This window comes from Citrus clementina, unplaced genomic scaffold, assembly GCF_000493195.1.
Source record: "Citrus clementina cultivar Clemenules unplaced genomic scaffold, Citrus_clementina_v1.0 scaffold_2, whole genome shotgun sequence".
NCBI classification, from domain to species: Eukaryota; Viridiplantae; Streptophyta; class Magnoliopsida; order Sapindales; family Rutaceae; genus Citrus; species Citrus x clementina.
In genome coordinates, this window is record NW_006262688.1 from 32677083 (window position 1) to 32728254 (window position 51172).

At 34.2% G+C, this 51172-nt stretch overlaps 6 protein-coding genes across 7 annotated transcripts; 3 read left to right on the plus strand and 3 right to left on the minus strand.

Moving 5' to 3' along the window:
• Positions 1-3872: 3872 nt before the first annotated feature.
• Positions 3873-7516, minus strand: LOC18052421. Its single transcript, XM_006449126.2, has 3 exons — positions 7422-7516; positions 5505-5759; positions 3873-5407 (listed from the first exon to the last, which is right to left on the minus strand). Coding segments are annotated over exons 1-3 (1311 nt in total). The 5' UTR covers positions 7423-7516; the 3' UTR covers positions 3873-4352.
• A 7327-nt stretch (positions 7517-14843) lies between these two features.
• Positions 14844-17500, plus strand: LOC18052422 (equilibrative nucleotide transporter 3). Its single transcript, XM_006449128.2, has 9 exons — positions 14844-14930; positions 15028-15132; positions 15364-15519; positions 15611-15754; positions 15848-15953; positions 16179-16351; positions 16475-16635; positions 16995-17253; positions 17344-17500. The coding sequence occupies exons 1-9, from the start codon at positions 14889-14891 to the stop codon at positions 17455-17457; spliced, it is 1260 nt and encodes a 419-aa protein (XP_006449191.2). The 5' UTR covers positions 14844-14888; the 3' UTR covers positions 17458-17500.
• A 5887-nt stretch (positions 17501-23387) lies between these two features.
• On the plus strand, positions 23388-26835 carry LOC18052423 (equilibrative nucleotide transporter 3). 2 transcript variants are annotated; one of them, XM_024190036.1, is made up of 10 exons: positions 23388-23530; positions 23936-24008; positions 24106-24210; positions 24446-24601; positions 24693-24836; positions 24930-25035; positions 25263-25435; positions 25559-25719; positions 26079-26337; positions 26428-26835. In XM_024190036.1, exons 2-10 carry the CDS (start codon positions 23967-23969, stop codon positions 26539-26541), a joined length of 1260 nt encoding a protein of 419 aa, XP_024045804.1. In that variant the 5' UTR covers positions 23388-23530; positions 23936-23966; the 3' UTR covers positions 26542-26835. The 2 variants fall into 2 exon arrangements, with proteins under 2 accessions (XP_024045804.1, XP_006449192.2); XM_006449129.2 differs by having other exon boundaries at positions 23949-24008.
• A 3901-nt stretch (positions 26836-30736) lies between these two features.
• On the plus strand, positions 30737-37378 carry LOC18052424 (lysine-specific demethylase JMJ25). The gene is given in 14 exon segments (XM_024190978.1): positions 30737-31727; positions 31813-31958; positions 32479-32584; positions 32679-32811; positions 32934-32997; positions 33102-33157; positions 33160-33851; positions 34522-34851; positions 35439-35888; positions 35942-35959; positions 36033-36105; positions 36189-36274; positions 36710-36829; positions 36939-37378. Coding segments are annotated over 14 exon segments (2958 nt in total). The 5' UTR covers positions 30737-31115; the 3' UTR covers positions 37011-37378.
• Positions 37379-38808: 1430 nt separating this feature from the next.
• Positions 38809-42716, minus strand: LOC18052425 (probable serine/threonine-protein kinase abkC). The gene is made up of 5 exons (XM_006449131.2): positions 42466-42716; positions 40774-42112; positions 39642-39911; positions 39406-39561; positions 38809-39223 (listed from the first exon to the last, which is right to left on the minus strand). Exons 1-5 carry the CDS (start codon positions 42471-42473, stop codon positions 39104-39106), a joined length of 1893 nt encoding a protein of 630 aa, XP_006449194.1. The 5' UTR covers positions 42474-42716; the 3' UTR covers positions 38809-39103.
• Positions 42717-43341: 625 nt separating this feature from the next.
• On the minus strand, positions 43342-44649 carry LOC18052426 (protein MOTHER of FT and TFL1). The gene is made up of 4 exons (XM_006449133.2): positions 44306-44649; positions 44057-44118; positions 43921-43961; positions 43342-43793 (listed from the first exon to the last, which is right to left on the minus strand). Exons 1-4 carry the CDS (start codon positions 44507-44509, stop codon positions 43570-43572), a joined length of 531 nt encoding a protein of 176 aa, XP_006449196.1. The 5' UTR covers positions 44510-44649; the 3' UTR covers positions 43342-43569.
• Positions 44650-51172: the final 6523 nt, after the last annotated feature.

Genomic DNA, 51172 nt, shown 5'->3' on the forward strand with positions numbered 1-51172 from the left:
ACCACTTATATAATAAAAAATTATAATATTTTTAGTAATTTTTAAAAAATATTATTTAAATATCATATTTACTATACACTATTAACTTTTATTTTATACTTACAATCTTTTTTTTTTTTTTTCAAAATTGTAATAACTTAAAACTTATAATATCTCAACATCAAATATTGCTTGGGATGAGTATGACATTTGTATTGCTTTAGATGAGTATGACATTTGTATGACGATTAGATGACATCAGCAAGCCAGGCAAGCCCATTTAATTTTAAAGTAAGTAGAAATGAAAAGTAAGAATTGATTGAAAAGAAGCAATATAGCGAGCTATATATAAATGAAAAGCAAGAATCGGTTGGGTAGAAGCGGTATAGCTAGCTTTAATCATACATTTGGGCATCCACGTTAAGTTGCCCCGAGAGAATGTACCTTTTATTGTACAAATTTTTATCTTTATTGGTTCTCCTCTTTATTTTTCATGGAGTAGTGACTATGAGTATCTTCTTCTTAGTGACCCTACGGACTCTCTGCTTCTCATTGATGCAAGAGAAAGCCTGTTTATTAAAGCTTATAATGGAATTCCAGTATCTGCCATCTTCTACTTTGGAGACCAAATTAACTTTTGCTTTTCTTCTTTTCTCGATCCGTTTCTCCGCACAATCTTTCTATTTTTAATACCAGCTTGATTTTAGAGAACAATAGGATTTGGTTTCGGTGTTTTATTCTGGGCACGCTTGGTATTACAATTAACTATTAAGAGAGACGTCCCTCGTGATTGCATGAGTGAACGCATGCACGCTTTCACCCCATGCTGATAGCATCATCATTACCGTCTGGACGTAAGACCATCAGATAAGGTCTCCTTAACAAGAGACAAAATCATGAAATGCAAGCATTATTTTAGCAATTAATTGTAATGGGCAGTATCTGAATCAATCATTAATTCAAACTGAAACTGCTGTGACTAGGAGTTGAGAGGAAACCAACATCATTCAGGCCGAGGTTTGGGGCTATGAATCCAAAGCCTGCCTAGGAATCGATGGGGCTTCTGCAACTGCGATGGAGATCTAAGAACTTCAGTTTTCAAGCCCATTAATTTTGGTCCAAATTTCCCAACCCAAATGGTGTGTGTAACCTATAGAGAAGTGCTTTTCACAGCCCTTTTAAATCCTTATCAAACACCATATTCGTAAACGGACGAATATAAATTTAACTAGATTATCACGCTCTTCACATAAAATCATTACTATTAGATTTGTTAATAGAAGTCATTTCATATAGATATTTAAAACTTTGGAAATTCAAATTATGCTGCAATATCTTTATTATTGGAATAATTTTTCTATGGCTTTTTTCTGCAAGTGTTCATGCTTCCAGCTTCACCTATTCCTCCTATTGCGAATGGTTGGATCAAGTATTATGAACCATGTGCATAAGGCTTGGCAACACCATACGAAACTAATATAAGTGCTTTTAAGGATTTGGTGTTTGAAGTTACCATATAAGAAACAATTGATCTAACTAGTCAATGATAATATTAAACAATTTTATACTAATAAATTAAACAAGGGATCAAACATTAAATTTTATCTACAATCAAGGGATCAAAAATTAAACAATGGGGTCTATACTAACAAATTTAAATTAAGGGTATTTTTGTTATTAAAGGGGTGTTAAAAGAATTTTATAATATTTTTAAATATTTTAATGAAGTTAATAAAGAAAATAGGTGTTGAGAGATATTTAGAGGGGTGTCAATAGTCTCACTCGTTTTAAAGAGGTGCTAAAAGCTCCAGAATAAGAATAAGAGTAACACACAGCCCAATTTTTCACATTGTTGATGTTGAGTGGTGCTATTAGCAACCCACCATTAGCCTTCTAAAATCCCATCAGTTATGTAATTAGCCAATTACGATAAACGAATAAACAATCTTTTCTCCAACCACCCTATTTCTTCTCTCTCAAACCGTCACCCCACACTGTCACCCACAACCAAACCCACTTTTTTTTTTTTTTTGGTTTTGTTCATCATTATTCTTATTTTATTATTTTGATTATAATCTTAAAATCAAATTGATTATTACAAAGATTAATGAATTAGCGTCCGACAATAATTCTTTTAATCTTAAATGTAAAAAACAAATATCGCATCGTAGAACTACAGTAAAACACAAAATGAGTTAAAAAATCATAGAATTGGAGTTGCTTTTAATCTGTAATTGAAGGTATAACAGATTTTTATTTAACCAAGAAAAGTACAAATGGATGGTGGGCATTGGGTAGTAAGACACCACAAGAAAACTGTGTTTTCCGCGCTTTTGAATTGAGAGAATATGAGGTTTAGAAGGAGGATATTTTTGGAATAAAAGTGTGGATGTTTTACGGAGCTTTTTATGTAATTATCAACACGTGTTATCTTACAAGCAAAATCTTATAATAAGCAGAAACAGGCATAACTTACGTCAGACACAACGTCTTACAATTGTGTACTGTTGCTCTGTCTGCGTAAGTTACATTAAACGTAACTTAGCCGAAGCCTAATAAGAAACAAAATAACTTCTATAAATTAATAATATTGGGATCAAATAAAATGTAATAATTAATTGATATATTGATATTTTTTTATTTTTTTATTTTATAATTCAATGAACTAATATTTAAGGAATTAAAAGTTCATTGTATTTTACCAATATAGTCAATTAAATATGATTTAATCCACTAAATTTACTTTAAGTTAGCTGAAAACAAGTATTTTTTATTGTGCTCATTTTTTATTATTGCAATTTGAGAATTCAACCATGGAACTTCTATATACAATAGAAAAAAATGTTTTTGTGAGATCCAACTAAATTTAAATTTTAGTCAATTATATTTGTAATTTTAGCAAATTATTAATTTATAATATGAATGGAACTACATAGTTTATATGAAGATTTTCGGAAAAATATTATCTTGTTAATTTATCATATTAGCCTAAGTCGAGATGGTAGAAAGAAAAAATATTATATAGTAGAGGTTATTAATTTATTCAGTTATGATTTTATAGAGGTTATAATTCTATGAATTATAACAAAAAGTGGTAGTCCATTAATAAATTTAGTAATTATTTTGGAATGGCTCCGCCACTAATCCCACCTCAACCCCATTTAATAATGAAAATGTTCGAATTATTGTTAAAGCTACCCTTTTTAAGATTTAGCGAGATGGGATTGAGGTGAGGTGAAGTATCATTTTTGAAGGAAAGAAGATAGACCCAAGAATTTCAGCAGCAAAGGCGGAAACAATTACATAAGCCTATCAAAGAGTTAGGAAGATACGGACATCTCATATTGATAACTTCAGGATTGAGAAGCAGATAGAGTGGACTCCTCCCCCAGAAGTTGTCTTCAAACTAAATGTTGATGCTGCCATAAGTAGTAAAGATCAAATGGCAGGGATGGGGGTTGTGATAAGAGACTCAAGAGGTAAGGTGGTAGCAGCTGGAATTAAGCAGGCTCAACACAGAGGGAATGTAAGTTTAGCAGAGGCTGAAGCTGTTCAATGGGGTATCCAGGTGGCAAGAGAAGCAGCCTTATCTTCACTGATTATAGAGTCAGATTGTTTAGAGGTGGTGGAACTAGTAAACAACACTAAGGGCAGTAGAACAGAAATCCACTGGACAATTTTAGAAATTCAAAAACAAAGAAAAAGTTTTCAGAATGTTAAAGTGAAATATGTCCCCAGACAATGTAATGCTTGTGCTCATTCTTTGGCCAAATTGGCCTTAGGAAGAAATATTTGTACTATCTGGTTACAAACAATACCAGTAGAGGTTTCAAGTGTAATGGTGTTGTGATATTTCAAGTGTAATGGTGTTGCGATTAATGGAAAGGTTTACTTTCTTATTAAAAAAAAATGCTCCTTTATGCTGGCTCTTTGTTTTTTTCTATGAAATGGAACCTCAACCTATATCCTTATTCAGAAAGAGAACTTGGTAAAAATAAAAACAAACTGATTCAGATTCTTGCAATCACCCATGTTTTAATCTGCTTCGTTATCTTGTTCGACTGTGCATCTGAAACTACTGCTTCAATAATGTACCAACCCTCCGGGAAAGCAACTATGTCCCAGGTCAAACAGAAACCCCGAAAAGAGAGAGAAAGGTTGTCTCCTCCTCAAAAGAGAACATAAAACTGTTCCAGCAAATTCGGTATCCTCTGTACACTTCCATTAAAAATCGTTGGTAGTATAGTCAAACAAAACGCGAACTTAATTGGTAATTACAATACAATCCACTCTCAGCAACAATACAACACAAACAAACCAAAGGCATGACCAAATGGAAATTGCATACAAATGCACAAACACTTCCAACAATTTTAAGACTGGGAGATCCGACCTGGAGTCGCATCAGAACCGCTCTTCCGCAATTCTTCTCCACCGGCAATCATCATTCCCGGGTAACCCGGAACCAAACCTGCATTTCTAACCCCATAGTAAACCTGTTGATTCACTCCGTCGGCTGAAACAACTCTCACCGGCTGATCATATGAATGATCCATTGTCACGACGGGCCTTACCGTCCCACCATACACTTGGCCCGGACCAGGAACTGGCTGATGATACCCAACAGGTATTTGACCACCAGGAGAAACCTGGTATTGTGGAACATATTGTGCCCGAATAGGACCGGCCTGCTGCACGGGAGCATTACCGGTTTGAACCGGACCCGGAACATAATAAACAGGTGTTTTTTGTTGTACGGCAGGACTCGAGTAACGCGTTTCCGAAACATAATGCCACATGGGTTGACCAGAATATCCCGTTTGTTGCACTGCCTGCAGCTCTGAAAAGCCATCGATTTGACCGCTATGTTTTGACTCCAATACTGGAGCGGGGTTATCGGGTTTGGTCTTAACCGGAGGAAGATCCGGCATGGATGGTACAGTAGGTGCTGATGACGTGGAGCAAAACGGCGAAGAAACAACTGGGGCGGGAGAACCCGGATCGGAGACGGATACATTATCATGCAACATGAGGCGGCTTTTGGGTTTGAGTTCACGAGGTTGCGTCTCATCAGAATTTTCCAACCCGAATAGGTAATCCGGCGCTTCGGAAAAAATGGAAGAAGCCTCGGATCGCCCGCGCTCGAGGCCAGAGCCGAGAGCGGCACCGTTGTTGATGGCGTCAAAGAACCAGTGCTCACGATTAGTGGAGGCGTCAAGGAGTGAGCTGATGCTGCTGGCCCGAGATACTGAATCTTCACCTTTAGTGAAGAGAAAAAGACGGAGCCAAGCTGATCTTGTGTTTTGATTCTGTGCTAAGCGGTCGTACTCTTCTATCATGTTCTCCACATCTTCGTCAGTTGTCACCGATATTAACGCATCAAGATCCTCGTTTGGTAGCTGATACTTCACGCTAATATTACTACTACCTGCCGCCACATTAAAAATTAATTGTTAATTAGCTCTATCTTTATTGAAAATTAAAATTATTTATAAATATAAAAGAATTAATCGCTATATATTAACCTGCGAGTTTTGAGAGCTTAGTGAGCAGAGTGGAGAAGGTGGAGGAGCGGTGAACGGCGACGATGCGGGTGTCGCCACCTACATATCGGAGTTGATTATCGTGGGGCCGGGGGAGGATCTTGCCTCCGAAGCTGCACATGAATCGTACACGCGTAAGGTGGAGATCATGCTGGTGTTCAGAGCGCGGGGAAGAGGTGACCGAATCGGTGGTGCCGGATTCCAGCTCCGACGGATGAAGTGAAGTCATTCTCTGCACTAGATTTGAAGTTACCGTTTATATATGTTAATCAATAATAAAAAAGACAGACTGATCAGAAAAAGTTTGAAAAGTCTTTGAAAAAATTAGAGATTGTGGTAACTAGAAAAGGTTGGAATCTCCGCTCCCAATTTGTTAGCTTTTAAATGCAAAACAGGGAGCCTGCAAATTATGTACAAATCCATAGAAGAATAATTGCTTTCTGACTTTTAACGGATGACAAGAGAGGACGTAAAAGGAATGTCTGCTGTGTGCAGGTAAAAATTGTGAAGTGCCTTCTGCATATATATAACTTAGTATTGTAACATTGTTGGTTCGTTTGTGATGAACTGGTATCATCACAGATGCATCCTGACCACATAATAGTTTATCAAATTGATGATGTTGCGGACCCATCAAGTTGCGTGATATTATATATAATTAAAAGATGACTGGGGAATTAAAATATGATATCAGACTGACAAAAATACTCTCAATATTATTTAAAAGAAAAGAAAAGAAAAATCAAATTCACTCAAAACAACGTCACTTTAAATAGGGTTTTATCCATTTTTGTCAGACTTTAATTAAACTTTTCTCTATAATAAGTCGAAAATGACTATATTGTGTGCCCTTGTTTAAAGGGCAGGTAATGCGAATATGCGATATGGGACCATGCAACCTTATGCTGTCAAATGTCAACTGTTTTCAAGTCGGTTTGTAGGACCCCGGCGGTGTTCACTAAATAAATACTGCACTAATCTTGTTCTAGAAAAGGAACTTAAAAGAAAGGTGTTACCAATCACATCATCTTTTTAAAGCAGCCAGAAAATGCAAATTAAACTGCATATTAAAATCACCTTTATCAATTACTCGCTAGTTCAACAGATTAGCTGGTGGGTGTTAGTTAATTCAGTTAGTAAAACTTATAAAAGATTTAAACTTAAATCCCTCACATAAATGAAGATGGAATTGGATTTACATATGGCTTTACTACCAACTCCTTGTTAAATTATGTTATCATTGATCATCATCTTAAGACAGGGAGGCGTATAGTATACCTAATATTGGAGAACCTTATGAAACATATATTCAATTCAATGTGAAAGCAGGAAATTTGATGCAATAATAGTCGGGTAGAAGAAAACAACATTACAAAAAAAGTTGGGTTCCAATACTGAATTTTAGATATATGCCCATCCAATACATATGATAAGACTTAATTTTAATATCATAATTAGACTTGTTATATTGTTGGGTCCAATGATTTCTCTAATAATATATATATATATAAAAGGAGTCACTGTAAACTATGCACAATCTGAACTTCTTGCATGAAAATGAAGATTATATGCATGATTCGATCATTATAGATCTTTTTAAAATGATATGCATAACAAGACCAAATCCAGTTTTCATTCATGCATTTAGTTTACCGTAATTCTTGGGTTCTTCATTACTTTATCCCCTTTTTATTGCGAAGGACTCATATTTGACTAGTCGTAAATTAAAACCACAGAAGAATTGACAGAACATCTGTGTTGGCTAGTAATCCAAAATCGTGGCAATAATAAATATAAGTAACAAAAAATAATGCTTTTTCAGATTCAATTAAAAGCTTCAGCAGATCGAGCTTGTTAATGAAACACTAACTATAACGATCGAGATCAGCATACACTTACTTGTAAGAGACACTTCAAAGATTGCAGCTTTGGATGATTCTCTTCTCAGAACTTGTCCCCTAGGTTTAGCCTAAACGATCGACGGACGATTGAACTTTCACAAAAAGGCAAATTGCGAAATGCTTGCATTAGATTTAGGGACGATCAGCTGATAGCACGGTCCACAAAAGGTGGGGCCAAGTCGGCTTGTCTGATTGTGATCATTTAACGTGGCAGCCAGTCACCCTTTTGTCCTCCACCCTGAGTAATTCTATACCCACTCAGTTGCTTCAATCAGCACTTACGGACCAATCAAAAATAGTTATTGGTGAGCCGGTCCCACCATGATGACTCCGTGCCGCGGCCCATCATATTTTGTTTGAATTGGTGATTTTCAGGTGATGTAAGTTGTCGTTGCCACGCGGCACTTGCCACCGTGAATTTATTCTTCACGTGTTATAAAAATTAACCAAAAAAAGAGAACTGTTCCAAGGTCCAGGCGAATCCCTAAAGTATGATGCGCTCGATTTCAGTAAGTGAGCTACTGCATCATCACGCAATTACTATATTAAACGGCGAAATTATTGTATAGCCTACGTGGCATTCACACGTCCGTTTTCTTTTTCTTTTCTTTTCTTTTTAAATTCTTTTATAAATAAAAGAACGATATAATAAATCATAGCCGGTGATTAAATTTTATAAAGTAGCTTTGAAAGCATAATAGTGATACGTTTATAGAAAGTAGCACAAAAAATAATACACTATAAATGTAAAATAATAAAAACTTATTACAAAATTAGAAATGTTCAGTATACGACAACTTTTGTATCTTTTTTATTAAATTTTATGTTATTTTTTGGTACATATAATATTACTCTTATGAGTATCATAATTGGATCCTAAATCATGATATATATATGTATATTTCAATTTATTTCAATCTCAATCAGTTTCTTATTATAAAAATCACCATTAAAAGGAAAACTCCAGTACATCCTAAAAGAAATTATGATACTTCGATAATATTAGAAGCTGTAGTTATATCTATATTATATTTTTTAAAATGAAAAATAAAAAATTGTATAATGTTGTCATGCAAAAATTTTAAATAAGAAAAAAAAACAATAATAAAAAGAGTGGACTCGTTCTATCTTGAAGCCCTTAACCCAGTGGCCGCTCAAGGTTCTCAATCGGCAGGCCAACTTTTCCAACAAAATAATTAATTTGATTTCTTCGTAAACATATATAAACAAATAATTTAATTTTTCTGTTTGTCTATAGAATAGATATCGGCTCATAATCAATTAATAAAAGAAAAAAGAATAGCTATCGGATATTTGTCAATTAAAAAAATGAAATATGCATTAATGAAATGATTCTTTTGGCTCGATTTTTTTTCCCTTCATTCTCCCCAACGTTAACCAATTTGTCACCTATTGAAAAAAGTTTTTTTTTCTTTTAATCCAAAAGAATTCCTCAAATCTTTGACCGTTAACCAAGTTGTAAACTATTGAAAAAAGTATTTTCTTTTAATCCGAAAGGATTCCCTTAAATCTTTGACTATTCCTTTATTTTAATTTTCTTATAATTTTTAAACTTCAAGTTGCCTTTTTATTACTTTATGAATTTGAACCTGGGAACAACATAAAGTTGAAATCACTCTTGCCCACTTGATCACAGACCGATTCTAATTGTACCGACTGCAAAAAATAAATCTTAGCGATAATATTTATTAATTTAATAAAAATTTTATATTTTAATTACTCGTGTCATCTTAATATGTGCACTATTCTTTTGATCAAGATTCGTGACTGAATTTTAAAAATTATTATGTATATATTAAAAGGGGACTGGATTAGGCGCTATTTGTTCACACACAATTATTTACACATGTTTATAATCATTAGATTACGTTTCATCCAGTTGTGAAAATTAAAACTAAATTATATTTTCGAGGAACTATTTAGTAAAATAGTGGACCCCATTAATTATAACTAATTTTTTCTTTTCTCCTTCCTCCCTCCGACTTCTTTGCTTCTCTCTCTTCCAGGAATGTTTTTATTTTGTTTCTAATTATGTCTTCTTGAGATTAGATTAATTTTTAAGAGAGCTAAATGAATCTTTTTAAGATAATTTATAGTGTTAAAAGGACTCCACACAGAAAATTCTTATATATTTCAACAATATTAAGTATCATATCATGATTTAAACTCGAATCAAACTTTTTTTTCCAAATTTATTTTTCAGGAAATGAGTAATTGAATAAAATCTTCTGAAAACTAGAAGAAATCCATTGGCAGAAACACATAAGAGGAGCAAAACTATCAATGTCCGCAAGTAATTCTTGCTTCAATTCTGAATGCCTTACTCTTGTAGACAAGCTGCCTTGTTTTGATGTTTCGTGCTTTAGAATTTGTAGGGAGAATGGAACAAAGAGATTAAAAATCATAAGGAGGTAGAAGAGACAAAATAGAGATAATTGATTATTAATTAAGATTTAATCTATTTTATTGAACACAAAAAACAAAGTAAACCCTTTCAAAAAATCGAGAGAGGCAGGGGAGGGAACAATTAAATATTACTATTGGCTTCACTATTTTATCAATTAATTATTCAAAAAAATATAATTAAGTTTGTTTTAACCTTGACCATTAGATGAAACGTAATCTAACAGTTACAAATGTATGTAAATAATTTTGAATAAAAAGAGAGGCTCTCAATCTTGTCCCTTCAAAAAAATATTAATAGATGCTAGAACATCTAACTTAAAAATTAATGTAAGTGCATTGTACATATACAAAAAAATGATGTATGTACTTGTCAAATTTAATTTCGTGAAAGATAAAATATCACAAATGCTTAAAGTACATAGAACATAAACTCTATAAATACATCGGTCATTATTTTTTTTTTTATGGGGTCATTAGTTTTATTTTTAGTCTCAAATCATTCTATGCATATTTTAGAAAAAGAGTTGAATTGAGAAAATTGAAGATGTCAAGAAAGAAAAAATTCCTTAATATTATGAATTTTATATATTATTTATTATTAAATTTTTTTTTTGTATTCAACTAATTGTTAATTTTTATGTTCATTGGACCCTAAAGGTTTCGAAGAAATATTATATTACGTATTTAATGAAATTATTAATTTAGTACATTAGTCTAAATCGACATCAAAATATTTTATTATTTAATCAAAGTTATTTATTTATCAAACATTCATTCATTTATTAAAGTTTTAATGTTCTTATTTTTTCTCAGAGAAACAAACTTATGTGTATTTGATGTTGAAACATATGTCCTTAAAATATCATAATGCCAAGTTGGGAGGGATTAAAAGGGATATTTATGGTCATGACTCATTTAATTGGTCGGACATTCAAGTCCTTTTCAAGACAAAGACTCATAATGGGGGCAGCTAAAGTTATATAGATTAAATAAATAATTAATAAAAAATTGACTTAAAATTATAACTTAATTTTGATCTATTGGATTTTATCTTTTGGATTTATTCTATTTAATGATAAATAAATTGATGAAAGATGAGTTAGATACCTTACTCGTTCACGCTATAATTACATCATTAGATTGAATGCATCCATTGAAAGCAACCTAGCGTCTCAACTCTTTTGAGAATCTTTCTTTTCTTGTACATATTTGGCCCGTTGCCTGTTATTATATATCCTGATACTGCAACTTTTCATTTTAATTTAATTTTTAGTCCCACAAATAAGTTTCACATTTCATAGATTCACAATACCGTTATTTGAACCCATTAATTTCTTCTTTAAACCAACCTGAAAAAATATATTTGTTATTAGATCTTTATTTTTTAAAATTATAAATTTATTCCTTTTCCAATCCCATCGTAACAAAATTCTCTCTCTACCATGGGTGATTCCAAAGAGAACTCTCTTACTTTCGATAGAAATCAAAATGAGATATTTGTTAATTTATATTGTTACCTTTAGAGAGAAATTAGGAGGTGCTATTTTTTCTTTCTTAAATTCAGACCAAAAAAATTTATTTATTTTTTATGGTATGTGAAGATTGCATGTAGATGGTGGGTTTTGTTTTTCTTTATTCTTGATAGATTATACCAATATCTATTTGAATTTTGAGCACTTTGTCTTATCTTTCAAAATTATTTGCAAACTACCACTAAACAGAAATGTCAAAATTGGTGAGAAACTGAAGGAATGAGAGAAAAATAAAATAAGGTTAGTTAGAGAAAGAAAACATATGGTTAGTTAGGTGATTTCATTAATTAAAAAATTAATAATAATAAAAGATTAATTGAAAAGGATATGTAAAAAGAAAATTAATAGGTTTATATAGCCCACATATAATAATATTACCATAAATTTAAACCTTAGTTGTTTTGGGTGCTTGGGTGTACGTTTTGCACTCATGGTATCTCAAATTTTGAGTAACAATTATTGCCTTAATAATAGGGGCAATGATATGTATTTAGTGTGTGAGAATGCTTATTCCGATCTAAACATTTTAAAGATAACAATCTTGTAACAAATGAGAACTCACCTCTTTATTATTTTCAATTTCGAATTTCAACAACATAATAGTAAATTCGAAAGCAAACCCATTGATATATAGCTAGTGCACATTTTTTTTCCTCCCTTTTGAGCTACATCTGAAATTTACTGGGAATTTAGATACATCAATTTTAGTGCACCCTAAAAACATGTCGAGCAATAACCAGTTTAAAAATTCATTACTACAATTATTGGCGAAAAACCTACCCTTATACAAGAGAAGTTACCTTATAAGGGCTTGGACTCATTTCCTTAACATTCTAACATTGGGCTTCATCTAAAATGTTCAAGTCTGGCCCGAAAGTTTGATAAAAAAAAAAAAAGGTTTTAAAATATGATTTTTTTAATTAAAATACATATTTTAATGTTTATTTAACCCACCCATAATTTATATGAGCCCAAATTTTAAAGCTTAATATAATAAAAACAAAATTTTATAAACTATAAATTTGTGAAGACAATGAATTTTTTTTAAAATGTAAAATAGAAAATTCATGCTTTTAGGTCTGGCCCAAAAAGAGCCGAACATTTCAAAAGTTGAATTTTATTATTTTAATATCTTGAATTCATCGTATTTATATAATGTTTGAGTTTAAGGTTCACTTAATTATTTATCTTTTTACCATTGGATGATTTGGTTGCGGACTTGATTCCTTGGAATTTCTTGAAAACAACGAAGCATGCGTATTGAGGCTTTTGTCTTCTCTCTTGAAAAGCAAATAAGCATGCAAATACTGCTTAAAATCTTGGTGAAGAAAGTCATTAAGTTTATCGGAGGGTGATAGAGCCAACCAAATAATAATAATAAATAAATAAATAAATAAAACCAGGTTGGCATGATCATATCTCGCTGCAATAGTAGTAAGGCAGCGGCAAGATTCTGGTTGGGAACAAAACAAGAGAAATGAAGTATTTATTGGGCGAGGTGGAATAGGAGGAGCCAAACCAAAACAAGAAGTGGAAAAGGATTCAGAGATTTTTAAAGCTTCAACTAAGCTCTTATAGTTAAGCCAGGATAGAGAATCATACAGTTTCCAACCTCATTGGTGGCAAGAGTCTTGAAAGCTAGATACTTGAAACATTCAGGGCTTTTGGATGCATGCATGGGATCAAAACTTTCTTTCATTTGGAGGAGTATTTTGTGGGGAAGGCAAGTGATTTACAAATGATCCAGGTGGAAAATTAGGAGTGGTCAGAATGTCCAGGTGTACAAGAGTAATTGGATACCCAAACCTTTTAACTTTTAAACAATTTCAGCCCCAACAATAGCGATAGAAACTACTGTTACGGGGCTAATTTGATGTCGATCAACGCTGGAAGGAAGCTTTGATTTGTGAACATTTCAAAAATAGAAGATGCAGACGCCATTATGCAAATCTCATCCCCAAGAAGACCATGCAAATCCCATCCCTAAGAAGACCATGCAAATCCCATCCCTAAGAAGACCAAATGAGGATCAATTGATGTGTTATTATGATAAAAGATGTTAATACTCAGTAAAGAGTGACTACCAGGTGGCTTTGACGCCGAAGTACCCTGATCATCCAAGCAGTTCTGCTCATAATCCAAACCAGTGGAGTGTCATTTGGAAGCTTGCTTTACCAAAAGAAGGTGAAAATATTTCTTTGGAGAGTTGCCAAAGACTTACTTCCCATTGTAGAAAATCTTTTGGGAAAAAAACAAATACTGGAAGAGCCTAGTTGTTTGCTGTAGTAAAACGAAGAGCATATCTTATGCTCTGTTGGAATGTAGAATGTCAAGGAAAATTTGGCAAAACTCTCTACTGGAAGCTGATTTTCACGACGAGAATATTCAGGATATAGTCAGTTTGCTGTATTTTTGGCCTCAGCAGCGGACTGAGCTAGATGGAGAGTTAGTTGTAGCTTTTTTTTGGGTTATTTGGAATGCAAGAGATAGATGTTGTTCTAGGGAAAAAAAAGAAAACCCTACCATATTAATGCTGAGAAGCAAAAAACAGTGGTGCCCCCTTCTAATGGCTGGCTAAAATGTGAATGTTGTTGTTGGTGCTGGAAAACAAGTAGCGGGTTCGACAGTTATGGTTACAGACTCCGATAGCAATTGTATAGTTGCTGTTGTCACAGCAACTAAATATTTTGGTAATATTGTAATGGCTGAAGCTACTGCCCTGCAGTGGGGACTGCAAGTTGCCTTGAACATTGTTGGGGGGATGGATTCTGTGGTTTCAGAATTTGACTCCAGAAAGTAGTGAACTTGTTAATAATAGAAAAGGTAGCATGACAAAAATATTTTAGGTGATCTCAGAAATTCTGGGAACCAAAAAGAATTTTTAAAATTTCAAAGCTTAGGACACTCCTAAATTATGTAATGATATAGCTTACTCAATAGCTAAACTAGCACTCAAAGGATGGTAACTATTATATGGTCGGATGAATTTTCCAACACACGTACGTTATGTTCTTATTTTCAAGTTGATATATCGTGAGGTTTATTTTCATTGTTCAGCATAAACTAAGGTATTCGCTTTCTCAAGTTCGGTTTTTTAGTCTTGTAATTAGTTATAAAATATTTGTCTTTCTCATATTTCTGAATTCACAAATTGCATTCTTTTTTTAATGCACAGAATACCTTGACTATAACGTAATCATGATAACTTTTTAATTGTGCTCTTTTTGCATTACCTATTTCATAGACCAATATCTTAAGGCCGGAGTTACGTATAACGTAACTTAGCACACACACAGCAACAGTAGCAGGCTCCACCAATAGTTACTGTTACTGTGTGTGGGTGTATGTTACGTTAAATGTAACATTAGGGGATCCTATATCGTAATCTTTATCTGTTTGTGATAATATCAACCCCATGTAAGGAGTCAAACTTTTAGATTGCTTAAATTAAAGTTTATATTGTTTCTGTTGTAAGCGTTAATCAATAGATTTTAGAGGGAGCAGTCATGACTCTTGCTGTTGAAACTGAAACCCCACTAAGGCTTGAGGTTAGTACTTGATCTTTCTTTCGTTGATTCATACTATAAGTTGCTTCAAAATTAGTTATGTTAAATTTGATATTCACTTGATTCCTGTAATCACCAGGGGAAGTACAAAGCTATGGCAGTCTGTTGGGTTCTCGGGATCGGCTCCCTTATCTCTTGGAGCAGTATGCTGATAATAGGAGATTACTACAATAACTTGTTCAAGGTAGGTGGGTAGCTGATGTTTCATTATCACATCTTCCTTTAATTGCTGCTTTTGAAAATCAGTGTTAAGTTACTTTATAAGCGGGAAAGAGGGCAATTGTTATTATTATTATTATTTTTAATAATTGATTTGATTAGGAATTGGATATTTAGCCTGCTTAGAAAATCAAATTATAGAACTATTTATGAGCATTAGGTGCCTAGTTTAATGATGTTTTCATTTCTTTTGCAGAAATATCATCCAACAAGGGCGCTTACCCTTGTTTATCAACCATTTGCGCTTGGAACAATGGCAATACTTGCATACAATGAATCAAAGATCGATACCAGAAAGAGAAACATTACTGGTTACATTATTTTCTTTGCAAGTACTTTGGCACTCCTACTTGTAAGTAGTGTGATGCTTTTTTCTGCACTGTATCTTGATTATAAATTGCTTCCAGCAAATTTATGTCTGATTTGCTACTGCTTTCTGACAGTTGGATTTAGCCACATCTGGAGAAGGAGGACTTGGACCTTTTCTTGGTGTATGTGTGTTTGTTGCTTTGTTTGGAGTCGCAGATGCCCATGTTCGAGGTGGTATTGTTGGGGACTTGTCCTTCATGTACCCTGAATTCATGCAGGTTGATATTTCTAATTTGCTTTGACAGTTGTTTCTAATCTATTTTTGAAAAGAGAATTTATTTCTTACTACATGTTGGCATTCTGTTCTGCAGTCTTTCTTTGCTGGTTTGGCTGCATCAGGTGCTCTAACCTCTGGTTTGAGGTTACTAACAAAGGCTGCCTTTGAAAAGTCTCATGATGGTCTTCGCAAGGGAGTTAGTACGTTTCTTTTCTCGTCAATAGACAAAATTTGGTTTGTGTTTCTATTTTTCAACTGTAAACTTGTTTTTTCACTCAGTAGTCACTACGTCTCTCGAACAGCCCGTAAATGTTGATTTTTCTCATACTCTGGTGCTTAAAATGAAAAGTGAGCGAACAGTCATCTATAGGTTACCACATACCAGAAGCTATATTAATGAGAGTTTTTTTTTGTGTTTTTTGCAGTGTTATTCCTGGCAATATGTACATCGTTTGAGTTTCTATGTATTCTCCTATATGCATTTTTCTTCCCAAAACTCCCAATAGTCAAGTACTTTCGCTCAAAGGCTGCTTCAGAAGGATCAAAAACTGTTTCAGCTGATCTTGCAGCTGCTGGCATCCAAACAAAAGCAGTCCAGGTATTATTTTATCTTACTTCGACTTATAGGCTCCTTGTTTGAGAATGTTTTTTGCAATGCCAATCTTGTTTGAGAATCTTTTTTGCAATTCCAATTCTCCTAATAACTTTGGCAGTTCTGCAGGCTGAAGATGAAGCCAAACAATATGAACGGTTGAGCAATAAGCAACTATTCATCCAGAATTTTGATTATGCTCTCGACCTGTTTCTGATTTACGTGCTGACTTTGTCCATTTTTCCGGGATTCTTATATGAAAATACTGGACAGCACCGGTTGGGTGAATGGTAAGTGCTGTTCTATGGCAAAAGAAAATTTGGATTGCATCTTGTATCTTAGTCGTGGTCATATGCTGAATGCATATACTTTGTTTGTCTTAGAATTGAAGGGAATATGCTTTGAAGGAGTATTATTTTTGTCCCTATAATATTCATTGCTGGAATTTGAATATCTTGCCTCCATGTTTAGCTAGTTTTCTGAGAACTTGTGTAGTATTCATGTTCACTGAAACTGAAAAATTAATCAGCGTACCATTAATTGACAATTGAAATTGGAAAGTTTGACTCTTGACTAAACTTTTGAACTAAACACATTTTAGCATATTGATAGCCCTTGCAGATTTTTTATATGGCTGGCGATCTTTCAGGTATTCGCTTGTTCTGATAGCATCATACAACGTGTGGGATCTAATAGCAAGATACATTCCCCTCGTGAAATGCGTGAAATTGGAATCCAGAAAGGGCCTTATGATCACTATTCTCTGTCGTTTCTTACTCGTCCCTGCATTTTACTTCACTGCTAAATATGGTGATCAGGGATGGATGATCTTTCTCACTTCCTTCTTGGGATTAACAAATGGTTACCTGACAGTATGTGTTATGACAGTAGCACCCAAAGGTTACAAGGTTAGTTGGCACCATACTTCGTCATTATTTTGCGATAACGCTCGATTTTCATCTTTTCCTAACCAAATGATTGGGTTTTCCGTTTTGTAGGGACCTGAGCAAAATGCCCTGGGTAACATACTTGTGTTATTTCTCCTGGGCGGCTTATTTGCCGGGGTTGCTCTTGACTGGCTGTGGCTCATTGGTAAGAAAGACGGCTTTTAACGATGAGAGCAAAATTTCTCTTGTTGCTGATGAAGAAAGTTAAGTACGAATACATTCAGAATAAGATGTAAGAGGAAATGATTGTACAGTTTCGCACAAATCCAGGAAGAATAGCACTTACCAGGGGAACAGACCATGAGCAATTTAAAGAAAGACTTCATTCATTGGGGTCACTAACAAAGTTGGCATCCTGCAGACTAGTTTCCACAGCAGTTCCTATGAATGAATGTTTAACTATGTTGGACTTTCAAAATTAATGCCAGTTGAATTTGAATGTAATTGATCTTTGCAAAACAATTGATCTGCTTTCTTCATTCTTTCTCAATTGCTTAATAGAATATGGGCTTTGCGACAGTTGGCCGGTATCAAATTCAGCAGCAATTGAATTTTCGCCGGCAAATTTCGAAGCAATCGTTTATTAGGCTATATTTGCCACGTGGCAATCAAAATTATTGAACCCCCAGCATTCAAGTATAAACTACCAACATAAATTTTTCTTATTCCTACAGTTAGAGTTTAACGGTCAACAATTGTTCAAACATGTCCACTCTTTCTTGTCACACAACCCTTCTTCCCCTTACAAAACCTATGCGCTCAAGCTTCTCCTTAAGAAAACAGAAACATAATATGTACAAAATCGTGTTCACCAGCAAACGTTTTGAGAGTTCTTGAAGTAACAATCTCTCAGGCCATCTTCGTTATCTGGGAATCAAATTGTTGCCTTGTTGCTGAAATATTCTGAATGTGCCTTGCTTTTCCTCGACTCCCTTTTTATTGATAAAACATTACGTGAAGAAATAACTCTTTATTGGTATCTTTAAAAAGAGATGGTTTAAATTCATTCTTTGACATTAAAAATGTCATCACAATCCACATTGCCTTTGAAGGTTTTCTCATCCTGTTTGCTTCCCTGAGTTTTGAATCCTCTGCATGGTAATGGCATCAACAGGTTTTAGTGCTCATAGATGTTTTAGAAAACAGTTTGTGTTCTTATATTATTAAATTTCTCAACATAAGTTGATATGAAATTGAATCTTTTATGTGTAAATTCTATCTATAAACCTCTCCAACTGTAAATATTTCTCTTCCGGAGAAATTTCAATAATCACATCCTGAAAATATTGCATACATGGTTTCATTTCCTTGGTTTTCTTTGACGTTTGATTTCTTGTCTTTAAGTTTTAAATATTGTTTAACAAAAAATTTCTAAAAATGATGTTATCATCCTTTACTAACTTTCCAAGGTGCCAAAGAATTGTAAATAGACCAATTCTAAAATTGGTCAGGTATTGGCACAAAGAACCAATTCCTGTATAATGGGAAAAACCTGATATTGGCTGGACTAAATTAAACTTTGATGGATCCTGCAAAGGCAGAACCGGTAAATCCAGCATTGGAGGGATCTTCAGAGGCCACAAGGCTGAATTCTTACTGGGTTATGCGGAATCCATAGGAAGAACAACTAGCACCATTGCTGAACTATCTGCACTAAGAAGAGGCCTCGAGTTGGTAATCGAAAATGGATGGAGTGATGTATGGCTCGAAGGTGATGCCAAATCATTGGTTGATATAATTGTGCAAAGAAGGCACGTTACAATACTAACAATATCTATTTGAATTTTGAGCAGTTTGTCTTATCTTTCAAAATTATTTGCAAACTACCACTAAAAAGAAATGTCAAAATTGGTGAGAAAGTGAAGGAATGAGAGAAAAATTAAATAAGGTTAGTTAGAGAAAGAAAACATATGGTTGGTTAGGTGATTTCCTTAATTAAAAAAATTATTAATAATAAAAGATTAATTGAAAAGAATATGTAGAAAGAAAATTAATAGGTTCACATAGCCCACCTATAATAATATTACCATAAATTTAAACCTTAGTTGTTTTGGGTGCTTGGGTGTACGTTTTGCACTCATGGTATCTCAAATTTTGAGTAACAATTATTGCCTTAATAATAGGGGCAACATATGTATTTAATGTGTGAGAATGCTTATTTCAATCTAACCGTTTTAAAGATAACAATCCGGTAACAAATGATTATAAAAAAAAAAATTCTTGTAACAAATGAGAACTCACCTCTTTATTATTTTCAATTTTGAGTTTTAACACATAATAGTAAATTCGAAAGCAAACCCATTGATACATAGTTAGTGCACTTTTTTTTTCCTCCCTTTTGAGTTACATCTGAAATTTACTGGGAATTTAGATACATCAATTTTAGTACACCCTAAAAACATGTCGAGCAATAACCAATTTAAAAATTCATTACTACAATTATTAGCGAAAAACCTACCCTTATACAAGAGAAATTACCTTATAAGGGCTTGGACTCATTTCCTTAACATTCTAACATTGGGCTTTATCTAAAATGTTCAAGTCTGGCCCGAAAGTTTGATAAATAAATAAAAAAAAATTAAAATATAAATTTTTAAATAAAAATACATATTTTAATGTTTATTTAACCCACCCATAACATATATGAGCCTAAATTTTAAAGCTTAATATAATAAAAACAAAAATTTATAAACTATAAAATTGTGAATACAATGAATATTTTTTTAAAATGTAAAATAGAAAATTCATGCTCTGAGCTGAACATTTCAAAAGTTGAATTTTATTATTTTAATATCTTGAGTTCATCATATTTATATAATGTTTGAGTTTAAGGTTCACTTTATTATTTATCTTTTTACCATTGGATGATTTTGTTGGGGACTTTATTCCTTGGAATTTCTTGAAAACAAAGAAGCATGCGTATTGAGGCTTTTGTCTTCTCTCTTGAAAAGCAAATGCAAATACTGCTTAAAATCTTGGTGAAGAAAGTCATTAAGTTTATCGGAGGGTGATAGAGCCAACCAAATAATAATAATAATAATAATAATATAACGTATGCAAATCATAACTGAATGAAGACTTACTTCCCACTGTAGAGAATTTTTGTGGGGAAAAAAAGTACTGCAAGAGCCTAGGTGTTTGCTGTAGTAAAATAGAGAGCATATTTTATGCTCTGTTGGAATGTAAAATGTCAAGGAAAATTTGGCAAAACTCTCTACTGGCAGCTGATTTTCACGACGAGAATATTCAGGATATAGTCAGTTTGCTGTATTTTTGGCCTCAGCAGCAGACTAAGCTAGATGGAGAGTTAGTTGTAGCTTTATTTTGGGTTATTTGGAATGCAAGAGATAGATGTTGTTCTAGGGAAAAAAAAGAAAACCCTACCATATTAATGCTGAGAAGCAAAAAACAGTGGTGCCCCCTTCTAATGGCTGGCTAAAATGTGAATGTTGTTGTTGGTGCTGGAAAACAAGTAGCGGGTTCGACAGTTATGGTTACAGACTCCGATAGCAATTGTATAGTTGCTGTTGTCACAGCAACTAAATATTTTGGCAATATGGTAATGGCTGAAGCCACTGCCGTGCAGTGGGGAATGCAACTTGCCTTGAACATTGTTGGGGGGATGGATTCTGTGGTTTTAGAATAGAAAAGGTAGCACGACAAAAATATTTTAGGTGATCTCAGAAATTATGGGAACCAAAAAGAATTTTTAAAATTTCAAAGCTTAGGACACTCCTAAATTATGTAATGGCATAGCTTACTCAATAGCTAAACTAGCACTCAAAGGATGGTAACTATTATATGGTCGGATGAATTTTTCCAACACACGTACGTTATGTTCTTATTTTCAAGTTGATCTATCGTGAGGTTTATTTTCTTTTTCCTTTTTTTTTTTAATTCAGATCGCTTTTTTCAATTTTTTTAATATTTATATAACCATTTTCTAACGAGGGCATGATGCCAGTAAAATAAAATAAAAATCAATATATTGGAGAGTTTTGTTTTTTTGTATATTAATGTATTGAAATATATATTTTCAAAATTTTTGTGGCTCCTCAATTTATTAAAATAAAGACATTCTCATTTAGAGAATTATTATTATTGTTATTATTAATATTATTTCTATAGAGTAGTGATCTGATTCAAGATTTTAAATTTTATTAAAGTTCGCGACGAGTTGATAATGATGTAAACATACTTTTATAACATTATAAATTATTTGACAATTAATGTTTGTTTACTATTTACCATGCAATAGAAAATTTTCTTATATATATATATATATATAAAGAGAGAATGAGAGAGAGAGAGAGACATTAGACCTACCTCCAAAAGATAATAAAATTAATTTGGCATTTAAAGCGTTGCAAGGGTTGAAGTGCGAGGGATATGCTTAATCTGGAGGGGCCGTGAGGATGGGTGGGATGCCGCAATAGAAACAACACTCTGCAAGCTTTGTCACCACCCAAACGAATCCACCCTCTTATGGATTGGACTTAGGTATGCCCAATCGCGGCTTCTGGATTTTCTCTTGTAATCTTGTAACATCAACTTCAGCAACAGAATGACTGTAGGTATTTAATTCGGAGAAATATGGTCATCGAACTTAAATACTAGTAAAACAAATCAAGTGGGCGCCATGGAAAATTAAGATTTTCTTTGGGATTGAGGTGTTGTAACTTTTAAAATACATCTGCTGTAGAAAAAAATTTATAATTATAAAATAAAAATTAATATTGCGTAATAAATATAATTTTTAAATAATAATTTTAACAAAATTAGTAAAGATATAATAAATTTTTCATCATATAAGTGTAAAATCAAATTAATTTAACATCTAAATTACATGAATTAATGTTTACTAAATACTTAAATATTATACTTTTTTAAATTATAAATGTCCAACCTCAATCTAAATCGGACTATAAGAAATGTCAAATATTATAATTTTTAATTTCCTTCCTTTTCAATGACACACATTTCAAGGCATATACATGAATCACGATCACCAAATGGGGATACCTTATGGCTTTGACTACAAACGGAACCGACGTGTATAAACAGAGGATAATAATTCACACAGATTATATCAGGCCCAGAGGCCCTTCACCTTTTGAGCTTTTGACAGACGGGCCATTATATATATATATATATTTTTTTATTTGTTCACATCAACCCCTTGTTTAAAAATTTGGTGTGTCGAAATATATAACTAACATTGATAGAGCGTGGACAACTTTGTTTCTTTCTCATATTTGACTTCTCCTTCAAATTTTAGGGCACCAAATTGGTTACCTTTCACACGTAATGATTCTGCATCTAATGCCAACTGTCTTTTGCAATGCGTAGCCGCAATTGTAACTTACCGAATTAAAATCCAAAGATATATTTTCCTTCCCTGAATATATTTCCCAAATTAATCATACTGTATGATGACGCATATAGAACTAAGCACGTCTCTCTCTCTCTCTCTGGATATATATTTATTTAGAATGTTACTTTTTGGTGCACGAATTTGCATGCAGATACCTACTTCATTGTCTCCAGAAATTAATGGAAATATATATGTATGAAGGTTTTTTCTTTTTATTATGTCTTTATTTTTTCTCATTATTTAACCATATGATTTAATAAAATTAGTGTTCAATTTAATATTAAACCATGTTATTTAATAGAGTTAGTGTTTAATTAACCATAAAATTATATAAGTTAATAATGTCTCTAAGTTAAATTTTGGCCTAACCGGAGAATTCATATAAATATAATTAATGTTATTTTACATTTTTAATTTTTGGCCTTTTGTATCCACTAAACTTGCGTTGCTTGTGGGCTGTGGAGTGCGGACGGTAGGTTTTGACTAATAAATACACATGTGCAATGAAAGCAATTTTCTTGCGCCAAGATTCTTTTGATACTCTTTCCTTACTACCCGCTCCCCACTTTACTACCTGTGGATATGAATCACTGCGTCAATATTATTCTATCCACCGTTTTCAGGAATCTTGAATCTCTTTGATCATTCATTTGAAAAAAAAAAAAAAAACTCTTTAAATAATTTTTCAACTTTTAAATGCTGACCTACTTTTGCTTTCATACTTTTCAGTTCACACTCTTCGTTTTAGATAATTATAGTCAGGCTTCCTGCTCCTTTTTCTTTCTATATATATAACTTCTATTCCATGTGTGGTTGCTGCTTCAGCCTTCATTGTTTCTGATATTTTTGCCAGCATAAACTAAGGTAGTCGCTTTGTCAAGTTCTGTTTTTTAGTCTTGTAATAAAATATTTGTCTTTCTCATATTTCTGAATTCACAAATTGCATTCTTTTTTTAATGCACAGAATACCTTGACTGTAACGTAATCATACTGTGATGACTTTTTAATCGTGCTCTTTTTGCATTACCTATTTCATAGACCAATATCTTAAGGATTGAGTTACGTATAACGTAACTTAGCACACACACAGCAACAGTAGTAGGTCCCATCAATAGTTACTGTTGCTATGTATGGGTGTATGTTACCTTTAATGTAACATAAGGGATCCTATATCTTAATTTTTATCTGTTTGTGATAATATCAACCCCCATGTAAGGAGTCAAACTTTTAGACTGCTTAAATTAAAGTTTATATTGTTTCTGTTGTAAGCGTTGATCAATAGATTTTAGAGGGAGCAGTCATGGCTCTTGCTGTTGAAACTGAAACCCCACTAAGGCTTGAGGTTAGTACTTGATCTTTCTTTCGTTGATTCATACTATAAGTTGCTTCAAAATTAGTTATGTTAAATTTGATATTCATTTGATTCCTGTAATCAACAGGGGAAGTACAAAGCTATGGCAGTCTGTTGGGTTCTCGGGATCGGCTCCCTTATCTCTTGGAACAGTATGCTGACAATAGGAGATTACTACAATAACTTGTTCAAGGTAGGTGGGTAGCTGATGTTTCATTATCACATCTTCCTTTAATTGCTGCTTTTGAAAATCAGTGTTAAGTTACTTTATAAGCAGGAAAGAGGGCAATTGTTATTATTATTATTATTTTTTTTTAATAATTGATTTGATTAGGAATTGGATATTTAGCCTGCTTAGAAAATCAAATTATAGAACTATTTATGAGCATTAGGTGCCTAGTTTAATGATGTTTTCATTTCTTTTGCAGAAATATCATCCAACAAGGGCGCTTACCCTTGTTTATCAACCATTTGCGCTTGGAACAATGGCAACACTTGCATACAATGAATCAAAGATCGATACCAGAAAGAGAAACATTACTGGTTACACTATTTTCTTTGCAAGTACTTTGGCACTCCTACTCGTAAGTAGTGTGATGCTTTTTTCTGCACTGTACCTTGATTATAAATTGCTTCCAGCAAATTTATGTCTGATTTGCAACTGCTTTCTGACAGTTGGATTTAGCCACATCTGGAGAAGGAGGACTTGGACCTTTTCTTGGTGTATGTGTGTTTGTTGCTTTGTTTGGAGTTGCAGATGCCCATGTTCAAGGTGGTATTGTTGGGGACTTGTCCTTCATGTACCCTGAATTCATGCAGGTTGATATTTCTAATTTGCTTTGACAGTTGTTTCTAATCTATTTTTGAAAAGCGAATTTATTTCTTACTACATGTTGGCATTCTGTTCTGCAGTCTTTCTTTGCTGGTTTGGCTGCATCAGGTGCTCTAACCTCTGGTTTGAGGTTACTAACAAAGGCTGCCTTTGAAAAGTCTCATGATGGTCTTCGCAAGGGAGTTAGTACGTTTCTTTTCTCGTCAATAGACAAAATTTGGTTTGTGTTTCTATTTTTCAACTGTAAACTTGTTTTTTCACTCAGTAGTCACTACGTCTCTCGAACAGCCCGTAAATGTTGATTTTTCTCATACTCTGTGGTGCTTAAAATGAAAAGTGCACGAACAGTCATCTATAGGTTACCACATACCAGAAGCTATATTAATGAGAGTTTCTTTTTGTCTTTTTTGTAGTGTTATTCCTGGCAATATGTACATCGTTTGAGTTTCTATGTATTCTCCTATATGCATTTTTCTTCCCAAAACTCCCAATAGTCAAGTACTTTCGCTCAAAGGCTGCTTCAGAAGGATCAAAAACTGTTTCAGCTGATCTTGCAGCTGCTGGCATCCAAACAAAAGCAGCCCAGGTATTGTTTTATCTTACTTCGACTTATATGCTCCTTGTTTGAGAATGTTTTTTGCAATGCCAATCTTGTTTGAGAATCTTTTTTGCAATTCCAATTCTCCTAATAACTTTGGCAGTTCTGCAGGCTGAAGATGAAGCCAAACAATATGAACGGTTGAGCAATAAGCAACTATTCATCCAGAATTTTGATTATGCTCTCGACCTGTTTCTGATTTACGTGCTGACTTTGTCCATTTTTCCGGGATTCTTATATGAAAATACTGGACAGCACCGGTTGGGTGAATGGTAAGTGCTGTTCTATGGCAAAAGAAAATTTGGATTGCATCTTGTATCTTAGTCGTGGATATATGCTGAATGCATATACTCTGTTTGTCTTAGAATTGAAGGGAATATGCTTTGAAGGAGTATTATTTTTGTCCCTATAATACTCATTGCTGGAATTTGAATATCTTGCCTCCATGTTTAGCTAGTTTTCTGAGAACTTGTGTAGTATTCATGTTCACTGAAACTGAAAAATTAATCAGCGTACCATTAATTGACAATTGAAATTGGAAAGTTTGAATCTTGAATAAGCTTTTGAACTAAACACATTTTAGCATATTGATAGCCCTTGCAGATTTTTTATATGGCTGGCGATCTTTCAGGTATTCGCTTGTTCTGATAGCATCATACAACGTGTGGGATCTAATAGCAAGATACATTCCCCTCGTGAAATGCGTGAAATTGGAATCCAGAAAGGGCCTTATGATCACTATTCTCTGTCGTTTCTTACTCGTCCCTGCATTTTACTTCACTGCTAAATATGGTGATCAGGGATGGATGATCTTTCTCACTTCCTTCTTGGGATTAACAAATGGTTACCTGACAGTATGTGTTATGACAGTAGCACCCAAAGGTTACAAGGTTAGTTGGCACCATACTTCGTCATTATTTTGCGATAACGCTTGATTTTCATCTTTTCCTAACCAAATGATTGGGTTTTCCGTTTTGTAGGGACCTGAGCAAAATGCCCTGGGTAACATACTTGTGTTATTTCTCCTGGGCGGCTTATTTGCCGGGGTTGCTCTTGACTGGCTGTGGCTCATTGGTAAGAAAGACGGCTTTTAACGATGAGAGCAAAATTTCTCTTGTTGCTGATGAAGAAAGTTAAGTACGAATACATTCAGAATAAGATGTAAGAGGAAATGATTGTACAGTTTCGCACAAATTCAGGAAGAATAGCACTTACCAGGGGAACAGACCATGAGCAATTTAAAGAAAGACTTCATTCATTGGGGTCACTAACAAAGTTGGCATCCTGCAGACTAGTTTCCACAGCAATTCCTATGAATGAATATTTAACTATGTTGGACTTTCAAAATTAATGCCAGTTGAATTTGAATGTAATTGATCTTTGCAAAACAATTGATCTGCTTTCTTCTTTCTTTCTCAATTGCTTAATAGAATATGAACTTTGCGACAGTTGGCCAGTATCAAATTCAGCAGCAATTGAATTTTCGCCGGCAAATTTCGAAGCAATCGTTTATTAGGCTACATTTGCCACGTGGCAATCAAAATTATTGAAACCCCCAGCATTCAAGGATAAACTACCAACATAAATTTTTCTTATTCCTACAGTTAGAGTTTAACGGTCAACAATTGTTCAAACATGTCCACTCTTTCTTGTCACACAACCCTTCTTCCCCTTACAAAACCTATGCGCTCAAGCTTCTCCTTAAGAAAGCAGAAACATAATATGTACAAAACCAAGTTCACCAGCAAACGTTTTGAGAGTTCTTGAAGTAACAATCTCTCAGGCCATCTTCGTTATCTGGGAATCAAATTGTTGCCTTGTTGCTGAAATATTCTGAATGTGCCTTGCTTTTCCTCGACTCCCTTTTTATTGATAAAACATTACGTGAAGAAATAACTCTTTATTGGTATCTTTAAAAAGAGATGGTTTAAATTCATTCTTTGACATTAAAAATGTCATCACAATCCACATTGCCTTTGAAGGTTTTCTCATCCTGTTTGCTTCCCTGAGTTTTGAATCCTCTGCATGGTAATGGCATCAACAGGTTTTAGTGCTCATAGATGTTTTAGAAAACAGTTTGTGTTCTTATATTATTAAATTTCTCAACATAAGTTGATATGAAATTGAATCTTTTATGTGTAAATTCTATCTATAAACCTCTCCAACTGCAAATATTTCTCTTCCGGAGAAATTTCAATAATCACATCCTGAAAATATTGCATACATGGTTTCATTTCCTTGGTTTCTTTGACGTTTGATTTCTTGTCTTTAAGTTTTAAATATTTTTTAACAAAAAATTTCTAAAAATGATGTTATCATCCTTTACTAACTTTCCAAGGTGCCAAAGAATTGTAAATAGACCAATTCTAAAATTGGTCAGGTATTGGCACAAAGAACCAATTCCTGTATCATGGGAAAAACCTGATATTGGCTGGACTAAATTAAACTTTGATGGATCCTGCAAAGGCAGAACCGGTAAATCCAGCATTGGAGGGATCTTCAGAGACCACAAGGCTGAATTCTTACTGGGTTATGCGGAATCCATAGGAAGAACAACTAGCACCATTGCTGAACTATCTGCCCTACGAAGAGGCCTCGAGTTGGTACTCGAAAATGGATGGAGTGATGTATGGCTCGAAGGTGATGCCAAATCATTGGTTGATATAATTGTGCAAAGAAGGCACGTTAGATGTGCAGAAGTGCAAAGGCACATTAGTGACGTAACATCAATCATACCAGAACTTAATAATTGTGTTGTGACTCATATATATAGGGAAGGCAACAGAGCTGCTGATAAGTTTGCTCAACTAGGACACCTATTGAAGAAGCCTCAAATCTGGCGGCATCCGCCTAATGAAGTGTTACAAATTATGCATGATGATGCAGGGGGCAAGATTATTCTTCGTAGGAGATAGTAACATTGTAGGTATTATTGATTTGTTTACTACATACGACATAATTCTTTCTTTTTGGTCCTTAACCAATGATAACTATGCTCTTCATTTTTTTATGTACATAATGCAAATCTAGTTATAAATCATCACATTGAAGTTTGTTCTGTAACCAATTGTGCAACAATCATTTTGAAATGAATGTGTAAACTATCAATGTTCTGCAGCTTAATTTAGGCCCTCATGCGTCTTAATTTTAATTTTAAAGACTCCGTTTATCAATTCTGATAGAGGCTGTGACTGTCAAGATTAATAACCTGTACAAGTCTTCATCTAAAGTTATCCTCTTTGGATTTAAATATTGCTCGAAGCACGCAACACATCGCTTTTCTTTAAATGATGATGTAGGAGCTGGTCAATAACTTAATTAATGGAAGTGTAGGTAATGATCCCAAGCGGGAATCAAACCACCAGAGTGGCTAATTCGGGACCTACCGCCAATCAAACGGTCCCCATCAACATCCAGGAGTCGTGTGTGAAGTTGTTAGCATGAAACGACTAAAAATTTTGGTAGACCAGAAAAACTAATCACATGTGGAGAAAAGATGCAGTACAAATACTCCAGTACAAAATCCAGTACAGTTCTCTGACGGCAATTCAATGAGATGACAAACAGCCAAGGTTGAGTTGAGGAAAGATTTTATAGCATTGCTTAAATGAGGGGCGGAGACACGCATAATAATGTGTAGTACAATGTAATACAAAGTCGCTGTACTACATTCCGTTTTCCATGGCCATGTTTTCCTATATAATAATAGCAGATGAGATGATACACCAAGATTTATGGATCTGTTGCAGTTGAAACAAGCACTTGAAGATTCCCAGATTGAAAAAAACATCATTGAGTGCAGCGTTGATGAATATTTGTCGGTGCTTTGCCAATATTTCTCTATACTAGCCAGGATTCTTTCACCAGCGCTGCACTCGATCATGTTTTTTAGCTCTGCTGGTTCAGGATTATCCAGATAATACGCCACATGACAGTTGACAGGTTTCTTTTCTCACTTTGTTTGGTTTCAATTTTAGTCTTGGTTCAAATTTTGGAGGTTCTGAAGAGCATATATGCTCAATTATTGTCAGCGCCGTCAATAATGAAATGCTTTGTGACTATATATGTTTATTGCTGCTTATTATCAGAAATCGTCTAAGAGAAGGCCAATTTGGGGCCGCAGACACAGCCACTTTTGTCATAACTATTGCAATATTGCTTGCCTTGACTTATTTTCCAGAGCCTGTGCAAGCAAATGGCTGAATTATGACTCTGATTTAGATAGTTTGGTGTGAGAATTTTGTTGTTTTTCCCTCGGTGACACAATCGTCAATAATATCATCAATCAATTTATCAGCGCGGGTGTTTTAAATCCAATATTTCGTGCTTGGATTGGTCTCCTTGATAGTAACCACAACATTCACTAATGCAAAAAGAGGATTTCCACTTTCCAAGTATAATTCAGCATTGGAACCAGAAATTAATGGGCCCTTTTTTTTTCTTTTTTCTTTTTTTTTTTTAAAAAAAAAACACTTTTCCACACATTTATTTGAGCCTCCCGAGAAACTGATAAGCCTCACAAATCTGCATTATTTACGCTGCACCATTTTTTGTCATCTGTATCTTCTACCCTTGCACCTCTAATTTTTGTAGAAATTTGAAAATACATCTGACATGCTATATGAATTATACAATAAGTAAAATGATAAGTAAATTGTGTTATGATATATATATATATATATATATGTATTTAATTTAAAAAAAATTATCATACGTAACATTAAATAATTGTAGTTTCTGTGATATACTTTGAAATTCTTCCAATATCTCACATGTTGTTAGTATGCCTGCATGAATAACGTTTGTTTTAACACTAAAGCATCCTTCTTATATACTATGATAACCATATTATTTTTATCACACAGTTGTGTTTCTGATCTTGGAAAACCCTTTTGGCCCGTAGCCAGAATCAAGTAAGATGCTTCTGCTACAAGCCATGTTCAGATCAGAGGAGATGAGATGTACAACACAGCTAATGCGATGAAAATCACAGGATTCTTCTTTGCTTACAGTGGATTCACGAGAAGATAACAAAATTGCATTAAATTTTGTTCTCAGTTCATGCACTTGTGGCTTTTATAGACAAAATTTCAAACATAACAGTCGCGCAATTGATGCATAAAGCAATATTGAGTACTGATCTGGTGCCAAAACAATGAAATATCATTCAACCAAAACAAGCTTGTAAAACAAAATGCAGCAAAACTAGTTACCTGCGGCAATTGGCACTTATAACAACAGTAATAAATATCATATAATATAATATAATCAAGGTGTCTGCACTGGAAAATTCAATAAAGCGAAAACAATAACTACCAAGAAGGCCTATCTGCCTATCTCTATCTCTCTATCTGCGTGTACACTTATAGAAAGTAGAAACCAAACACCGATCGAAATCGTGGCGCCCGCTCGATCTCCATTTGCCACGAAATTGAAGATCTCGGAGACCAAATTGGACTCAATCTCTGTCATAAATTACGGAATATGCCACTATCTCTTCGATTCATTCCACTCGAGTATACCAACTGAAAAATAATAAATAGTGTCTCCAAACGCCCACAATTTCACTAAAAACTAAAACCTCAAACTTTCGCCTCACCCTCCAAATTTTCCCGAGAAAATTTCTAACTTTCCGGGAAAATCCGTAACTTTCCCGGGAAATTCCAAAATGCAAGAAGAAGAAGATCTGCCGGACCATCTACGGTGCAAGAGAACGGATGGTAAGCAATGGAGGTGCAATCGACGCGTAATGGAGGACAAAAAGCTATGCGAACTTCATCATCTTCAAGGCCGTCACCGTCAGAACAGGGAGAAAGTTCCCGAATCGCTAAAAATCCAGAGAAAACATAAGAAAATCTTCAAGGTTCAACAGAGAACAGAAATTAGGGCACGGAAGTCGAAGAAACTCAAAAGAAAGAAGAAGAAGCGAGTTATCGGCGAATCTGAAGCGTTGGATGAGGCTTTAAAGAAAATGAAACTAAAGCGAGGAGACTTACAGCTGGAATTGATAAGAATGGTGTTAAAAAGAGAAGTTGAAAAGCGAAAGAGGCAAAAAAATTTCGATTTCGAAGATGAAGAGAACTGTGACAACAGTAATTATAGCGATAGCGATAGAGAGTTAACACGAGAGTTGCCTAATGGCTTAATGGCAATTTCTAGTACAAATTCTGACAATGCAGGTACTTCTTGTGCTGTGAAAATAGGAGCTGAGGCGGCAGCGGTTAACAGAAGACGTTTTCGCTCTAAAAACATTGAACCAATGCCAGTTGGCACATTGCAGGTGTTAAATAATTTTAGAATTATGGTTATGATAATGATGTTTTGGTATTTCGAATGTTTGCAATTGACTGTTTTCGATGTTATAGGTAGTTCCATATAAAAGGGATGTGGTGAGTTTGAGGAGGAGGAGGAGGAGGAAGAGATGTCATTGGTGTAGGCGAAGGGGTCAGAGTTTGATTAAGTGTTCGAGTTGTCGTAAACTGTTTTTCTGCGTGGACTGTGTGAAAGAGTGGTATGTATTTTTAGTTTTTATATTTTTTTGAAAGTTTTTCATAGAGTTCATTATTCATGCTACCTATACATGACTTTACTTTTGTGCAAGTAGTTTTCGTCGAAATGTAGTAGTAAATGCAGAATTACTAACTTGGCGTGGAGTTAGGACTCAATATTTGAAGTAGTAGATTAAATCTAATTCTGAAAAGATAATATTACCAATGGTGCAATTATTAATTTATGACACATAAAGAAGCCTCGATTTACCTGTCGTAGAAACATATTTACATACTCACATTTGGGTAGTTCAGAAAATAATGGTTTTGGGAAGTTACACATCCAGCAGGAGAAATTGGTGTGCGTTTTCGTACAAATGCAGGTCATGTAACAATGCATTCTCTTCTTCTAGTCGTGCACTAAATGGTTGGTGACATTTATGAAGCTTTTTACTCTTTGATTTATCTTGGCTTTTGCTTTGCCAATCATAGTTAGAAGAAAAGTTGTGGTATTGAAAACTCTTGACATCTAAATGAATATAGGTATTTTGATACGCAAGAAGATGTTAAGAAGGCATGTCCAGTTTGTCGTGGAACTTGTGGCTGTAAGGCCTGCTCATCAAGTCAATATAGAGACATTGATTATAAGGTCTGACAATTGATATGCTAAATTGTATGACTAATATATGCCTATTTTCAGGCTGGATACTGATCCTTCAATGTACCTACAAATTATGTTTCAGGACTTGTTGAAGGCCAATAATGAAGTTGACAAAGTTTTACATTTTCATTATTTGATCTGTATGCTTCTTCCCATTGTGAGACAAATAAACCAGGACCAAAACGTTGAGCTAGAAATAGAAGCAAAAATAAAAGGTAGATAAAACTTGCCCATTAGAGCTTCGTTCTCAGATTCTGCATGTTGATCTTCTGACATCCATCGTCTAATCATAAAATTTGCCAGAAGATGGTATCTTTAATGTTTCCCTGTGTGACAGGCCAAAACCCGTCTGAAGTTCAGATACAGGAGGCTGAATTTAAGTATAATAGGCTATATTGCTGGTATGTTCCTTGCTGCTGATTTCTTATGCCATATCTTGAAATAAAAAGTAGATAACTTTTAACTTTGTATCATTTTCTGATGCATGACATGACTTCTGGAGCAGCAGTAGTTGCAAGACGTCTATTGTAGATTACCATAGAAGCTGTGCAAGTTGTTCTTATACCTGTGCTTAAGCTGTTGTCGAGATATTTTGCAAGGTAGCTTATCTGGGTGTGTTAGAGCTCGCCTTTGCAAATGTCCAAACGGACGGAAAGTGTGCACATCTGGAGTACGAATTCTAGAGAAGAAATCTTTAAGGACCTATAAGGAAGGTTATGGCGGCACATATTTTGATTCTTCTGCAGCATCACCTAGTTGGAAAGTTCCTGATGGCACTGCTGGTATATTGTGCCCACCCATGGAGTTTGGTGGTTGTGGTGATAGCTTTCTTGATCTGAGATGTGTTTTCCCTTCTTCTTGGACTAAAGAACTGGAAATTAATGCCGAACAAATAGTAGGTTGTTATGAGTTGCCAGAAACCATAGACATGTCCTCGTGTTGCTCGGTTTGTACGGGGATGGATCATGAAGTTGATGGGACCAAACAGTTGAAAGTAGCTGCTATCAGAGAGAATTCAAATGATAACTTTCTATTTTACCCTACTCTTATGGATGTTCAAGGTGACAAACTTGAGCATTTCCAGAAACACTGGCGTAAAGGTCAACCTATAATAGTTCGAAATGTGCTTGAGGTTACATCAGATTTAAGTTGGGATCCAATAGTCATGTTCTGCACTTATCTTAAGAATAGTAGTCTCAAATCTGAGAATGATGGAGGAGCAGTTGAAGAAACTGGTTGCTCCGACTGGTTCGAGGTTAGTGTGACCATTTTTTAAACTTATAGATGTTGCTCTCTCTCTCTCTCATCTCTCATCTCTCATCTCTCATCTTGCTTGGTAAATGGACCATAACTATATTTTGTGGGGTGACATGTCTAGTAATTCTAATATGTGAACTTAATGTTGGATTTCAATTATGAGGTAAGAGAAGAGAATATTGCATTTTTATAAGCTACATAAACTTTCCATTAATGGTGGTCTGGAGTTCTGTCATTTCCAAAAAAATTGGTGCCCTTTGTGTATATGAAAGTTTGGGACACTAAGCAATTGGTCCATGGTATCACGCTAAGCTGCTTGGCAGAAAAATGGAGCTTAAATACCTATCCATTTTTCATCTTCTAGGTTGAAGATTGTAAGAGTTCTGACTGTGAGCTTCTGCGTTTTTCACTCATAAAACTATCTTTCACTGGTTTATTTTTTGAAAAATTAAAGCTAAACATGCTTATTCAGTCATTTCAATATTCTTTTCTGTGATGGGGCAGCTGTGTATTTAAAATGATAATCTGTTTCACATTGTTTGTTGGTCTTTTCTCAAGGGGTGATTGTACATTTCTGTCTGTTGCAAAGTAGGTTTCTATTTATTGCATTGTAGAATCTGAAAGTGAGTGTAGTTATTTAACCAGTTTGCTTCTGTTTCATTTGGCAGGTAGAAATTGGTGTCAAGCAGTTATTTTTGGGGTCTTTGAGGGGGCCAAAGCACGCTGATATGTGTAATGAGAAGCTAAAGTTGAAGGGTTGGCTTTCTTCTCGATTATTCCAAGAACAGTTTCCTGCTCATTATGCTGAGATTATTCGTGGCCTACCACTTCCTGAATACATGGATCCAAAAACAGGTGTTTTGAACATTGCTACAAAGCTTCCACAGAATTTCCCAACTTCTGACCTTGGCCCCTCTGTGTACATCTCATATAGTAGTGGTGAGGAACTTGCACAGGCTGACTCTGTGACAAAATTATGCTATGATTTATGTGATGTGGTATGTCTAGCTCTCTTTCATTTTCATTTATCCTTTATTCAAGTTTTCTTCTCTGTTAAAACTTAATTCATGCACTTTCTCTTTGAGTTTTTTCCTTAACTGTTAGTACGTTACATTAAAGATGCATTGCCTTCCATAATGCCCTAATGCTGTATCCCTACCTCATAGGATGAGAATGTTTTAGGAGTCTCCAAGCAGTTTGTTTGATGTATCAAACCCCTGGACGAATCAAATCTCCAGCTTCAAGTGTTTTAATACTAGCCTTTATATGAACCTTGAGTGATAGTGCCTTATTCTGCAATTATAAATTCTCTTCTACTTGAGAATTTTAGTTGATAACATCTTCAAAAATAATAATAATAATAAAAAAATAAAATTGTGAAGTTTAAGCTGAAGCATGTTGCTGCATGCACTTTTGTTACCATGTAACACCTGCAATGCATGTTTGTTAGTCTTCCTTTGTCTCAGGAGTTGTCATGTTTCTCATCGACAAAAGGGAAAAAAAGAGACCAAATTAATCATGCCAAAGAGTTTAGAAGAATTTGTGAGTAATTGTTGCCTTTCTTTCTGTCTGTTTTTGATACCAGGTTAATGTCTTGGCTCATACTACAGATGTCCCTGTATCTACAAAGCAGCTTAATAATATTAGGGAGTTGATGCAAGGGCACACAGGTCAACATCAAATGGACTCTGTGGAAGTTGCTCCTGAACAGAAGATGGCAAATGGAATGGGAGGAAAATCACATTCAGATTGTGAAAACAAGGAAGTTGGATTATGTGATGTGTTAGGAGAAGAAATCACCAGACATGAAGCTGGTGATTTAAATGTCAGAGATAGAAACTCATCTCACGATGGGGATTATGATACTGATTCTGATCCTGATTCCTTAATCCTGGGTTGTGGGACTAATCAAAACTCAAAAAAATCAGAAAAAAGGATGCATTTTAAGGATCACAAGAATAATTCCAACTATTTTATTAAGGAAAGACTGGCAGAGTCTTGTGGTGCCCAATGGGATCTTTGGAACATCCTCTCTGCGAAAAACATCCCATTGGGCACCACAAGACTCTGCCAGTCTTTCCTTAATAAAATGGCTTCCAAGATCATGTAAGTTCAGAATAGAAATGCCATACTGTTAGCTCGATGGAATCAGTGCTGATTGATTATTCCTCTGCTGCAGGTAGTTCATCCAATTCTTGATCAGAATTTCTTTCTTGATGCAACTCACAAAATGAGGCTTAAAGAGGAGTTTGGTAAATATATCTGTCCATTTATTTTTTCAAATTCCCAACAAAAATAAACTTACTGTTGATGTCCAAACTTTCACTGTGTCCAGAAATTGAGCCCTGGACTTTTGAGCAACATGTTGGAGAAGCTGTCATCATTCCTGCTGGATGTCCTTACCAGATTAGGAATCTTAAGGTAAAATGTGTAACACAGTTGAAACTCTTAATTGTAGAGTTCATAAACTCTTAATACTTGCCAGATTACAATGTGCAAATTAGTCAATGGCCGTTGTGATGGCTTTGCCATTACAAATGTGTGAAGCCCGCTGGTTTCCTTTTTTTTCCCTAAAAATTTTTTTATCGGTCTGTCACTATCAATGAGTTATTTGCAAATGATTACAAAGGGATAAAGTGTGAAAACTTGAAAACCTCCAAGTATGTTTATTGGAGAAAAGTAGGAGAGGAGAGTGAAGAAGTACACAGAAATTGCAGTTAAATGACTCTTAATTTGTCAATATAGTTGATTTCAGCAGCCTGTAATTAGTTGTGTTTAAATGCTTATATTAGTTTCAAGTTGAATAGGAAATTTATTTGCATTACTATTGTTTGTTTAATGTATAATTACCTGCAGTCCTGCGTTAATGTGGTTTTGGACTTTATCTCGCCGGAAAATGTTACCGAGTGCATTCAGTTGATTGATGAAATCCGACTGCTTCCTACTGACCATAAAGCCAAAGCAAACAAATTTGAGGTGAAATTCATCATCATTTTGGTTGCCAATTTTCCTTAATTATCAATCTTTGCTTATGTGAAATTGATTGGGTCAATTGAAAATGGTTTTACCATGTTGGCCAAAGCAGGTGACAAAAATGGCTCTTTATGCTATTAATACAGCAGTCAAGGAAATTCGTGAGCTTACATGTGCAGAGTAAGCCCCATTGGATGTAAAATTTTTACTTTGTGGTTCTCTGTCAAGTTCACTTCACATGAGACATGTCACAGAATGGTGCCCAATTTATGTCTGTGGCTGCCTACATTATCCTGGAGTTGAGTTGCCTGTTGGGTAACTCCAGCCAAATTTGAGTACATAACTCAAACTGTTATTAGGAATTTGATAATTTTTCGTGTATATAGGATAAATTTTTTTCTTTTTCTTTTTCTTTTTTTTCCCTAATGCTATGGGCTATTAGAGAGACAACATTCTGGAAAAAATACTTATAATCAGATCATATGACAACTCTTGAGATGGATTAGAACTAAGAAAATTGTAAATGATTCTCAATGAAAAATTTGTTGCTTAGCTGCAGCTATTGGTTATTTATATTATTGAAAATTGATTTAGTTGAACAGGTCAATTAAACTGCTTGTTGAAATATAGTTCCACTGTCCTTATTTGATAATACTTGTCAAATGTTCAATGAATGATACTTGTTTGTAATAGATTTCTGATTGTAAATATGAGCAAATATGAATTACATTTCTGATTGTAATATACGTATAAATGTTCCAAAATAAATAAATAAAAATTACGAATGCTCCAGATCAGGTAAATGAATCCTTCTTTAACAATGATATACTAACAGTACACTGTTGGTGCGCAGATTTGGATGAAATCTTAGTGTAAATTATTAAGAGATTTGTCTGTCCTAGGTATTTGAGGAGTGATAACTGACAACAGAAAAGAGATGCACATTTAGGTGAGAGACCAGGATTTGCTCAGCCAATAGCATTTCTTGCTTGCCAACAGAAGTACAATGCCCTGTTCCTATCGGTTGTGTCTTATGTTGTCTGAAATTACCGGTAAATTAAGTATAAAATAATAGAAATTTAAGAGTTTATTCTGTTTCACTTTTTTAAACTGTAAGGGATTTTGCAGTGAAATTCCATCGTGCAGTTGAGACTCGTGCATCGTAAAAGTTATTTTGTCAAAGTTTTTTGACTAATAGTTAGTGGTTAATGACTTAGGATTGATTTATATTGAATCATTGCTCTTTTAAGAAAAGAAGAAAAAAGAATTAAGAGTGATATAAGAGTTGATAATGTTGTGTAATTATAATTATAAATAATAATTTTTTATAAATTAGAAAAATATTATAAATTTTTCATCAAATCAAATAACTGATTCTGATCCCGACCAAACAAACTCTAACCTAACTGGCTAACAGTAAAGTAGTGGGATTACCAGTGACTGAAGTAGGTGATCAAGTTTCCGAACTTGTAACTTGTCATAGATTGCGACCTACTTCCAGATACTACCCCCTGATTTAAAGGGGGGTAACAGTAGGAATTACAGCATAGCAAAACATAGGGACCGTACTGTCTCGGTTTGCATTCACTGAAAGGACCTCACTTTTCTTCGCTCTTATGTCACCACCGTCAAACAACTCGTATTCTGCGAGGAGAGCTGACATGGTTACATAATAACTTCGGGGGATAATTTGAAGTTAATTCATTAAATTAAATAAAAATAATAACTTAAAACGGCTATGGCAGTCATAAATGAGCTGCCACATCACTTAGAACCAAAATTGTGAGACATTATTAAGGAAATAACGTTCTTCTGTTTTGAAACAGCCGTGAACGTGTTATGCTTATTTCAACCACGTCTGCCATCAGACAAAAAGGAGAAGTAAAAAAATTCAATATAGTTCACTGCCGCATTAGAGAACTTTGAAAAAATAACATTATTGCTTTTACACTGAAGAAGTACACACTGTACATAAAGAAAACTAGCGAAAAAAGAATAGACTGTCAACCATTTTATTCGAGTCAATTGTTGCGCCCCATCACCATTTGTGTGCAAGTTGTGGAGGCTGAGATATTACAATAATGATTTGTGGTAAAGTAATGGAACAAGTACTAAAGAACAAAATTTTCACATTTAAAAGGAAAGTCACAAAATTTTAGCAAAAGAACTCCGCGAGGCTTGTATTATTTCTGGGACCAGTATATTATAAGGTCTTTCACTGTCAAAATTGTTTCAAAGGATCAGCACAAAAAAAAAAAAAATGCCATAAGGACCTTGTCATGGAGCCATTAGTCCATCAATCGTGTAGGAAAGAGACTTTGCCCAATCAGCTTTCAGTAACAATGTTTGTAATGTGTCCATCACATTATATCCAGGATCAAGCTTTCGCTGCCAACCCTGTAAAATTGAAATAGGCACCACAAGGCATACAAACTGTCACATACAGTATTGAAGATACTGATAATCATAGTATGGAACAGGTCTTAGCCCATGTCAGCTAGTATTCTTCTTGTGACTAGGCTACTCAACGAACACCAAACTTTTTCATAATTGACTGAAAAAAAATATGAGATAATTACCTCGAGAACCAAAGTTGTTACCATCACAGTGCAAACATTTCCATCAACATTGACTCTATGACGCCGAACTTTCTCAAGTAATTGCTGCATGCACTCAGCAGGATGGACCAGATCACCCTCCGGAGTACCCCAGAAGGCAAAAGCCTCATCCACTTCCTATTAAAAAATTATGTTAAAAGCGACAGACTTTAAGACGAAGAGTTTTCTATCTATAGCCTTTTAAGTATGATAGTTACCTCAATAAAAGCCTTTGGATTTGGGCAGTTTTGTTGCTTTGACAATCTCAGTGTGCATTCTGCAGCTGTGCGGCCATCTCGACGAGCAACAGCCTTAAAAAATTCCACTAAATTTACTCTATCAGTCTTAGAAAGTTCGGCAGTCATGCCTACATCAAGGAAAATGACATGAGGCTTTGATCTAAAGAGCCGTTTCTGAGAAGATTTCTTCTGAGCCACCCGAACAAGAATATTTCCAGGATGCATGTCAGCATGAATAAAGTTGTCCACCTGGAAAAAGACATTAAAAATGTCTCAGAAACATTGACAGTCTATTTTGAAACAACTGACAAATTACTAGAAAACTTCTAAATTATGACTATCTAACAGAAAAATAATGGATCACACAAAATCCCAGAGTTATCATGAGAAACCACAAAGAGAGAGATACACAATTCAAAAAGGAAAAATACACGTGTCAATAGAGATAAAAAAATTCTCTAAGAGCATGTTGAATGTACATTTCAATTCCTTTTAAAGGAAAATGCAGGTTTTCTATGATATTTCTTGGAGAATGTTCCATCATTAGCATATCAAGCTTCTTCGAACAGTCAAACATTACGAATTATGTAAGTCTTCAGCATCAGTATGGGAAAACTTTGAAGCTCCAAAGTATTTCATAAATGCCCATCATCTATTTCAGAAATGATAACCTCTAAAATGATCATCCTCGCAACAATCTAGAATATTTATGGTTCATATAAAGTTCCTTATCCTTATCCTCAGTAATGCAGACCAAATAAGGGAGGACGGCAAAGATTTAATGATCTGGTCAAATATGTTATTTCAACAAGGAGAATATCTGAATTCTATTATGCTAAAAAGCCTGATGCATCCATTACTCAGGAGTCGCAAATTACTAAGCACGATTACTTCAGGCCCAGTCATTTAGACTATAAAGGTTCAAAACTTACACAGGTAACTTTCATCATATTGTATTAAAAAAAAATTGTAGGCAATAATAACCAATGAGATTTCTGCAAGAATTTAATTTAATCATGCATAAATGCATGATAAAACAAGGAAATCACCAATGGCAATGGCATAATCAAGGCAAAAAGCAAATCATAATTCAGTTATTTAGATATGGTACCAGAAGCATCTTCAAAAGTGCATGAGTCCCAATGTGAGCAAGGGCAGATTTAAGCCGCTCATGCCCTTGCAGTTCATCGACATAGCGAGAGACACACTCCCCTTGTTCATAAGTTTCCACCAAAACAGCAGGATGTACAAGGGGATACACAGGCTTGGGAAAAGAAACATCCTTCCATCTCCGGAAATTATAAATAAAGCGGCTCAAATGGGCAGCTTCCCTTGCAAGGTCAACTTGAGACATCATGAAAACTGCAAACTGCTGTACACTCTCATCCAGTCTTAACCACTTCACAGCAGGAATAACACTAGAAATCTTGGCTGCCAGGTTGATTATCACAAAATCTCTCCTAATTGATTCACCAACACCAGGATGTCTAACCTTCACGGCAACTACTATAGGCTTTACCTTTTGACCAGGGTATCGAAATCTCAAAGAAGCACGATGCACTTGAGCAATGCTACCAGATGCTACAGGTGCCTCTTCAAAACCATCAAAAATTTCAGAAAGCCTGCGGCCAAATGCTCTTTCAATAGTTTTTTTAGTGTAGGCAAAGCTATGTTCTGGAGCTTTACTGTGAAGCTCTGAAAGCTTCTTGCATAAATCTCTAGGAAATAGATCTGGACGAGTAGCTGCCCATTGACCCCATTTTATGAAAGCTGGACCTGCGGTTTCCAGTGTCCGAAGAACAACATGTAGCCACAGTTCCCTGAACTGGGGTCCAAAAGAGTCGGCAAAAGGGGCCATCATTATGCTAGGTGAGAACAAAACTCCCAGATAGAGAGCCCTCATAAGCAAAATAACACATTCTAGAAGGGAGTATAGCACTGAGGTCACAAAAGCATGCCCGTCTTGTGCACGTGTGTAGAAAGCATTTTGAGATGGGAAATACTCGGTCTCTGCAGACACTCGCTGTGCCCATGCCAGCTGACCAGATGTGAAGGCAATGATACCAGGAACTAATAGGGGTGAACGTGTCAAAGCCAAGCTGAATGCCTGCGCAATCCTACTGATGCAGGGGAAAATTTGGTCACGGAAAGAACTATAATAAAAAAGCCTTTTCCAAGCAATTTGGGCTTGATGCGTCGCTACGCTGCTTGCAGAGGCAACAGATAAACTCCTAACTGAACAACTCCTACAAAGAAGCTGCTTCACATTATACACTGGGACCGAACAATGTCCTCCACTAGGAAAGCCATAATGCGAGTAAAATCTATAGTAGGGCACACGCAAACCAACTGCAACTACTGCCCCATACTTTGTTAATTCTGAATGATATCCCCTCTCATTTGTAAGAACGGATTGTGCAGCTCTCCGAATATTTCGAAATGTCAAAACTCTGCACCAATTACATTGCAGTAAATTAAAAAATAAAAAATAAAAAAAGATTTGCGCCAATCTTTCCATTATTTAATTTACCGTCTTAGCTTTAAAGTTCATTACGAACAGGCTCACTGAACAAAAACAAATGCCAACAGTAAAATATTGATCCTAATTTATCTATTCATTCCCGTATTCTGATTTGGAAAAAAAAAAAGTGAAATTTCATACAATTATTAAAGGAAATGAAAAAAAATAAAAAAAATTCAAATAACAAAATAATCAAAAGCTAAGACGGAAAGAAATAAGAGTTGGCAATCCTAACTCTTAAGATTATGACTAGTTCCAGAGAAGTAGGACAGGGGAAGCGACCTGGACATGGCGATTGTAAGAGGCGAGGATGGATTGATGCTAACGTGCAATTGTTACGGTGAATGATAGTGGTTGCTGTCGAAAGCATTTTCTCATTGATTCTAGTCGTCAGATTCTGTTCGGTTTTCCCTGTGCTTCCTTTCCTTTCCTTCTTCGCTTTCTCGCTGAGATTTTTAGATACCTAGGCGCCGCGCGACGCACGGGCAGAGAAATAAAGAAAGAAAGAAAGAAAAATCACCTTGATGGGCCGCCAATGTGAACCCGCTGGCTCAGACCATTTACTATTATTAGTATTTGGACTAGGACGGCTGCTGATTTTGCTTTGCTGTCGTGGGCTTTTCTTCTCCTTGTTTCATTTCCACGTCATTTTTTCATTAAAAATAAAATATTTTTCATCAATTTGGGTTCGGTTCTCAGTACAAATTTTAAGATCGAAACGAAAAAGTTTACTAATATTTTTATATTAAAGTACTGCTACATCTCATTATATGAGATGATATATAAAAAATAAAATAAAATAAAATATTAGAAAATTTTAATATTTAAAGAATAAAACCAATTCAAATTAAAAACCTCAATATATGATCAGTTTCTTATTTTAATTCTGTTCTAACTGATTTTTTTTTTAAAATTCAATACCAAATTGAATAGACCAATTCGAACTACTATGATATTTTAGACTTTCTGAATTTATACTTTTATGAATTTAATCAACGCTAAAAGAAATATAAGATTCAGATCCTTGAGCTTGTCTTTTTGAAATTCAACGATAGGTGCTTGATAAATAAAATTAAACAAAATAAAAATAAAGACAAAATGAGAAGATAAGTTCAAAATGTAATAGGCGTTTGTTTGAGGTTGGAAATGAAATAGATCTAAAAATGAACAAACAATATAATTTTCACCCGTCGATGTCTAGTACAAATTTCCTTACACTACTACTAAAAACTAATAAATTTCAAGAAGCGCGACCGAAAGAAATTACAAAAGGGAAAACAAAAAAAAAAAAATCAACACCCAGAAATAAACGCAAATCTGTTTTGCTAATAATTACAGCAAAAATCATTGACAACATTTCATCTGGCTACTCAATAACAACATTCTTCAACGCTTTCTGACAGCAACTTCTTTCTGTGAATTAAAATAGACAGCAGCAACTGGAGGCTGAAGGCCATTGTCAGCAGCAAATCGGCGGGTGCTGAAATTGCTGCGAGCGTCGGGAGGTCGACAACCGGCCATCACTTTACCCTTCTGATTGAAGAGCACGAACACATAGCGGTGGATTCCGGTGGGTGGCTGGGGTCCCATGTATGCCACCAACTCTTTTCCTACATCATATTGTTATCAAAGAGCAACAATCATTATTATTATTTGAAGTTCACGATGTTTCTGTACGTCAAGCTTTTTGGGAGAGAAAAAAAAAAAAAGAGGCAGTATTGTGTAATTTAAATATACCTTTGGTGGCATCTGATCCTTCTGGAATATCTACAACAATCCTGCAGTCAGTTATCAAGAAACCCGTTACCGTTAAATATCTATTAATTGTGTTCATAATTTTGCAAAAATAAATTCAGCCGTAATATCGCTGTACCAATGGAGCCACTCTCTGTATCTGGGTTCGCTCGGACTTGGAGCATCGGGATCCACCATAACCTATAAAATACAGAGAGCATATGGCATGACAAAATAAATTTCCAAATAAAAAATCAAGCTTTAGCTTGAAGTAATAGACAAAACGAAAAGAAGAGAAAGAAAGAAAGAAGCGTTCAATATTAGAGAAATAAAGAAAAGAAACAGAGAATTAAAATAAAAAAGTTTGGCGGCTTAATTCAGTTCTCACAAGTGTGTAGAGATTGGAAGAGGCAGGAGCTGGAGCATGAATTTGGACGCTGGGCTTGTCAGCAGAAGCAGAGGGCTTGATCTCACAGCCGTTGGCAACCTGTTTAGTCCCATAATGGACCGTCATTTCAGTGGCTGGAGTGAACATGTCAACTACATCTCCAATCACTCTCCCAACAACCAGTGGCTCCATAGACCGCGCCATGTCGACGTGCTTCTTTCTTGTGACTTGTAATTTTCTTTTCTCTGCAATTTCAAACCGATCACCCTGGACTCCCAGAATTAAAATGGAATGTGTTCGTTGCGTTCTCCCTCCCGTCTTTATTCATCATCCATTACTTAACGTGGTGATTATTTATTTATTAATATCATTTGGGCCCAACTTTTTGATTTTGTTTTGTCACACGCTTTGTTCTTCTTTTTGGATGGAGGCGGTGGATGAGTGACACGTAATCGAAAGACTTGATGAGTAACGCGTCTGTTGTCCGCAATGATAGTGCCAAGGGGGACACGTGTTGCTCTTGCGCCTGCCTGCCGGTTCTTCATGTCCGCCATTCATTATATAGTCCTGTTGGGACAAGGACTCGTCAATCGTCATCTCTTCCGTCGGAGAGAATTTTAATAAAATTCTCCTGGAAAGGGGATAGCCTTGTCAAATTTCTTTAGTTAGAACACTAATATTAATATGCTAATCCAATTGAAGTTAAAAGAGCAAGAAAGATTTTCATGTGTTCAAATTTGGAAAACTGGAAAGAAATATTTTCGTGTTTAATTAGTCCTAGCTAGAAGTGTAGCTGCTCCCACTGTCCACTGATGAAGTAAGTGGCTGACTTATAGGTACTATCAACGTTATTGGATAGGAGATTAGTGGCGGCCGAGTAGGTGGACTCAGTTCAATTACGCGTAATTAAATTCAAATTAAAAAAAAATTCACACGGTTACCATCGTCTAGGGGCGGCAACATTATTGAATGGAACAGTGCTTGTTAAGAGTGTCAGTCGAAGGAAAAATAGGACAGACGTGAAATGCTATTGTATGCAGGTCGCAGGTCATTGTTGAGTATCGATCGAATACGGAATGACCAATCTTGTGTCGGAATAATTTTATATATATGGGTTGTGGGTAGCTTACATTATATATATATTCATCAAAAAAATTTATTCCAATAACTCAAGATATATCAATAATCAAATACTATTTAAATTCATGAATAGTATTCTTAAATTGATGTAAGTTACGTTATAACATGACCCATGTACACATGACTTAATTCTTACTAGATTACACGTAACACTCATCTAGAAATTTTGAACCATATGCAGTCTTCAATTGTTCAACTTTTACTATGAGATGGCAATCAGTGTCGGTAACGTCTCCGTCAGTTCCTCAGTCTTTCTTCGCCCGATTAACTTGGACCCAGTGGATCTGACCGAATAAGGTGCAAGATTTTAAAACGGGACAGACTTCAAGTCACTCTTTGGCTTCTTATGGGCTCCGCCCAGACCCAGACGTTTACTATCCTGCTTCGGTTCCATTTAAGGTCCAACATTACTACGTTCCTTTTGGGCCTGGAATTTAAACTATCTGCTGTATGGACTGAGCCTTGCTAAAGGGTTCGTAACATCAGGCCTTAAGTATAACCTTGACGAGGCCTTTTGATATTTTAAGAACAAAATTTTGATTTTTGAATACTCGAGACAATAGAACAATTTTGTAATGGTCACAATTTTTGTACAAAACTAATGTAATATTATTGGAACTGGAACGGGCATAGAAACTTGACTTGAATTAGCCATGCTGGAGAACTGGAATAATCTTCACGCCAAAGTTGTTTGAAGAAGCTTTGTTACCAAATGTTAGTTAATAGTTACTGCTATATGAAAATATTAAAGCATAAAAGAAATTCAGCAGAAAATAGTTATTGAAATCATGCAAATAGAAATAAGATTATTTCCTTTTCCTGAACGGAGCTATTATAACGGTAATAATAATAATAATAATAGAATCAGTAGTAGTAATAATAATAACTTATCTCGATTACCAAAGTCAGGTCAACCCCTTTTCACAGCCTTTGATTGAATCACTCTCCTCCCGGCCTATCGTAGACTCAGTGACTCACTGTATAAAGTAAGTAGTTTACTTAAAGAAATGGTTGTGTTACGCCCAATATTATAATAACCTTGCATATATTGCCTTAAAAATGTTATTTATTTACTTTGCAAGTGAAATTATATAATCTTAACTTAAGGCATTTTTGCAATGTATAGCAATTCATTCCGATTTCAAGACAAAAGTAAATACATTAGTGGGAATACTGTTGATTCTGATTTTAATTTATAAAATTGAAGTAAATAATATATTATGATTATCATTCATATTCCAACTCATTCTAAGTCTTACCCATTCTGATTCTCAAAAAGTAAATACATTGTAAAGACATTAGAATAAAATGGTAGCAAAATACAACAATATATGATTGAATCACTAAAGAGATTGAGGCTGACTTAATAGTTAATTAAACTTAGAAAAAGAGAAATCTTATATTATATAAGCCAAAAGCAAACCAATATTGCATTGGGAACCCTATTACTTCCTCAAAAGGTATATATATAAAAAAAAATTGATTGGGGAATCAAAACTTGATAAAAAGACTGATAAAAATACACTTAAAACGATGTTGTTTTAAGTTTTTTTGAAAAAAAATTAACTCATCCCAAAAAAATATCTTGGGTGTGTTTTTATCAACCTTTTATAATGCTTTAGTTCAAATATCCGTGCTCATGAAAAAAAAAAAAAAAGGTGGTTTTGAGTGATTTTATATATTTTACTTATGGATCCACTTAAGTTACAGCTTACAGCTGCTTTGTCTTTTCTGAATTGTTACTGTAAAATATTGTTGAGCCCCTTATACTTTAGATTATTTATAATTTATCAACAAGTATTATGAAACTTTTTGCAATGTAAAATTTGTTCAGCTCCTTACACTCTGTTTTATGTCATTGAAACCCTTAGAGTATCAAATTCATCCCCTATAATTTTTAAATTTCCAAAATACCCTCCATTTAAATAAAATATATTTATTATTAAATGGATTATAATTATAATTATAAATTTTAAATGTATTATTATAACTATTATTAATAAAAATAATAAAAAATATTTTAATTAATTAATCTATTAGCAATAAGTTTTAATAAATTTTTAATCAAATTTTTAATAATAATAATTAAAAATAATTATTATTAATAATTAATTTTTGAATAATATTAATAATAATCACAATAATTAAAAAACAAAATAATAATTATGATAAAAATTAATTAAGAATTTATAATAATTTGTTACAATTTAACTCATTCCGATTTTGATTCTAAGATAAAGTAAACACATAAATGGTAATACAGCTCATTCTAATTACGATTCCTGCAATTCAAGTAAATAAATTATTCTAATTCAAATTCTTCATTTCAATTTTAGCTTTATCGATTCTAACTCATTATGTTTCCAGCTAATTTCGATTCCTATTTAATGAATGTACTGTAAAATTGTAAACATTTCATATATTTTTTTTTTCCATTTCTTCTTCCCCTCTCTCACTCTCTTTCTTTGTAATGAGTCTAATGGTAGCTTCAATTATCAATGAAGGTTGCTGATGAAGAGAAATTAATCTTGGAGAGGGATGGTTTCAAAGTAAATTTGTGTTTTTATTTTGTTAATCCTTTTATCATGAAAATATTAATTATTATGAGATGATATTATAAAGAAGATGAATTGTAATATCCTTGAAAATTTTGTTGATGGTTAATATCCTTGAAGGTTACTATAAAATTCTTAATTAATTTTTATCATAATTATTATTTTGTATTTTAATTATTGTGATTATTATTATTATTCAAAAGTTAATTAATAATAATAATTATTGTTAATTATTATTAACAATTTAACTAAAAAGTTGTTATTAATTATTGTTAATAGATTAAATAATTATAATACTTTTTATTATTTTTATTAATAATTATTATAATATTCCATTTAAAAATTATAATTATAATCCATTTAATAATAAATATATTTTATTTAAATGGAGGGTATTTTGGAAATTTAAAAATTATAGAGGATGAATTTGATATTCAAAGCGTTTCAATAAAATAAAACAGAGTATAAGGGGCGGAACGAAAGTTTATAATGCAGAAGGTTTCATAATACTTATTAATAAATTATAAAAAATATATAGTACAAGGGGCAAAATGGTAATTTACAGTAACAATTCAGAAAAGACAAAAACAGATGTACGTTACGTTAACTGTGACTTAGGCGGATCCCTTTACTTATTTGTCTTATTTCTCTAGCTCTGATTTTGTCCCAGCTGGTGTCAAAAGTCATTTTCCAAATAATAACGTTAAGACTCTTATGCACAGTCCTTTGGATGTTTCACCCAATTTCAATCTTGCAATAAAATAGCCCTAATCGCTACTAATGATGTGATTGACAGATGTACCTAGTTGACATTACAGGTTTGATTTATAAGCCATTTTTATAACTGTCAAATAAAATCCCTAGTTTTCTTTGACTTCAATAGTTGTGTGTGGCATTTCGATCACGATGGGGACCGGCCCATTTGTGTCTCAAAAATCCCATATTTTCATCAGGCCGCCGAAAGTTTACTCTCGTATAATTCCAAAAGAGTTTCCATGGGTCAGAAGAAGAACATGGAAATGAAGAAAATCTGTTGCAGTCTTACAGATTCTGCTATTGGAGTCTTTTAACTCCGTAATCATAAATATATATATGAAGAGTGGGTAGACCTACAGGCCCTTTTCAGCAAGACGTTTAGTTGTTTAATCGTGAGATTAATTTGTGATAGACGCAGAACTAATTGATTTGTAACAATATCAACCACAGATAATTTATTATATGTCATCAACATCAATCTCATGGGGGCCATTTAGTTCAAATGTTCAATGGAATGACTATAGTATGTTGAATTTTTCTCATAAACCGCAAGTGGGACGCCATTAACCGCAAGTGGGACGTACTATTTATCCAGTGTATGATTTTCCAAAATTTGACTAATTAATAAGATTTAGATATTCCTTTCCAAAAAGAAAAAAAATATATATTTATACATATCTCATTAATAATACTCTTTTGAGTGATGATAATATATGTTTTAGCTTGATGATGAAAGAAATTAGGCGTTTGCATAATTTAATTACTTCCTTTTTCGGAATATTTATCCTAAGTTCCGATTAAAATCATGTCAAGTATCAGAAAATTATTTTCTAAGTCTCGGTTGGTATTATCCGCAACTAAACCAATAATGTAATCTAAAGTTTACTTTGATGACATATATTTCGCATGCTTAATTACATCACTAAGGTAACTCCCTGGCCTACCTTTGTTTTACCCGCACAGTCTCAAAAGCAATGGGGCAAAGCTCTGCTAGCTGCTTCTATAACCACAACAAAAAGTAGGCAACACAACCCAATCTTTATATCACCTGGAAATTAATTTCATAATCCGAAGAAACATCCAAAAACCGTCATGTAAACTGCTATTAGTCAACAAAATCAATCAGTCTCCACAATAGAAATTAGTCACGAGGCCCCATTTTCTCATACCATTTGTGCACATTTTCCTCTTTAGAAAATGCAAAAGGTAAAGAGGTACAAAGGAAGCAAAGGAAACAAACAAATTAGAAAAATATGCAACAAAGTTAAAACAAAGAAAACAAGGAGCTGCGGCAAAGACACAAGCCCGCTTTAGGGGTTTACTAATTCAAAAACTTTGAATGGCTTTTTCTTTGGGCGGTCGATGACGAAAGAGATGTTGCATGTGTCTTTGCTTTTGTCGGCTGATAGTCAATGGCCTAGCCGTACTCTTTTATTTAACAAGTATCTCTGTATTTTGACACGTCTAGCTTCAAATTTGATCTTTTTTACACATGATCGTGTACATGTATACATCTAAGAGCACGAGAGGGCAGAGACCCAACTCTTTGTTTTGTACAAATAATTTTTACTTTTTGACGTATAAATGACGTATGTCTTACATGCATGCCCAGCTTTGACCTGAACAACCGGTAACGCGACAGCACCTTCGAATCGTACGAATAGAAGTGAGTTGTTCAATTGGGTCTTTGGCCCTTTTCGCGATTTATTGATTTAAGAGGTACGTGGTGGTTTTGTCTTCGTAGAGTTTGACTACATGCATGAGTCATGACTAATATCTAATAGCAGTGACATTTAATCTCTTAAATTATCTTATTAGTTCTTGTATTTCATCTAATTACATTTATTTTTCATAAATATCCTTATTAAAAAAAAAAAGAGAGAGATTTTACTTTTGACCTTTCTCTCTCATCATCGCTTTTTATCTTTTATGTATCATCATCAATTATTCGCCAGCATAATATTTAATTTTTAGGTACTTTTTATATTTAAAAAATGATTATCACAATTTTTTAACGATGTGTGAAACGTATGGAACCGGACAGACCACTGTGCCGCCGCGTTTAAAGTCATCGGCACAGCCATTAAAGCTGTTGATGTAAGAATCGTGGTCTGGTTTTCATACTTAATAACAGGGACAACTTGAAATTGAGTAAAAAGAAATTCTGAAGTATAAAATAATAATAAATAGCTTGAGAGAATGATTATATAAAATTAAACTCACTTCTATATTGATTGATAATGAGTTTTGTAACTTTTTTTTTTTCAAAAAGAATCCGATGCGTTAGAATGGTGCTTGCCAGAAAAAGAAGAGATTGAGACAGAGAATGATGAGGGAGAGAAAAATGAATAATAAGGATAATTATGGAAATAATAAATGTTAATTAAAAAGTGGAGATGCTGAAATAAACTGCAGG

Excerpts from the sequence above, each read along its gene's own strand:
- LOC18052421 (XM_006449126.2), bottom strand. Across the intron at positions 5,408-5,504 it reads TAAGCTCTCAAAACTCGCAG|GTAGTAGTAATATTAGCGTG; the intron begins GTTAATATATAG and ends ATGTGGCGGCAG.
- LOC18052422 (XM_006449128.2), top strand. The coding sequence starts at position 14,889 with ATGACTCTTGCTGTTGAAACTGAAACCCCACTAAGGCTTGAG. Across the intron at positions 15,954-16,178 it reads TGGTCTTCGCAAGGGAGTTA|TGTTATTCCTGGCAATATGT; the intron begins GTACGTTTCTTT and ends TGTTTTTTGCAG. Across the intron at positions 16,352-16,474 it reads TCCAAACAAAAGCAGTCCAG|GCTGAAGATGAAGCCAAACA; the intron begins GTATTATTTTAT and ends GCAGTTCTGCAG.
- LOC18052423 (XM_024190036.1), top strand. The coding sequence starts at position 23,967 with ATGGCTCTTGCTGTTGAAACTGAAACCCCACTAAGGCTTGAG. Across the intron at positions 24,837-24,929 it reads TGTACCCTGAATTCATGCAG|TCTTTCTTTGCTGGTTTGGC; the intron begins GTTGATATTTCT and ends TCTGTTCTGCAG. Across the intron at positions 25,720-26,078 it reads CAGCACCGGTTGGGTGAATG|GTATTCGCTTGTTCTGATAG; the intron begins GTAAGTGCTGTT and ends GCGATCTTTCAG.
- LOC18052425 (XM_006449131.2), bottom strand. Across the intron at positions 39,912-40,773 it reads CACTTTTGAAGATGCTTCTG|GTGGACAACTTTATTCATGC; the intron begins GTACCATATCTA and ends GTCTTTTTCCAG. Across the intron at positions 39,562-39,641 it reads ATCCAAAGGCTTTTATTGAG|GAAGTGGATGAGGCTTTTGC; the intron begins GTAACTATCATA and ends ATTTTTTAATAG.
- LOC18052426 (XM_006449133.2), bottom strand. The coding sequence starts at position 44,509 with ATGGCGCGGTCTATGGAGCCACTGGTTGTTGGGAGAGTGATTGGAGAT. Across the intron at positions 44,119-44,305 it reads CTTCCAATCTCTACACACTT|GTTATGGTGGATCCCGATGC; the intron begins GTGAGAACTGAA and ends TGTATTTTATAG. Across the intron at positions 43,962-44,056 it reads TACAGAGAGTGGCTCCATTG|GATTGTTGTAGATATTCCAG; the intron begins GTACAGCGATAT and ends AACTGACTGCAG.